General features: G+C 36.3%; 5 protein-coding genes across 9 annotated transcripts in view; 3 read left to right on the forward strand and 2 right to left on the reverse strand.

Annotated features, from left to right (window-relative positions):
• rnf13 (ring finger protein 13) overlaps nt 1-2814 on the forward strand; it is an 11192-nt gene extending 8378 nt beyond the window's left edge. For all 3 annotated transcript variants that reach the window (XM_053512975.1, XM_053512974.1, XM_053512973.1), the window contains exons 9-10: nt 1-26; nt 709-2814. The exon at nt 1-26 is cut by the window's left edge and continues 55 nt beyond it. In XM_053512975.1, coding sequence (XP_053368950.1) covers nt 1-26; nt 709-1058 — 376 coding nt within the window. In that variant the 3' untranslated portion in view covers nt 1059-2814. The remainder of the gene's footprint in view (nt 27-708) is intronic.
• A 5519-nt stretch (nt 2815-8333) lies between these two features.
• Nucleotides 8334-11101, forward strand: LOC128543284 (uncharacterized). Its single transcript, XM_053513661.1, has 3 exons — nt 8334-8438; nt 9170-9218; nt 9691-11101. Exons 1-3 carry the CDS (start codon nt 8362-8364, stop codon nt 10276-10278), a joined length of 714 nt encoding a protein of 237 aa, XP_053369636.1. The 5' UTR covers nt 8334-8361; the 3' UTR covers nt 10279-11101.
• A 3434-nt stretch (nt 11102-14535) lies between these two features.
• On the forward strand, nt 14536-49220 carry sh3gl3a (SH3-domain GRB2-like 3a). Its single transcript, XM_053512775.1, has 11 exons — nt 14536-14715; nt 36796-36864; nt 37171-37243; nt 38002-38145; nt 40194-40327; nt 40554-40712; nt 41291-41394; nt 41965-42089; nt 42621-42653; nt 44204-44269; nt 44580-49220. The coding sequence occupies exons 1-11, from the start codon at nt 14671-14673 to the stop codon at nt 44783-44785; spliced, it is 1158 nt and encodes a 385-aa protein (XP_053368750.1). The 5' UTR covers nt 14536-14670; the 3' UTR covers nt 44786-49220.
• Nucleotides 49221-51421: 2201 nt separating this feature from the next.
• gjd6 (gap junction protein delta 6) lies at nt 51422-52468 on the reverse strand. The gene has a single exon (XM_053513689.1). It carries the CDS (start codon nt 52466-52468, stop codon nt 51422-51424), a length of 1047 nt encoding a protein of 348 aa, XP_053369664.1.
• A 3649-nt stretch (nt 52469-56117) lies between these two features.
• Nucleotides 56118-70706, reverse strand: lmnl3 (lamin L3). 3 transcript variants are annotated; one of them, XM_053513821.1, is made up of 12 exons: nt 69998-70706; nt 68155-68311; nt 67102-67227; nt 66506-66676; nt 65631-65756; nt 65013-65233; nt 64544-64763; nt 63319-63426; nt 62033-62152; nt 61137-61247; nt 60157-60213; nt 56947-57031 (listed from the first exon to the last, which is right to left on the reverse strand). In XM_053513821.1, the coding sequence occupies exons 1-11, from the start codon at nt 70396-70398 to the stop codon at nt 60175-60177; spliced, it is 1800 nt and encodes a 599-aa protein (XP_053369796.1). In that variant the 5' UTR covers nt 70399-70706; the 3' UTR covers nt 56947-57031; nt 60157-60174. The 3 variants fall into 3 exon arrangements, with proteins under 3 accessions (XP_053369797.1, XP_053369795.1, XP_053369796.1); XM_053513822.1 differs by lacking the exons at nt 56947-57031; nt 60157-60213 and adding an exon at nt 56118-56339; XM_053513820.1 differs by lacking the exon at nt 60157-60213 and having other exon boundaries at nt 56118-57031; nt 69998-70705.
• Between the last annotated feature and the right edge of the window lie 1383 nt (nt 70707-72089).

Here is a 72089-nt window from a genome sequence, read left to right on the forward strand (position 1 = left end):
GCTGCGTGTGCTACCCTGTTCACATGGTTAGTGTGTGTGTTAATCTGATTTGTTATATGGTTTTACATACTGAAACAAGCTAACTGTTTGCTTTTAATTAGCCTGGCTAGTGCTTGTGTGTTTGTGTGTGTGTGTTTGTGTGTGTGTGTGTGTGTGTGTGTGTGTGTGTGTGTTTTGGAGACTGGTGAAAAGAGAGGGGTTTTATTTGACTCTTTAGCTAAGTGAACACTAAATGAGGTAGAACAGCTTGTTACTCAGTGTTGAGTTAACACCCAGCAGTGTATATACAGTAGGAGGCCACTTGGGCTCAAACTTTGGCTCAAAATTAGCACTGGGGATTTTCTTGTGTAATTTACAAACGAGACATCTAATGTCTGAGCGAGACTTGTTAAAGTTCAAGCGAGGTATACTTAAACACCAAGCGAGAGGTTTAAAATCAAATTTTGTGTTGCTGATTCTAAACACATTTGTAAACTGAGTACATAAAATTTAGTTATTTAAAAGGCAGCGTCACGTAACAAATTACTCTTATCACTTGGAGAGGCAGATAAGCTTCTGTAGACTTTAGGGAGGTTTTGTGTACATGCCTTGCCAAATGCACCTCAAAGCAATCTGAGATAGAGTGACGGTCACCTCTCTATGTTTTGGCGGCCATTTTACTTGTCTCTTCTAAAATGTCTCTTCCACACCTGTTTGTGTCTATTTCAGCATATCACTGTAAATGTGTGGACCCATGGCTAACAAAGACGAAGAGGACGTGCCCAGTGTGCAAGCAGAAGGTGGTTCCGCCTGGTTCTGAGTCCGACTCCGACTCAGACAGTGGGGGAGACGATAGCGACGAGGTTTCCGAAAGCACGCCGTTACTGCGCCCGCACCCTGCTACTGGACTCCGCACCCCGTCTCTTGCCAGCACACACTCAACCTCCACAGGACTCCCTGACTGCTCCGACTCTGACTCCGACTCTACTGAGGAAGAGGGGGAGAGGGAGGTGGTCACCGTGGAAACAGTTGTGGTGTTACAGCAGGAAAGACCTGATGATGATCTCATCAGTGTGTAACGACAATCTAATTAGACTGCTAATCGATCTAAAGTGACTATATAACTCGCACACACACATGCACACACAGAGTACGGTTTGTGGTTTTATTACAGATGTCAAGATATGGTGGTTGGAGTTTTATCCCTGGGAAAGACATGCATACACACCCAGCTTTACATTTATCCAAGATATGGATTTAACAGACTTTATCTCTGTCTAAAATTATGTCTTTGTGGGGACCCTCCTCCTGAATGACACCTGTTTTGAAGCGCTGCTGCTGATGAATTTTTCTTTTTATAGTGTAACTAAGTTTTGCACACTTGTGTCTCCTGTAGCACCTTTTTATTAACATTGTGTTTCTTTTGTTAATGGTTTTAAAGGTTTTATTTTTATTTTTGCCAAACCTGTAGCCAGTTTTGCTTTTCTGTCTAAAATGAAGCCAAATGTTTTGCAAATTTATTCGATTTGTTTTGGACTGACATTCTAATGAATGCGTTATCAGTGTTCACACCCTCAGCGGTGTTTAGTTCTACATTGTGTCTTTGTTACACACTGGCTGCCTTTCATAGCTTCATTTTTCTTAATCAGCTAAATTTAATTTAACTTCTTTTTAACTAAATAAAGTAACTCTGTTTGAGAAGTTGTACCATCACGCTCACACACAAACGCACAGCACACAGTGTGTTTCTGTTTTATTTCTATAGATTCTAAAAATTCAGGATGCACATTTAGCCCAAAATTGCTTATGTTTGTTTAATGTTTTGGTAATAGTGGCACCAAAATGTTTTAATTTGTACACAGTCTAGCTAGGCCATGAACCAACGATCCTTGTAGAAGTGTATATTGTCACCCATTAACACCCCACCTTTTTAATGTTATGTTTTAAAACATTTCTTTTGAATGAAATCAGTCTTGGGTGTGATTCAGCCTCTGATCCAATCAGATCCAGACTTATTTCAGTTCGGACATGTGCTCACATGTTCTTTCCTGCCCTCTGAATCTACTAGTGAAAATTTTGAGATTCAAATCATTCCCAGGACATCCACACTGCGCTGTCTGATTCCTTATTGCGCCGATTCTCAAAATGCGAACCCTGAAGCGCTGCCCATATTTTTAGTTACAGCAGTAGAAAACTTGCATTTGTCAAAGTTGTTTAAATTTTAGCATTGTAATGATTCAGAAACATTCAAAATGTTTTACTGTGCATGTTTAAATAGTGCTTATGAAAATGGACATTAATAATAATGAACATTACATGAGAATTTTACAATTGCGGTCTCAGGATTCCTAAGAAGTGTGTCGTCACTGTGCACTGAGTAATGCGGACCTGCTCCATCTAGCCAGACTGAAATTTGAGTTCCATGTTTCTTGTGAAACAGTTTTCAAAGTCTTATGTCAGACTGTTGAAAGTTGGGAAATTATAAATCCATAGGAAAATATTGCTGGCGAACATGGTGGTGCTGCTTTCTTACACTTAGTTCACAGTCACAAGATTCTCCTTCTCATCCTTCATTCATCTTACTGTCTACGTGGAGTTTCTTGTGAATACTAATCACTAATTAGTCGTGGCTGGTCAGGAGGGTTGCATGTCTATAGACCAATGCATAGCAGGTTTTTTACAACTGTTATTCACTAATGTTGCATTTCAGAGAACACTGTATGACATTGTTTTATCTAAAAGCATTATCATGTATTCAAGAAAAAAAAGAAAATCTTAATCACTAAACGGTCTAACCTGGATTCTAAGTGGAATAAAAGTAAACAGGAAAAAAAACTTGTCTCTGTTTGTCAGTGAAGTGATTCTTAACAGCAAAAATGGAACATTGAGGAACAATGGAACTTGGTTGACACATTTGTAAATAGGATTTGGAATTGGAACAAGACTAAGAAGTATAAAATTATTGATCACTGATCACTAAACTGGAAGTTCATTCATCACCAACACCAGAAGAAGCACAAAGAAAAATATTTCCTGCTTCTGGTTTTGTAAGTATAATTTTCCAGACCTATGCATGGTATTATTTTCTTCAGGTTTATTTTGTTGTGTAATATCTTAAAGCAGGTGGCACGGTGGCTTAGTGGTGAGCAATGCAGCCCTCCAGGGTTAAGCGATCAATTCCCGCCCCGGGTCTGTGCTCGCAGAGTTTTGCATGTTCTACTTGTGCTTGTTGGGTTTCCTCCCACAGTCCCCCCCAAGATGATGGCAGATGATCAGTCCAGTCATAAGTATACAGTACTGGTAAGACTGAATGCTCAGTGGCTTGAAAAGACACTAGGAGAAATGAGATTGTTGATGAGGTTTTTACATAAACAACCAATTTTAAATTTAATCTGTAGATGCTTTGTTTATTCAAAGATAATCTCAAAGATCATGTTAAGAGCTTCTTACATTTGTATCAGAGGAAGTCTATATAAATAAATAGTTAATAATTTATTACTAATAATCACTGCATAAAGTATTAAAATGTTATCGCATATTATAAAAAATCCAAATAAATTAAAAACCTCTTAGGTTGATATTTATATTGGTTTTGTTTCTGTGGTTTACTTCTGTCTTTCAGTATTTTGAATTCTGAAGATTCAAATAAACAAGTGATATGATAAATATGATGTGATAAAATGTATCATATACAATACTATGCGAAGGCCGTCCCTTATTTCTTCATATTTTGCCTCCAAAGAGCCAGAGTTTCTTGTATTTTTAATGCAATCTTGAGGAGTTACTTTTTTGGCTCACATTCTTAGTCCAGTCCCTGTAGCTGCCCAGTTTCAGAGGATATTATTTATGTTCTTTTCAGTGAATCATTCAAGCATAAAAAAATCTAACTTAAGGCATGAACAAGAGAAACAGGTGCAGACAATGGCAGATGATTAGTCCAGTCATTAGTATACTTTTAGTATACTGCAACAGGAAAGGCCGAGAGAAGAATTTTTTTTTGTGAATATTGATCAATATTGTAATTAATATAACATTATGGAATGGGATCATAGAAGGAAGTAGATCTAACTTTAACGACTATTTGCGGCAGTTACTTTTTTTAACATATTATCTTCCATCCCTAAGATTTTAAACAGTAATTCTTTTTCCAGGTCATTATCTCCAGAATTATACTCTTTTTAGAAAGTGACTACGGAAATGGTCCTTCAGATTGGACTGATAACAAACCATGATGAAATGGAGTATCTGTTCGAAGGCAAACAATTCAAGTGAAATTCCAGGGCACAGGAAGATACAATCAGCAGTGTGACAGGTATGCATGACTCCATCATCATCTGTTGTGGAATTGCACTGAAATCTGTTGCTGTGTTCTGACATGATGACAAACACAAGCTTTCTCTGAAGTAAACTGCCACAGAAGGTTTTGTTGTGTGTACTGTATGTTAGTTAGAATCAATGATTATTTTTTTATATTAGCTGTTGTAACTTGAACAAGGATGTGTTCCGTTTTATGGTTAAGGTTACCTCGTCATGTTATCTTCGTAAGATTTCCTAGAAATGTTGCCAGAGATCTTGATTTTTTTAAGCTGCCTTGTGCCCATACCTGAAAGCTTTATATAAAAAAATCTTGAATTAAACTGAATTGTCCTTTGGCTTTCATTCATATAAATGTCCTGTTCAGGCCTTTCCATCTTTTTGTGGCTTAATGTTGATTATACCAAAGTAATTTGTATTTAAATATTGAATATTGTGAACTTTACATATCTTTTATCATACAAGGACATTTAGATATCAGTCAGAAATCCATCAATGTATGTCTACACTATAGTATTTATAATAGTATACAATACTATAATACTATAAAATACAGAACTATAATATTTTTAGTATGGTGTACTAAATTGATTTTACTACAGTACACTTCATCACGCTATAGTATTTGCTGGAGCATTTGCTTTTCTGTGGGTGCATAGTGATGTTTAGAGCTGCGCAGTTTAATCTTTTTTTTTCAGCAGCCATGACAGTATCATCTTATGGTTGTATAATCAGCCCTACAGAGGAGTGAGTGAATTTGTTTAATTAGTTTATTTTGCATATCTGGGTGTTTTATCTTAGCTCAGCTACAGGGTTTATTTAAAAAGCCCTTTAGGACAGCAATTATTTAAAACATCACTAAGTTACTGACAAGCATTCACAGGTGCCCGTGCACATTTTATTCCTATTTACAATTGGAGAAGTTAGAGCAAGGGCATAATAACTGTTAGAGGCAATGGTGGCAATCAAAACCTCCCTGAGGTGACATGAGGAAGGAACCTTGAAGTGAACTAGACTCAAAAGGGAAACCCATCTTCTTCCACAATCATAAATAAATCTCTGTAATCTATAAAGAAATTACATCATAAATAAAATTGGTGTGCTGTGCAGTCAAAAGTTTATAAGTATACCTAAAAAATGTTTTTAGGTAACATGAAGTCACTTGGGTATAAAACTGTTCGGCGTCATTCAATGAGGCTCGTATCACCCTTATAGCAAAGGGGATAAGGACCCAACAGAGTGCTCTTCATATAGACCAATCTCTCTTCTTAATGTGGATGTTAAAATCCTTGCTAAAGTCTTGGCTTGTAGATTAGAGATTTTTCTACCACTGGGCAGCAAACATTCGATTTGTTATCTTTTGGGCATATTTTCATAATTAATGTAAATGTCATGCCTGGATGGAAATGGAGATAGAATCTATCAAAAAACCTCTCTGTCTCTGCACTCCTTGGATCTGCACTCCCCATCCCCTCAATTAAATTAATCAATAATTCAGTTATTAGGTATACCTTGAGAGTATGGGCTCAGTTCAGAAAGCACGGCGGTCTTCTGGGCTTTTCTCTTTCCAGTCCTATCGTCTCTAACCATCCCTTCCAACCCTCTTTACATGATTCAGTGTTTCAGGAATGGTACAACAAGGGCATCAAGCTTTGCAAAGATATGTTTGTTGACCATAGGTTTGCATTATTTGAGCAGCTTTCTGAAAGGTTTGACCTACCCAATTCTAATTTTTTTAGGTATGCAAGTAAAACACTTCATTAGCTCTTCAATACCAAATTTCCCTGAGGCTCCTGATGCAAATATTCTAGATAATCTCCTCTGTTTGTCCCCGCTGCGTAAAGGCCTAATATCCACTATTTATGATGGATTGATGGATTTAAGTCACACCTCTTTAAATAAAATCAAAACTGCTTGGGAAAATATTTACATTTGACACTGTCAAAGGATACTTGGAATTCAATTCTTAAACGTGTCAACTTAACCACCTTATGTGCCCGCCGCTCTTTATTACAGTTTAAGGTTGTACACAGGGCTCATTTCTCCAAACTTAAGTTTTCCTGTTTCTACCCAGACGTCGATCCTTGTTTTGATAAATGTAAAAGCGGAGAGGCGTCTCTTATTCATATGTACTGGACATGCCGAATTTGAAAAACTTCTGGAGGGATGTTTTTTAAAACCTTGTCGTACATATTGAAATGCAATCTTGAACCAGACCTTCTGATTGCTCTTTTTGGTATCACTGGAGAGGATGATAGGTGTCTGACTTCAGCTAAACAGCGTTAATTATCTTTTGCAACACTCCTGGCCAGGCATTCTCTTTAATTCAAGTGGAAGGATGCCATGTCACCCACTCACGCCCAGTGGCTCAGAGATATTATGTCCTGTTTGTCCCTGGAGAAGATTCACTACTCAATCCGTTATTCAGACTTAAAATTTCAACAGGTATGGGGGCACTTTCTTCGCTTTTTTCATATAAATTTATAGTTTGATTCCCTTTCTATGTAATTGTTTGTTTGTTTTGATTCCCTTCTTATGTAATTGTTTGTTTGTTTGAACCAAACGAAAAAGGATTTGGGACAATGGTCACCATCGTCTCTGGTGGGCCGCATTAATGCCATTAAAATGAGTATTCTTCCTAAATTTTTATATCTTTTTCAATCTGTACCTGTTTTTATTCCCAAATCTTACTTTGCACGCAGAACCAATAAACTTCCAGCTCCATTTTTTTTTTCCCCCCCATTTTTCTCCCTTTTTCTTTTATTTATAATATACCTGGCATCTAGCCTTTCTTATACAGTACATGTAAAGCTGGCTTGGAGTTAGGGAGGGGCAGGGTGGGTGCTATAGGGGTTTATAAGGGGGTTATAAAATCTGTATTAAAACTTTACATGTTTAACCTGTTATATCCCTGTTTAAAATCAATAAAAATATTGTTGAGAAAAAAACAAACAAACAAGCAACTCTTCGGAACAGTTGCATACCTAGGAACTATCAGAGTGACTACAGCCACAAGCTCTCATAATAAAGGTGTTTGTATTAAATGCAGTTCAAAGCCATCTACATGGTTTTTATGTTGATGGGACCATCCTCAGCAGCGATCAGGGTCAGTGAGTAGTTTTAGGGTCATCATCCCTTTAAAGCTGTTCTGTAAAGATTACATAGGTTAAACGTCCTGTATAAATAAGATTATGTTTCCATTCTAAGTAAATTATTAATTTTCATAGCATATTAAAAGTAAGTATGAACCAAGCCCTAATTCTGATTTAGGCTAACAAAGCAAAATTTGAGGAACCGTTGTAGTTTGCCTGTTTTCTGTGGAAAGCCACATGCATACATGCGCACACGCACACGCGCGCACACACACACAGAGAGAACATTCTTTCTTTAGAGAGCTTTCTGATTTTGTTGTCAGACCTGTTAAATGAGTTGTCAACACTGCATGTCTCATCAGGGCATTTCTTGAAAATTATTCAAACATAATGCTCTGCGAAAGGGTGTGTTTGTGCATGTGTACATGTGCGCATGCTGCTCTGTGTGTGTGTGTATTTTCACAAACGAAGTTCAGTTATGTTACAATAAATAGTGTGTGTGTATGCGTGTCTGTTTGTGTGCATGTTGCTGTGTCTATTTTTACATACAAGTTATATTTTACAGTTATGTTACAATGAACTGTGTGTGTGTGTCTTTTTTTCTCATATGCAATTCAGTTGTGTTACAATGAACAGTGTGTGTGTAGACTTAGAGATGCCTTGTTGATGCTGTGTCTATTTATTTGACCTTTTTCTTATACAAAGTTTCTCTTTGTATGTGTGTGTGTGTGTGTGTGTGTGTGCTGCACACAGAAAGATACATTTAAATTTTGTCATTACTGTATCTAAAAATCATCCTTCATTTTATAGTCTCACCAGAAGCAATGCACGTCCTGTTTTGATTGTTATGCAATTTAAAGTGATGTATCCTCTCCAGCATTAAAAGGGGTGGAGCTCGGCATTTATAAACCCCAGTGAGACTCAACTTCCTCTGAGAACCTTTTTGTCTTACACAGAGTTTATTTAAGTCGTGATCATGTGTTTCAGGATGAGTTTAAGCCCAACACATTCACCCACTGACTCTGGATCAGCTCCCAACTACAAAAGAAGCAGGTAAATTAATAACCTTCTATTTTAAAAAGACAGGTATTGGATCAGATCCTTCTCTCTGTGTACTGTAGGTCATTTTACATGTAACATTAATTTAGTCATGAGGTGACTCAGTTTGGTGTCAGACCAGAAGTTGTTGAAGTCAATTTCTGGTAAAATTCAGAAGTTGGTAAATTCAAGGTGTATTTATTATTATTATTATTATTAGTAGTAGTAGTAGTAGTAGTAGTAGTAATATTATTATTATTATTTTATTATTATTATTATTATTATTATTATTATTATTATTATTATTAGTAGTAGTAGTAGTAGTAGTAGTAGTAGTAGTATCTGAACTATTATTAGTATTAGTATTAAATTTATATTCAACCCCAAATTGTTTGGTCATTTGTACATTTCATTTTTTAAGCATATTATTCAGTAGTGCAGTAAATGATTATAAGTCAAAGCAGGCAGTTATAAAAATTATGAATATTAGTCTGCAGCTTGAATAAAAGTTTCAAATAAATAAATGGCTTTGTTAGGTTTACCCACAGTTGCATTGATTGATTTATTGGTTGTTTGTTTAGGATCTGTGAGACCAAAAAAAAAACAAAAAACCTAAAAAAAAACTTACAACAAGAACAGTTATTTTTCACAGTTTCGAGGATCTGTCTAATTAGAGAGTGTTTGTATATGTGTGTATCCATGTAATCATGTAAATGAGAGATTTTCTATGTTTTTCCTGCTCTCAGGTCCTGTGGTACGCCCATTGACATTGACAGCAGAATAGCACGAGCAATGGTGAGAAACACTATAAAGAATAATAATACGTATAATAATATAATTTACAGATTACTGTACAGCAGCAATTCAAAAGGTAGAGGGTATTATCATTATTATGTTAAATATTGTAATGCACAGAACTATACAATATTGTGGTAGGAGTGGATCCTGTAAAAATGAAATTTTTCTGATGATGATGATGATTAATAAGAAGAAGAAGAAGAGAAGAAAAAGATTATATTTCCTATTACATTCATGCCATTTGTTAGATCTCCTTGTCTAGAGCAACTTACATTTATCTCATTATAGATACTGTATGAGGCATTAAGAGTTAGAGGCTTTGTTCCAGGGCTCAACAGTGATGGAATTTGAACATTTGACCCTCTGATTACTCGGCCAGCAACTTGCCAATAATGTTAATAATGTATAAAGCACATAACTTGTACATATAAATATTTTAAATAGTTTCATTTCATATTTTTTATTTTAGGATCTGGTGACGTTTCATATGCTGAGTGCGGTGCGAGAGGAAGTGGAACCTCTGAAAGAGAAAATTAAAAGCTTGACTGAGAGAAACACAGAGCTGAAGAGAGAAAACCACCTGCTGAGATCCTTGACCAAAACTGGTCAAGAGAAGTCATATGAGATCACCAACCTCCCAACACATTCCTTAGATCAGCTCATGGAGCACCAAACATCACTGACCTCATACCAGGTCACCAACCACAAAACAGCACTGACCTCAGGTCAGATCACCAATCACCAAAGAGCATTAACCTGCGGTCAGATTGGCAACCATCAAACAGCAATGACCTCATATCTAAACACCAACCAGCAAACAGCACCTTTCTTTGATCAGATCGCAAAGCACCAGACAGCACTGACCTCAGGATGGATTGCTGCCTACCAAAGAGTACCAAACCAAAACCATCACTGCTATCAGCATTTCGAAAGCATACCTGAGCGATCAGAAAATTTCTCCTACAGAAGTGTTGATTATCCGGACAATGGATGCTTTACTGTGAACACACAACAGTATTTGAGTGTAGCAATAAAGCATAATGTCAGATGTGCTTAGTGTTGCTCTGTCCTAGTAGGATATGTTAATGTGTATGTTAATATTATAAACAAACCAGTATTTATCCAATTACCTTATAACAGCATTTTCTTTAATGATGTTGTTTATTTGTGGCACAGAGTCTGTGTTTAAAAATGTTCACAGTGAAAATGTTATTGGTAATGATATTTTGAAAAACAGCTTTGTATTTTTATAAAATGCAATATGTTGTAATTGTTTTGCACCAATTATATTATTATAATAATGATTAATGTTATTATATACCAGGTTTTTTATATGCTCTGTGCATCACTATGATTTGCTAAATCTGAACTGTAAGACTGTACAGTAACTATGTAAAGACTAAAATATATTTATAACTTCAGTAGAAAAACTATTGATTTTTGTGTTTGTTAAATGCCTTCTTCAAGTTATGAATTTTTATCTTACAGTTCAAACACTACCTTTCCTGTTAATGTTAATGTTGTGCCATTAAGGTGGATCCCACAGTGTACTTATTGCCTACAAACATGGACAACATGGATTACAAAACACAGTTATCACAGACTCTCTCATGCTCACATTCACCGGACTACTGATCACATGCGCCTGAATCACCACCATACCATATATAAAACAGCTCTCTGCACTTTTACCCATGGGAAAGGATATGCTCTTTGTTGTTACCAAGTCTTGTTTATTAATTATTTTTGGTTTTCTCATTTTGCTCTTTCCTGCCCAGGTTCACGTTTTTTTATTTACAGATTGCCTGTGTCCTGATCTTTACCATGATTCATGGCTTTGATTTGTTTGCTAAGATTAATAAAGGCTTTTACACCTGTCATCATTTTTCCTGTTATTTAGATTAGAACAGCAAAATAAATGCTAATAACAAATGTACCTGAGTCACTTATTTCCATAAAAGTGACTCAGGGTTTTAAGAAAGAATGGTTAAGGTTAGGCTTCCTGTGGAGGCCCTGATAGTTGGCTTTTGCTTGTTTGAGCTTTAGGTTTGCTGGTTTAGAGTAACTTAAAATTGATTAATATTTTTTATACTGCTATTTTTTGGTGTGGCTGTTGCTTTAAAATGTTTTAAAGGTTATTTTGTGGCATTGCGGATAAGGCATTGGTGGCACTGTGATAGGCTTCTCACCTGCCATGTGGAGTGTACAGGTTCACATCCCAGCCACTTGAGTTCAGGTGGCAGTAATGCAAATTGTGGATGCCAACTGCCAGTAAACACCAAGAAGACAAGACAAGGCAAGACAAGAGCTTTCATCAAATATTAGTTCATTGATCAATTCATTAGGTATGAACATAATTAGTTATTTAGTTAGTTAGTTACTTAGTCAGTTATCAATTAATAACTATTTATTTATTAACTATCTATTTAACAGATATTCTATTTATTTATCCTACAAGTTTAGTATGCTACGGGAGTCCTGTAAGTCATCTAGAGGAAAAAAAAAACAATCTGTGGCAATGGTTTTGCAATTCCTGCACTCAGGTTGCTAATCTGTTCCCACTTAAACAGTTCCCTCAGCACGCTTTTGCAATCCGTTCTCACAGGTTTGTACACAGACTCCTTTTAGAAAAACAGGAAGCTTCCTGGTACGTGTTAATGAATTTTATTGTATATTGTTTCATTGTGGATTATTAAGTGTAATACATTAAACTGTCTTAACTGCATGCTTACAGTGATTCTCTAGCTATCAATTGTAGCAGGTTTAAGGTAGAATACTACAATATAATATTAATGATTTGCATTAAAATATCGTGATAATTTTTGATAATTAGCACATTATTATTATTATTATTATTATTATATATTTTTTTACAGATTGTTCAACTAAGGAAACAGTTTTAAAAAAATCATGGGAATGGATTATTAAACTGAGGGCATGAATTATAAAACTGTTGCCACAGATTGTTTGTTTCTCCTCTAGGTGACTTATAGCACAAATCTTAGTGAGTCATTCTTTGTCTGACTAGGATTTTCTCTGCTCACCTTCCCATCCCCTTTTCTATGGTTCATATGAACAAATTGGAGTTGGTAGATATGTGATTAATAGATAGTAGATAGACTAGTAGATAAATGATTACCTTAATAATGGAATGGCAATATTTAAAACATGATGTAATGGAATGGCAATATTTAAAACGGGTCTATTTTTAGTGAATTTAGATATAAAAGGTCAACTGTTTTTGAAATAATTAAATGTTTAACTATTAACTATTCGCTGTTTAGGCAGAGATTAGAAATGTACCTCTCGATTCAAGTTATGATTTGAATCATGCCACTTAAAGAATAATGCAGATTACTAGTAGGTTTTCCACGCGACTCCAAACATTCCCAAAGTTTTTTTGTTTTTTTTTAACCTAAATAAAAATCTTTTGGGGCACAAACCTTCACCCTAACCACAAGATGATCCACATTAGATATGCACATACAGTATATGTTGTGATTGTATTCGCTCCAAATACTTGATGATAAATATTGTGTATGGTAATTTCAAGCGTAACTAAAAAAATTAAAAGAATTTTTATTATTATTTCTTTATTCAAAATACCTCCTTGCAGTACCTCTATGACTCACTGGGGGGCATCGGCGCACACTTTTGGAAACATTGACCTACACCATTATGGTGAATTATTAGTGACCCCTACAGGGTACACTAGTACACTCATAACCTTTAGTGTAATATCTTCCGCTGAAAAGAAAACAATTTCTCAAAATTTATATAATCACTTACATCTTAAAAATTTGATGGCCATTCAAGTCAAACCGGGACATTTTATTTCATTTTGCTGCACCGAGTCCTGATTACTGCCAGACGTGTCAAATCGATAAATCACTTAAATAGAACTCTGATCTACAAAGTTTGACAAAGTGAAGCATGCAAAAAAATCTAAAAAAAAAAAAAAAGCAACACAATCTAAAGAAATTAAGAACAGATGAGAAACAAAGTAAGTTACATTTATCAGTCTGAAAAGGGTTACAAAACCATTTCTAGAAATTTGGGACTCCAGCGATCAATGGTGCTATTACCTTGGAATAGTGGTGATCCTCCCCAGGAGTGGCCGGCCTGCCAAAATTACTTCAGGAGCACAATGACGACTCATTCCAGAGCTCATAAAATAACTCAGAACAACATCTAAATAGTTGCCGGCCCCACTTGTCTCAGGTAAGGTCAGTGTTCATGATTTAACAATGAGAAAGGGACTGGGAGAAAATGGCATCCACCAAAGCCACTTCTAACCTAAAAGAACACAAAGGCTTGTCTCACATTTGCCAACAAAATGTATTAATGTATAAATTATTTTTAAGACATTAGGGCAACTATTCTGAGGACTAATGAGACAAAAGTTTAACATTTAGGAAATCCTGTGAGTGTCCCATTACATCTGGTGTAAAACTAAAAGAGCATTTTATAAAAAGAACATTATACCAACAGTCAAACATGGTGGTAGTAGTGTAAAGTTCTGGGGCTTCTTTGCAGCTTCAGGACCTGGACTGGATTCTGCGTTCTATCAGAAAATCCTGAAGGAGAACTTTCAGCCATCAGTTCATGACCTCAAGCTCAAGCACCCTTGTGTTATGCAGCAGGACAATGATCTAAAACACTCCAGCAAGTCCACCTCTGAATGGATCAATAAATAAATAAATAAATAAATAAATACCAAAGTAAGGTTATGGAGTGGCCTAGTCCAAGTCTTGATTTAAATCTGATTAAGATCATGTGGTGTAAAATTAAACAGGTTAAGCCCTCCAACGTGGCTGAATTAAAACAATTCTGAAACGAAGAGTGTGCCAGAATTCCTCCACAGCGACGTGAAAGACTCTGCCAGCTATCACAAAGAGTTGTTGCACAACCAGTTATTAGGTTTTCGGGCAATTACTTTTTCACATAGGGCCAGGCAGGTTTGGACAGGTTTTTTTCCCGTAATAAATGAAATCATCATTTACAAACTGCATTTTGCACTTAATCGGGTTATTTTTTGTTTAATATTAAAATTTGTACAAATTGAGCGTGACAAATATGCAAAAAAGACAGAATGGGGTCGTTTTGGCTTGAACTTTTAAATGCGGCCAGTTTTGCGCATTCGTTGCTTCCGTAAAGAAGACGGTTTTAACTTTTCATAGTTCCCTATATTTAGGAAGTCTTGGTTAAATCTCTCGCTCTCTCTCTCTCTGTCAGTGTGTGTGTGTGCGCGCGCGCGCGTCTCTCTCTCTCTCTCTCTCCACCCCCAAACGTAGCTCCAGCTTCACCGCACACACACACACACACACACTACTCAGTACCCTCGGACAACACTGGGGTTACGACTAGGATTTTCTCACGATCCCTGAAGGATTATTTTATTGTGTTTTTGACTTTATTCTACCTCAGTTTTACCGTATTTTCTTTGAGGATGTCTGTGGCGGGTTTGAAGAAGCAGTTTCATAAAGCCAGTCAGGTAATGTTACCGTTTAAACCAAGAGAAACCTCAGTTTATGTTTGCGCTTCTCACTCATTGCTTTATAACATTTCTTGTGTGAAGTGTTTCTCTTTTCATTTATCTTATTACATTTAATTCTTCCTTGAAATACCTCAACAGGATATCCTTGTTTTTTTGCCGTGTGTATTGTCGCAGAAGCGTGACGGCCTGAATGATGTTACTCTCATCCTTTTAAAAGCTGCTCTGAAGAAGCTTTCCCGTCCTTTATTAGACACACAGCTGGTTTATAGGAATGCTTCAGTCACACTGTTTGCTTAGAAGAAATAAATTCACCGTGAGATCAATTACATCATGCTAACCGGTGCACGCTACTTTCTTATTCTTCCCCATTCATTGTTAGCAACGTTAGCATGTTCGGGGTAGCGATTCCTGTAAGTGCGTTTCTAAGGTAACGGTATGTTGCTCTGATCGTGGTTCACGGCTCGTGCTCTTCTCGTGTCGTTAGCAACGATGCTAGCTAGTTTGTCATACAGCTCTGTCAGGATGTTTTTAATTGGATTCTTTAGCATTATCTTACTTAAACATATATAATGTCTCGTATTTTCTAACCTTAGTGAACGTGATGAACATGAGATGTGACTAACTCACACGGTGATACAAGTTTATAAAGCTGTATTTGGGAAGTTTGGGAGTTTTAAAAGCCCCTCTAGTCAACAGGTTTTCAACACGGTTTTCTTTGTCTCCTCATAAGAAAAATAACTTAAATACAGTACCCAAATAAAATACCTAAAGGCTAAGGTAACAAGTGTAACATTATTCCTGAATAATCTCATCCACAAATATTGACTTAACACCAGTCAATTAACTTTTAGAAAAGACAAATACATCACTTTTCAGTATAATCTCCTTTCTTTGCAATACACTTTGTCCATCTAACAATCTTTTGATGCTAACAATGTTTTAGGCTGAGCTGTGAGTCACGAATGCCCCGCTGTCTTCACTTCTTCATCAGAAGTGAATTTTTGTCCTCTTAGGGCTGCTTTCGGGGGACCACACAGGTGAAGGCCCAACAGAGCATGATCAGGATTGTAGGGAGTAGGGATAAGAATCAGTAGAGAGCGAAAATTTTAAGTGTGCCTATGCAACTGCTGGGTCACTTCTAATGAGTGTGCATACTATCCAGTGCGTGGTGGAGCCTTCCGTTGCATCATAGTCTCAGCCATGATGTCACAGCAGAGGCCGTTCTCAATGTTAAGTCTATGGGCCTTTTTGGGGTTTTTTGGGGGGGGGGATTTTGGGAGCACTGCGCGACGGCCCCCTACCAAAAGTCATAGCACACCATTCCCGAGTGAGTCGCATAAAACGGCGTAACATTCACGTGGGTTGTCTCAAAACTGCGGGGCGAGAAACGGTCCAAAGTTTTAGGCGGAAGAATAATAAATAGATTTCTGGGGGAAGAATAATATGTGCGCCTAGGCACACTTAATAATAACTAGGCACACTTAATAAATGGATTTCTGGGGGAAGAATAATAAGTGCGCCTAGGCACACTTAATTAATAATTACTCCCTGCCCGATACAGTATTATTACAATACCTTAGTGCCGATTCAATAAAAATTGCGATTATATAAGTGTCTTCATTTTATAAATATCCATATTTTATATATATGATATCAACTTACAACCTTTAAAAACATTTATTGATTAATTAAATGTAAGTTCTTTACATTAGTTTTCTCACAAAAACCAAGAACATCATTTAAACAATACAAATGAACTTCAAATACACAAGTTTACCATTTAACTAAGCATATCTCTGTCACCCACCATAATTATTATTTATGAACAAACTTGACAAATAAATTCTGCTGCACGGGATAAAAATGTGTAATTAGTTCAGAGTGTACAATTTGCATGACTTTAAAGAAACAGTGATATAAAGCTTCTAATGCGGGAGCATAGGGCTTCTAATGCACACATTTTTAAACTAATTTGCGCTCACATTGTTTTGAGACTTGTGGGTTTGAGACTAATTAGTTTAGAGAAAAAGGCAGATTGGAGGCTTTTAACGTGCATGGTCTTTGATAATTTAACGCCATAAAAATGTGTTTTTGTTGCGCCAATTTCCCACCATTTTTGTGCTTGGTGCAGACTTGTTTAGATCTGAGGCTGATTAGCCAATCACCGGTCATGGCCAACTGAAAACCAGACAGTTCTGGTCACCAGCCAGTCAACTGGTTTATCTCTACTATAATATTAAAAATAGTTTTAAAAGAAACTAGTTTTTTAATGTTTTTTAATGCCTAGGAACCTTACCGAATTATGACTACTTTTTCCCAAAGTAAGGTTGACTTTTGCATGCCATTGCCTAATATTTCAATGACTTTTCTTTAACGCATTTAAGAGCAACAGCTCACCAATGAATAGAATGAGAGTTTCGTCACAGCAGATTTTAAACAGCAGGAGATATGTCTTTCAGAAGGCCAAGGTTGAACAGGTTGATGATTTATTCTTTTCTTGAAATTAAACTATAAATCTGAAATAGATTACAACACATAGATTACATTTCATGGGAAAAACTTTTAATTGCATATGTACAATTACACCTGTGTATTAGGTGTATCTGATGAATTATCTGCTTTTTATTTCCTTTAACATATTTTCTCACACATTTCATACACATTTTCATAAATTTCTTTTTGGTTTTGTAAAGCTGCTTTGCGACAATGACCAATGTTAAAAATATAGCTATTATACTCTATATGAATAAAATTAAATAGAATTTAAAGGAGAATAAAAATCTGATAGCGAAAGTGAAAATATAATTACATTATCATCTCTAATCTGACAGCTGAGCATTAGCAAGAAAACATGGTTCTGATTTACTTATCATGGTATTTTGTTACAAGCTACTTAAAAATGAGCCTTTTTATTTTTTTATATGAGTTGAAAACTATGATGAGTAAAACCAGATGTAGCTTTGTTTCATTCTTATGTTTTGATGAGCAGCATGGATATATGTGACCTGCTCTAGAAACACAAAACTTTCACTTAATAATTTAATTTTCAAAGAAACATGTTGCTTCTAGGATTCATATTTTGGTAACCCCAGCTTTGTAAACAACATCAAATCATGTACTAACCTTCTTTTGTAAGATAACAATAGCTATGTTTTTTACACTTTAATTATTTGTAGTTGGGTTTGAAATGCTGAGGTTTTTAGTTTAAATTGTCTTGTCTTTTAATTAGTTACATTTGATATTGTCTCCCATTAAGCTGCTTTGTGTGGTATGCGCTTTAGTATTATTGCTTCTACTTCCTTGGCAGTGAGAAAATAGTTTGGATTTATATGTTAAAAAAGAACTTTGGCCAAAATGAGTTGAACATAGTGTTAAATCTTATCCCACATGTTAGATTAGCCAAGAAATGTTGACATCGCATGGAATGTTTTCTTACAGCTGGAGTTATGAGGTTAATGTATGAAGGAAAGCTTCCAGGTTAGAATCGTGCAAACAGCATGCCTAAACCATTACAAACTGCTTGAAAAATCTTGCTTTTACATAACGTTTGTTTCTACATACACAGTGTTATAAAACTGTAGAGTTTATTTGTATTAGAAATGGCTGTATAAATCAATTGGGAACTTTGTTGTAACTTAAATGACAAAAATCACAAGAAATCAGTTAGTGTAAGTCAAATTTAGTGTTATAAAACTTTTAGTAGGATAACTGATAAGAAAATGTTTTCTTTCAGAATTTTAATCTTCATCTGATCAATTAGATTCTTAGATATCAGATAAAAACAGTTCTTGTTGCTTGACTCAACAACCCGCTTACGTCCCTGTGTATTTTCTCATCTGTGCTTCAACCTGTGCATTCCTCTCTTATCTTTTAGCGCATATTAACATGTTTTTCCTCTTTTTCCCTCTCAGTTTCCAACCCCTGCTGTCTCTGGTATCATCTCTGCTTTTAGAGAAAGACTAAAACCCGAAACCTGTAACATGGCTTTTAGCTTTGTGCTAATTTTGTGCTTTTCCTGCTACTTAGGTTGAGTGGCATACGTGTTTTACTATTTGGCATAGTGAATAAAAACAAAGCTGAATAAACACTGAATTGTTAGCTGGGAGGTTGTAACTGTGCTGTACCCGGCTGCCTGGGTAGGTGAAAATATTTGTGCATGGCTATGACATTAGGAAGGAAACATAACTGTTCTTTGATGGTTCTTGTTATGGCCAGTTTTCTGTGTCCTCGTTGGAAAGAGCGAATAAAATAATTCACTTTACTGAAAAGTAAAGAACCAGAAACATTATAATAATTTTAGTGAACGGTGAAACGTAATGGTGTTTTGTTATAGATAAATAATTGACACAGGGTTTGAGAGGAATGTGTCAGAGACCCCAATCCCCAAATACCACCCCACAGTTCATTTGCTTCTAATACTACAGGAATTGTTAGTAAAGCAAAGGTCAACAAAAGTTCACCAGTAAGTTTTCAACATAAACAATATCAAAACAATAATCAAAACTCGCAACACTGCAAAAAAATCTGACAGGACTACTAACTTTTACACACTTGTGAAAGTGACATGGAATCATGTTAACTAAAAGGAAGTCTGCAGAAAAAGGTGTACTACTATATACCATAAACAATAAATGCATAGGACCTTTAACACAATATTGTTATTTATATGATATTTCTACTAATTTTACATCCAACCTACAAACCCTTACCTCCAGCTATCCATATTTAAAGAGTAAGATGTAAAAACAACATTTAGTGCTAGTGGAAAAAGTCAGAATCCTTGAGTTAAGTACCTCAAAAAAGCTAATTGAAGTTGCTTAAACTTTTTAAGTTTACAAGAAGTATACGCTAGTGTGAGCCATTTGTTGATATACATAAAGCTGTAGAGGGTTACGAAGTGATTTCAAAGACTTTAGAAATTCACCAGTCTACAGTTATGGCAAATGGAGACACTTTGGGACTGTGGCTACTCTTTCAAAAAATGAAAATGTCAAATGATCCGAAGAGCACAATGAAGACTTGTCAGTGAGGTAAAAAAACAACCCGGATGACAGCAAAATTTTTGAAGGCATCATAGGAATGGGCTAACATCTGTGTTCATGACAAGACACCACAAAAAAGCCCCTGCTTACTAAAAAGGACAATAATGCATGCCTGAAGTTTGCGAAACAGCTCATTGACACTCGGTATTGGTAAAATGTTTTGTGGACTGAAGAAACTAAGATATAACTATTTGGGCACTATGTTTGTCGAAAAGGCACTGCATATCATCATAAAAACATCATCCCAACCGTGAAGTATGGCGGAGGAAACATCGTGATTTGGGCCTGCTTCGCTGCAACAGGGCCTGGCCAGCTTGCAGTTGTCAAGGGAAATAAGAATTCCCAATGTGTCAAAAAATTATTCAGGATAATACGAAAATGTCTGTACGCCAGCTGAAACTCTGTAGAAGTTGGGTGATGCAACAGGACAATGACCCAAAACACCAGAAGGAGTCCTCAACAGAATGGCTTCAGAAAAACAAAACCCACCTTGTGGAGTGGCCAAGTCAGAGCTCAGACCTCAAGCCAATAGGGTTATTCTAAAAGGACAACATACTTAAAATAGTGTTAAAGGTCAAAAGGTTTTTCACAAAAGGTAATTGAAGAAGTCTAGGTTGCTCACTTACAGCTAACATAGTTCTCTTAAAAATCTATTTTTAAGGCCACCCCTTCTAACGAGCAATAGATTATTAGGTAAGTCTTTAGTGGTGCTATCTGCTAATGGCTAACCTAGTCCTTCTTTAGGGCTAAAAATCACTAGGTTAGCCATTAGCAATATACCGTCACCCAGTAGCCTAGCCTAGTCCTAGGCCTAGTTTTAATGTAGCTCTTAAAATGGTGTCCAGAGATCAGGCAAACCCAGGGAGGATTCTCCTTAAACTTTAAATAAACCTTTAAACTTGATAAAAAATAAATTAATTAAATCCCAAAGCTTGTTGTACTGAGCACCCTCCTGCCATGGAACATTTACTGACACACTGAAAAAACTGACATCCAAGACTAAAAGATTCAAAACATTGTTATTTTGTTAACGTTTCCCCATAGCAATATCTATAACAATTTTATCTTTAATAAATCAGTTTATTACTCTTGGACTGTGTAGGGGGTCTGCCATACAAATCCATGTAAATGAGTTTTTGTTATCCTAACAACAATGTGTTAAAACAAGCACAAACCTGCGATTTGAATTTCTGCCAGCAAAGCTGCCATTATCGAAAATTAATCAACACCTGACTAGTGAGAGTCAAGCATTCAACTGTGCAGCGATATAAGCCAAAATAAAGTGTTAGGCAGTGTTGGGATGTGATAATTTAGAATCAGCATGCCTACACACATCAGCTTTAGTGGCCAGGATTATCATCACAGAACTGATAGTAGGAGTTAACCATACAGTGTGTCTCTTCATATTAAAGTACAGGGTTACACTTTTCGAATGTTTGTTATTTAACATGCTAATAGAGTGTTGAGGAATTTTCAGATTTGGCAGAAGCATTGTTGTCGGTACAGGCAAGTGTGCAGTTCAGCAAAGCTTGACTAGTGGGACTGCACTATGTGTTGTTTTGTATCAGTTTAAAGAGCAGAAGAGGAAGCGAGTACTGTTGCAATTGAGAGTGTGTGGGAATAGGACTGTGCAATATGCCTGAAATATACCGCAATATACTGGAAATTTTTTATCCACATTTATTGCCGAGTGTATGTCACTTCAAAATATCTCTAAGGCAGTCTACTTATTATTGTTATTATTGTTGTTGTTATTATAATAATTATTATTATTATTATTATAGAATATCACTGTGCAATATTCAAAACACATGACATTTAAAATTATTATCTCTACTTTAATTCACAACTCAGCTTCTCAGGCAGGGAGAATTATCATGTGGCAAGCAGATATACGTGGCTACGTTCACACTGCAAGCCACGTCTAATTTTCGGTCAGATCGGAATCGCATGTCATGAAGGTTCACATTCATAATTACAAATGACTCTGATTTGGACCTGTCTGTCCTCTGATACAGGATGGTTGCGCACATCGATACGTCTATATAACTCATCCTGAATTTGGTGATCTTTTATTCATTTCAAACAATTGATGTGATTTTAGCAATTAAATAAGCTCTGGATTTTTCTCTTGTGGGCGGCAAGCGATTTGTCTGTACTTGTTGCAGTACAGTAAAAAGAAGAAAACCAGACGCCTCCCTTTAACTGTTTTAGCAGCTGTTGCTAGGTCTGATATGAAATCCCTGTGCTGCCGATGCTGACTGATGATGTCAGCGCCCTATGCATGCACAGAGGCAAAAAGTTGCATGACCACTTATGAAAGCGACATTAGATTTGTGCATTCAGATCTGTCACATTAGGGTAAAAAAATTAAATTTGGGATTGTGTAATATAGCCTAAAATATCCTAGCATGTTGTTGTCACTGTGTCTAAAAAACAATGTATTTTTGTATAACCTTGTGACAGTGGTTTAAAAGGCACATTGTGTGATCAAAAATATATGGACATCTGATTGTTGCCACAAAGATCACTGTTGCAAAAGTGGGGCTTCATCTAAAATGGGATGTTTAACATGCCCGCATGAGAGTTATGATCAGGTGATGACAATCTTTTGGTCATGCAGAATTTGTGAGATTAAAACATTATAGAAAGCAGAATACTGTATATGGATCCCAGAAGGGCTGTAAGATTTAATAAAAAATAAAAAATAAATCACACTGTGATATTTTAATTTAAACTGTAATATTTACCTCTTAAATGTACCAATTTTATTAAACATGCATTTATCTGGGTAAATAATTAGACAAATAATTTCATTAAGATTAAATTTGCCAATATACATTTATCAGCTCAAAATTATTACTGGATTTTTAAAAAAATTATTATTGACAATCAATAGAGAAATTCCAGACTGTGTAAATAAACTCTTTAATTAAATCGCAGCAGTTCGCTATTAAGTGATTGCACGAGTCTGCATTGCGATTTCTTAGTCAAACCGCAGCTCATGTGAGAGGTATTTGTGTCCAAATTGAGCCCACAATCAAAATGTGTGTAGCGTGTGTCTTTGATTTATGTGAAGTCTGAGCTGCTTTTCTGAGCATAGTAACATTAGTGAAAAAAAAGGCTGTTTTCACAACCTTGTTGAATCATTAAATATTGATCACAGCCTATATGTATTCAGAGCATCCTCTCCTTCAGGATGAGTGTCTCTCTCTTTCAGCAGTGTTTATTACACACATTACTCAGGGATTGCTCACTGTGCACTGCTGTAATGGCTCTTGCACTTTTGAGGGCGGCGACAAGCACAGAACAGAGAGGAATGTAGAGTGCTTACTGAAGCTACCAGTACGGAAATTCATTACTATTTTATATATGTAGAAATTATGGATTACTAGACACATGTCAGAATAAAGTGGGGCGATTAGATCGATTTTGCGCTCTTAGGGTAATTGATCTTTTGTTTTTCGATTCGTTACTCACTGCATCAGTTTTTGATTCAGAATCGATTCCCACTCTTTAATAATTTACGTAGGAAACAAAGGTTAAATGTTCTATTTGTACCTAAATCCCTTTTGCATAAAATATAAATCCCACTTCCATCTCTTGCAAAGTACAATAATTTTGCAAATTTTAAACAATTACAAAAATATTCTTTATTATCTTAAGATTAGTGCTTCTTCTGCTACTTATGAGATTATGGACGCCTGTAGCAGCAAACTTTAGCATTTGAGATAATAATATTGTGTATTGTATTTTATACAACATTGTCTAATTAATTATTATTAGGGCTGCAACTAACGATTATTTTGATAATCGATTAGTTGGGTGATTATGTTTTCGATTAATCGGATAAAACCTAACCGCTTCTTTAATTTAATATTTTGCTTATAACTATTAAAAAAACATAAATCAGGGTATTATTTATTTATAAAGATAAACTTTTAAAAATGCAAAAGCCACATATAGAGTTTAATAATCTTTAATTTTGACATTTTAAACCTTAAATGAAATGTAGTATATAATATATACAGTATATAGTTAAAAAAATACACTAATATATTCAGTTGTTAAGATATAAACAGCTAAAATTTAATTTTGTATAATAAAATGATGTATGCATAAGTAAAACCACAGTAAATTACAAGTTAACTTTGTAGTGGACTATAAAAAAACTGTAGAAATGCAAAAAGCTAATAGTCACAAATATACTGTTATTTGCATTCGCTAAAAACCACAACAATCACTGAATGTAATATTCTACTGTTATTCGCACCGTGTAAATTGAGCTAATCTAAAATAGCGCCATTTAACTAATCACTATTGCTCATGAGGTGATTGCGCAATGTGATGCTAGCGAGTAGCACGTGAACAGATCTAGCGCGACTGTACCGAAGTTAGCAAACAGTTTAAACAAAAGCACTTAAACTATACAACTTTTACACGATGAAGAGATACAGTTTTTACCGACCCTGCTGACGTTTCGCCATCCGTAACACCAACATGTTTTCTTTTTAAGTGTTCGTGCATGACATGCCGTGAAAGCTCGGTCTTGCATAGCGTGCAGGTTACCGTCTTCTTAGAGGCGTTTAATGTAAATTGCTATCAAACCTTGGAGGACTCGGAGCGCGCGCTTTTTCCTGCAGACGCTTCTGTAACCTCCATTGCGCGAGCGGCTGTGTATCTGTGTGTATTTGTGCATCTTGTGGTCGCGCGCCTCAGTGACGTGAGCAGCCCAACTAATTGATAACGGCATTCGTTGACAACGAATTTCATTATCGATAATTATCGATTTTATCGATTAGTTGTTGCAGCCCTAATTATTATTTAAATTTAAATTCAAATTCAAATTTTATTTGTCACATACACAGTCATACACAGTAAGATATGCAGTAAAATGCTTTAGACAACTGCCCGTGACCTTAAAATAAAAGACTATGAAATCGAAAAATAAATATGAAAAGGAAAACAGAAGGTAAATTTAACTAAGAAAGAATAAAATAAAATATAGAATTGAAATAAAATAACATAACATAACTGTACAGTACAAAATATGCAATAAAAGAGACATATATGAAAAATATAGAAAAATAAGAGACAGCTGTACTGTACAGGACCAAATATACAATATAAGAAACATATATGAAAATATGGGAAATAAGAAAATAAGAACAGCTGTGCAATACAAAGATATAGAATTTAGGACTATGTGTGGGAATGAGGTTGAATATAAATTGAGTATAAATAGAAATGTCACGGATTTAAAGTGTTTAAAGTGACTGTGCATCCGGGTAACAGATGTCCAGATGTTACATTAATTGTATAGACATAGCCTAATATTAGGAGAGAGACCTGACGTTAATTATAGCTCAAGCACCCACACTATTGTTGTTATTAAGTTTTTTTTATTATTTTTATTTAATCTTTATTTGCCTCCAGTTCTTTTGGCTGCTCTAACACAGGCATGTTTATTCAGAACCTGCGTAGTGCTGGTGTAAAAAGGTTGAAATGTGCGCTCTTTTTTATTATTAATCATTTTTCAGTCTCTCCTTTTTTCCTCTGAAATAAATGGTTCACTGGTTGTAACGTTACTCATGCCAGCTGCACAACACCCTCTGTTTCTATTTTTTATCATTTTTGATCTGTTTGTACCACAGAGTCATTACGTTCTTATATCGGAGTCCATGGAGTAATTAAAAAAAATGTTTAATAACAAAACACAACAGACAGCTTTCCGTTGTTCTTTTGCCTCCAATTCATTCGTTTGTTTTTAAATATTGAGATTCTTTGTTGTCTGTTGTCTCACACTTGCTGTCTCTGTGCAGGACTTAAGTATTGCATGTCTCTCTGCAATTCTACTGTAAGCTCAGTTTTTTTCTCGGAGACGAGTTCCTTACGTTTCTTAGTGACATCATTTTCTAGGCTTCGTCATGTTCCTGTAACTTCTGGTCCTAATCGTAGCTTGCCTTTGTTTTCTTTTATTAATCGTGTCTGCTTATTTCCTGGCCCTGGCTATAAACTATTGCTACAGTATGATTACTGGTCAGTAATAATCCCCTAACAAACTACTGTAAGCATTCCCATGAAAATGGCCTGTCACTCCTACACTTGGTTTGTATGTCATGGGACTGTGGGAATAAAATCATATCATCGCCTACCAGTAACTAGTAAGAGAAAAAAAAGCTGCTGTTTATTTATTGCTGTCTAATGTCTATGGCTCAGACGGATAGTCGTTTCAGCGACACTACATGTTACTCTTGTGAGTGTCTTGTGTCTGTGTGGTGTTTTAATAAGTATCAAGTAACGGACTCTTCAATAATAAGAATCAGTTTAGTTAAATCTTCTAAAAGTCTTCGATTGCTGAAGAACTAGGAATCGTGACGGTAAGCTCAGATTCTTGGACTCGAGCATATGCATGTGATGACTCTCAAACAAAAAATGCGTAATAGAGGAGGCGGTCGCAGGGGAACACATCTCTCTAAAGTCCCTGAGAAAGCACATTAAGGCAGCACAGGATGTCTCTGAGTGTTTGTGTATTTCAGGAAACTGTGTATAGTAGGAGGGGTAATCTCAGAAACCACAGATCCCTCGATTCCGTCTTAAAACTGAGTTCCATGTCCGTTTCATTTTACTGTAAAAAGCCGGTTTTAAAGTCCAGAGTCTGTATGTAACCCTGAACATCTGATGTACTAGAACACCCCGAGTGCAGCAATACAGCAGGAATTATAAAAAAAATGTACGAGTTACTTTAACACTTCTGCGTACATGCAGGATAGATGAAATTTAAACTTGTTTACAGGTTGATGATTTTCTCCAAGTTCAGTAAAATTTGTTTAAAGGGATAGCTCGGAAAACAGCGTTTTGATTCTAAAAGCCACGGTGTGTTACACTGTAAAGCTATTTATATACACTACACAGCTACATATCAACAAACAATGAAGCTCGGAGGCTTCTGCTTGGCATGGGTGTTCAGGATACTGAATTGTTTACAGCAATATTAATACACATGTTCTTTAGTGGCAAACTGATGCGTTCAGTTCACTGAAAAATGAGGGTTCAGGCAACGGCACTCTTTTAGCACGTTCGTGCACAACGGTTCCTGGGGTCTTCTTTGTGTTTTTTCAAATCAGTTTAAAGCAGGGAGGAGACAAACACAAATTAATTTCCAAATAAGTGCATATTATGGTATTATATTTAAAAACAAACAAACAAACAAAATGGCCCATCATATAGGTATGGCTGGGATCTCATTGGCATGGTGACCTACAGTAACATCTCTGTACTATTACATTATGGGGAAAAACACTGTGTTTACGTGTGAACGCTGATGTATGTATTGTCTAGGAAGAAGATCCATGACCCAATTAATTTAACCATCCTGAGGGGTTACAGTCAAACGTACACCCACTCCAGAAGCTGCAGAATCCTCACTTATTGAGTGTTGTGAGTGTGTGTGTTTGGATCGTTAGCTTTGCGATATTGATAGCTGCTGTCAGCTATTTCTGTATTTATGGCTTTCTTTTTTTCCATTCCAGTGACAGCGTAAAATATTAATTCTGCACTCCAAGGCAGAGAACGTACCAATGTATGTTGTGAACTTCCCACCCCGAGACCTTTAATGGAGTTTATGAAACACGCTGCTCGCCTCTGTTGATTTATGATATTCTTTGATCATTTGATTTAGATCCTTGGCTCCGGAGAGGAAGGACACGGTTGCATTCTAATGCTGTCGTTATGGCGCTCTCATAGATGTCGCCTCACCTTTTCCTCTGAATTTAACCACTGCTGGTGTCTTAAAAGAAGTTCAGCAGAACTGTAAACTACAGGAGCAGTATTTACCCTGAAGGCACAAATTCAAAAAATAGCGAAACTGTTGAAGCCTTTTCTAAGAAATTTTATAAATATTTATAAGTAAGGAGGAGTGATAAGGTATTCACCATTGCAAAATGTCACAATTACTGGTTTAGGGTTAGATTTAGTTACTTGTTTACTGTTTATCAGTTTAAATAACATCTCATTTTGTTTTGCACTCATATGTCACAATTTGCAAAATGTCACAATTACTGGTTTAGGGTTAGATTTAGTTACTTGTTTACTGTTTATCAGTTTAAATAACATCTCATTTTGTTTTGCAGCTCATATCTGCATTACAGTGAGTAGAGTGCTGCCACGTTGCTATTGTTAGGTGAAGACAATTCAAGGATAAGGCATTTTTCTTGCTCCACAGCTGTATTGTCTCAATTCTATGGAGAGTAAAAAGAACTTTGTGTTCATGCTTTGTTTTAAGAAAAAGAAAAAAAATCCGCAGTGTCCACCATCCTCACTGTTTGTATTCCTCGATGCATGAAATGTAATCATTAGAGTAACATACAGAGACTTATTTTACAGCTTCATCTTGAGATTCATCACACTCAAGTTGCTTTCACAGGAGGATTGGCAAAGTAAGACAGCTTTCTGGGCCCCCCAGGTATAGTTTGTCTCATTTGTTCGACGGTTCTGGCAAAATGCACCACTGTGTCTTTTTTTCTTCCTTTTCTTATAATCTGTTTAAATGGAATATTGAGGATATCATAAACTAAGAAGGGCAGTCGTAATGACATCATTATAACGTAATATAACATACACACTCATACACTGTTAACTGTGATGGGCAGAAAAGCATCTCAAAATGCGCATCCAACCTTGAGATGAGCAGGACACCACATCAGGTTCCACTCACATCTACAGTAGGCAGTAGGCAGTAGGCACCGTCTTACTGAAACTGGACAGCTGACACAGAGGAAATATTGCAATCATCATGATTGTGTAAAGTTTATTATTATTTTTCTTTCTTTTCTGGCAGCTTAAACTGGTCTGCTCATTAACAAAGTCAATGATTAAATGAATATTTAATGATTAAAAATTAAATAATTTTAAAATACTTAAACACCTCCAACTATGCCAGGGTCAGAGTTACTGACCTTACAGCTTTCCCCATTCTGGTGTTCGAACATGAACGGGCACTCTTGACCTGTATCTACTAGGTTTTATCCATCACACTGCTGCCACTCGGTTGGCTGATTGGATAATTGCCTTTTGACTTTTAATGCTCGCCATTGAGCGTGACAGCAGTAAAGTACTAAAATAAAGTAATAATAAATTATATTAAAATAATAATAAGCAGATAATAACCCAGTGTAAGTATGTATCCAACGTTGTAAACATTAAAGCACTTATTGTAAATCGCTCTGGATAAGAGCGTCTGCCAAATGCCTAAATGTAAAAAACAATGCAAAGAATGTGTAATGATATACTGTAGATAGGCTGAATTTAACTGAGATATATATATAAGCACTCACAGGACCAACGCGTGTTATTAGCAGCCAATCTAAGTTCCGCTCGGCCTTGTACTGTAGGTGGTTGATAAGCAGTGATTGATAAAAGGAACCAAGTCACCCTGACGGCGGACATGTCTCAGCCTGTCATTTTAGTGTGATAACAGTGAATTACTGTAAACACAGACGGATTTGCCACTGTTGTTTGCATTTCCTGGGGAAGAAAAAAAACATGGCAATCAGTGAAGTATAAATCTATTCCAAGAGACCACACATGCTCAAACATTTTACGTTTTCTTAACATATATATAGGCTTTATTTTTAGCACACTTTACACAATATGCAGGAATATGCCAAGAAAATATACATTTTTAAATCAACCATGATTTCTGATTTTGACTTTCGATCATAAGTTATACGTTATAAGTGTTTGGCTGCCATCAAAGTAGAAAGTTTTTTCAGCACGCTGAATCATCATGATCGGACAGTGCTAAAACGCTGGCCTCCGAAGAACTCAATTAATGTCCCAAACCTGCAGAAGCAAGGTCAGGTTTGTATATAGGATGTGGCAATAACACCCAGCTGAGTTTCTGTAATGTGCAAGTGGTGCAGCGGACAGTATGAGGTCGTGCATGTTGTCTCCAAACAATCCCTGCCGGTCATTTATGGTTACACTTTGAAATGTCTGCACCATTGAAATGTTTACTTTGGCGTATGAGTCTCATAACCAAGGTCTTCTGTAAATGTTGATGAGTATTACGCCTCCATTCATCAAAACTTTCCCGGTTTATATAAACGTGCTTGTAGATAGAGATTTATTAAATTGTTTGTGGAAATCTGATATATTTAACATATTTCATACAATCAGAGCTTTGAAACGGGACATCATGAATCATCTAGAGGAGCACTTCACAGAATAATTTTAGTCTCAGAGTATTTTTATATCAGGATATATAATAATAGACCAGTGGCTAATTTTATCCTGACCTAATTGGTCATCTCTGTCTACAAAGGCTCAGAAAGAGATGAAATTATGACAGTCAGTCTGATTTCTTTAATCTGTCATCAATACCTTTATTTCTGTCCTACAGTGTTGTTATTTGTAGTAGGTGGATAGTAAGTGAGTGTGGCCTTCAAAATGTTTTTTAAATATGTATTTATATGAACCATACATCCAAGGAATGTATAAGTTCCTTAACCTTTTGAGATCCGGTGCCTCAGAATGTATTTTCACTGTTTCTGTTTATAAGCACCTGTTACCAATTGGATTTGGTCTATGTCTTCAAATAGAAACATTTAGTGGAATACTTTAGTACAATATACCAGACATGTGGCTGAAAGGGAAAAAGAGAAATAAAGCACAAGTAGGCTATTCTTCAGTCATATGTCACTGAACGTTCAAGTTGTATCGTATTAAAACCAAATCATATGACAATACAACATCCTGTACCCAATCATATCAACAATAAGGCATAACATCCAGTCCTTAAGGATCATGTATCTCTTCAGTAAAAGCTTAAAATTCTAGCAGGTTCCTAAAGCGATCTAATTACACATGCCTATGTTTTTGAACAGTACAAGCAAAGCACTAGTAAATACAATTTATAATATAATATATAATATATAAAATTGACTTTCCTTTCTTTTCTCCAACCCCTCAACAGTGTAGCGTTTTCACATCCTGTGTTCTCCATTTGATGCTTTTTAGCCTGCAGGTTCACGCTGTGATCTCTTTGAAGCTTGTAAGCAGTGTTTTCATTTCCTCACACAAAGGCCACATTGGTCAGGCTTCCTGGTTATTGCACTGCATTATAGCTGCAACAATTTCGTATGTCCACATAAGCACACAAGCACTGCTATCTCAATTTGTTATATCATAAATTAATATATTGTAGGTCTATTGTAAGTACAGCTCGGGAATTTATTTCAACTGCCGATTTACGGCAGCGATGTGCAAACTTTTTGTAGCCGGCGAACCTTAAGGTGTAAAGTAAATTATAAGATATGTCTTTTATGAACATTATTTAAATATGTGTAAAATTTATATGTTGTCTCTTTTAGCCATTAATCACTTTATTCCTATACCCCATTTAATTAAAATTATTTGTTATAATGAATAAATCACTGTTTTCACTAGTGGAACTACGGAGGAAAAAACATGCTTCACTGGCTGTGCTTTTCCCTTGTGTGTTTAAGAGCTACAGCTTAAAGTATGTGGGTTTATTTATTTCCTGGTACATCTTAATCGATACACTCCCAACATCATTCTTAGTTCTTCTGGCACATGTCTTTCTACAATGGATTTAGCTGTTAAACTGCTGTGGATTTTTTTAATACAAGGATGCTCTGATCCGATGGTTTAAGCCCTTGTTTATTTTGTTTATACAGTGTTTTGACTTGCTTATTGTTATTGCTTAGTGTTTTTTAGCCGTGTGCTTCCATTTTGTAGTTCCCTTTGCTTGGACGTGTGCCTGTTTAACTGACTGGGTTCTGACCTCTGACTATGATTAACGGATCCGCTTCAGGAAAAACTATGCTGAGTTTAGACAGTTACCTCTTGCCTTGTCTTACCGCAATGTCGCAAGATCTGTCACACAAAGAGGGTTTAAAAATTTTAGTATTTAGCTGAATCAAGGCACAAAAGGTTCAGGTTGCTGTGGCCAGTGTGCATACATGATTCTCCAAAACTAATAAAGTAAAGTGTCCGATATTTGTGTATGCATGAGTGCCGGAATCAGTCATAACAGGTGTTTCCTGTTAGCATTTTTACCTATAAAATAGCTGGCTCTTTTGTGGCGCTACGCAATACGTTGCCATGTTCCGCATTACACTTTTTTTCCTGCTCAGATTTTACAGCAGTGGGCTGTCTCTGCTCAAAGCACCTCTGGGAAATCCCAGTTGGACTAAATCAGCATAGCTGTACCAGCAGCATGGCCGTGACTGGCATCATTACAGCAAGTGCAGGTCGAAATTGGTCAGATCCCAGAAAAAACCTGCTGTGGTTCAGGGTTTAAATCAGGCGTGGCTCTTACTGGATTCCATTAGTCCACCAGTGCATCAGATCTCAGAACCCCAGTATTGCCTTACATGACATCATTCTGTTACTCTAAGTCTTCCTTTCACAACGTTGTATTATACATTTATTTTAGATACCTAATCGACTCTTAAGAAGATTCTCAACTGACAGTCACCCAGCTCTCCAACATTCCCTGTCTCAGAGCCGTTCCCCTTCCAGATGATTATGGAGCTTTGAAGATGAAAAAATAAAAATAAATATATATATATATATTATTATACAAATGCCAAAGTTAAGGTTTATTAATACATAATTAAATCTAAGTGGATTTGTCCCGGCCGAATTAATATAACATGTGATATATTTGATATATTATGTATAATTTCAGTTCTACAAGGGTGAGTCAAATCTGAAATCTGGATCACACTTTATTTTTATTTATTCATTTTAGAACAGACAAATACAGAATTTTTTGACATAATCTCCTTGCTTTTCAGTACACTTGTCCATATGTTAAGAAGCTTTTATTCACTCGTAAAAAAAAATATTTTAGGCTGAGTTGAGAGCCACAAATGCACCACTGTCTTCTTTCAATCTTTTTCCTCATAGGGTAGCTAGATATTTTTGAAGAAGTGTAGACAGTGTGGGAAACAGTGTGTGGATGTGCATTATCATGAAAGGTCACAATGACCTTGGACACTAGTCCTCTGCGTTTAGCCTTAATAAGCATCTCACTGTAATGAGCATTGCTGATTGTTAAACCTTTTTCCTGATAATGTTCCTGTACTGGCCCTTGAGAATCTCTGATTCCCAGCTGATGGTTGACTTTTAAACTATTGCTTGGTCGGCAGTTAAGGATGTTTCTTTTCCATACTCAGCCTTTTACTCTCAGACTCGTAGTGATTCCGTATCGTCCATACCTTATCATGAGTATTGATTCTGTTTAAGAAACTTTCACCTTTCTTAGAGTATCATTTAAAATTTTGGTTGCAGATATTTAGCTGCTTCTGTTTATGCTCTTCTGTGAGTTGTTTTAGCAGCAGGTACACCCTCAGACCACCAAAAAAATTAAAAATAAATAAATTACTGCGCGCTTTACTTTTTGTTCAAATCACAACTAGGGCATTCATTTTTGCTTGATCCCCAATGCACACCTGCACAGCAGTGACTGGGGAGACAGTAGCCTTGGACAGAAAGCGATGATAAGATGCATCAACAAAAGTTTTAACATAACTGGAGTGAGGATAATTTTTGACTCATCGTCATAATTTGAGATTTAAAGATTCAGGTTTTAATTAAAATTACAAAAAATCTGAAATCTTCTTAATATTCTACATAATATTAAAGTTATTTAAATGTCTTAGTAATAACATGTAAGGTATAATTTCACTATAGCTACTGTAAAGTTTAGAAAGTTTTTCCTGGGTAAGTGTAGAACAAGCTACTGCTTGTTTATGCTGTCATTCACTCCCACGGATGACAAACCAAAGTCTTAGTCAGTATGAGCAGGTGGCTATATGCCCTACGTTATTGAGAGATTCTCATTCCACAGTGCAATAATTGTATACTTTTGTTCACATACAAATAAGCCTTAAATGATAATACATTTTAAAGCATACATTTTTTGTTGTTTTTTTAAATCTTTTCATTTTTGCTTGCCTTATAAGCTGTGGGTGTTTAATGTGGCTGTATGTGGGTGTTTGCTTGACCTCAGGCTACACTTGTTTTGGAGCATAGAAAATAGCGAGAGTGAAACGAGTAGGCAAACAGGAAAAGATGGTAAAGACATCATTGATGAATTTAATTATTATCTGTATGTTGATGTGTATTAAATTACCATCTTACAAAAAAAATATGTTGCCCAGGAACCTTATTTAGTAGAAAAATGCTGGCTAACATAATGTAATTATAAATGATGAGCTCATTAGTTATTTAAATGTATTAACACGGACTAAGGGGAATGTCACTGTCCAGCGTTCTGTCTGTAGACTGTGGTATTCTGTTCTTCATCCAGTGTAAAAGAAGATATTCAAGCCTGTCTAGGCTCTCCATGGCTATTATCTCTAAGCGGGGACGTTGTCTCCTAATGCTGTCTCCTTGCTATTCACGTAAATAGACATTATTCAAGTCAGGCAAAAATCTTCATTTTACTCTGATGGTTAAATGTGACCTGACAGTGTGCTGTGATGGCAAGAGCGTTACTAGCTTTAGAGTTTAGCAGCTTCATCACTGTTTCTGCATCCAATTCAGGGTTGTTGCAACACAAATTTGACTTCTAACATCAATACTAAATGAAGTGTACCAATTCTTAATACCAGAATGATAACATGGTGGAAAACAAATAAATAAAGTATTGTAATGATTTTGTGTTTTGCCTGTCTGTCTCTTGGTGACCTGCTCTCCATGTGACCCAGCCACCACGCACTCGAACATTTCTTCCCCTTCCTCTTGTCCCAGCGTAATGTCTTCCTTCCTGTTTCATGTTAAGAAATTGGTGCACACATCAGTTTCCTCTTTTTGCTTTATAAGTGCGCTGAGGTTTGATATTACTGTATGATTAGTTCCTCTAAAACCCATGACAGTTCACTTGTGTTATTACATTTATGGCATTGCATGTTTTATGACAGCTAGCCGGTCTGTTGTGTGTGTAAGCATGCACGTAAGGGGAAAACTTTCAGAAAATCTATTGTCACAGCTGATGACAGAACTTTCTGTTTGCAAATATTTATTTTTAATATCTGAATTTCATATGAACGTTATATAATACATGAAATATTTAAATAAAAGCGTTTTTTTTATGTGGCAGTTGATTTTTAAAATGTGGCAGTTGATTTTTAAAATGTGGCAGTTGATTTTTAAAAGTGGTGTCATATATTTCTCTTTCTGTTGTGGTGCTCCTGTCCTACACTACTCCAAAGTGATCAAGCTTGCAGTAGGGACTATAAAAATAAAAAAAGTCTAGGTTGCGAAGCTTCACAATTTAAATAACTACTTGGCAGAAGAGCTGACCTGGTATGCTGTACTGTGTGAGCAGCACTAATCTCTGTAATGTCCTGAATTGCTGCCCTACTGCTCTGGATTTCAGCTTGGCTGAGAGTAGCAAGAAACCTGAACCTTATCAGACTTGTGTAACTGCAACATTATCACCACTTAGCACCGGGACAATATCATTTAATGTTGCCTCATTTTAGCCCACTTTTTTTTTCAGGCCATGTACTGTGGTGTTTATGTTTACGTACTGTATGAGTCTACTGTACTGGAATGTCAATTGCTTCAGAAAGTCTCAGACTCTCAGGTGGATGATTACATATTGTTATTTTATCTCAACCTTAGACTTAGTAAGTCTTTGTATGGTGTTATTGAATACCAGTAATAAATGGGAAGCAGGTGAGTAGATGTGTTAGCACGTTTTCTGTTTACAAATCGAACTACACCTGTGCCAATTCGAATAAAATCGTGGTATATGTATATAGGTATCATGATTTTATAAATATCCCGTTTTTATATTACATTTGTCACCAATTTTGTTACGATTTAAAACCTTTAATGATTTGTTTATTCAACTAAAAAAAGTTTAATAATTAATTGACAGCATTTAAACAATACATGAACTAACTTCAAATACAAGCGTTTAACATTTTACTTAAAATGAGTGTAAACAAAAAAGCTACATTGTAAATAAAATGAAGGTATTGTCTGTACATTGGTCAGAACTCGCGCTTTCAATGATATCTTAATGTGTTACCCATTGGAGAACCCGAAATCGGTCTCAGTCTTAATGTCTATAAGAATTTTATTTTGCCAAAAATAAATCTGCAACATAAATGAAATCAGAATGTTGAGTAGACGGGACGCTATGAGCAGTTATGTGCCAGCTAGTGCTTTTTGGGATGAATATAGATGTTTATGCCCTCAAGGTGGGCGTGGCTATATGCATCACTTATCAGAACCAATCAATGTTGACCGTGTATAGACAGATTATGCGGAACACACAGAAACGACCATAATGCCCCTACAAAGCACCCAAATCCTTACAAAACTTAAAAGAATGTGCGGCACAACATGCATTAACCATGCATGCAAATAAACTGAACCTTCAAAGATGAATAAACAGATTAATGTATGTTTATTCTACCTGTGAGAACTTTAAAAACAGTTTATTTCATAGGTTCTGAATGATGAACCTCCAATGGTGGTAATAAAAAACAGTAATGTGAAGCGCCACTATGAGATAAGACACGGGTCATTAAAGCAAACATATCCGCAGCAGTCTGAGGTGAGGGTGTGTGCGGGTCCTCTAACGGGCATGATTTTGGATTATTTTGTGCTTAAAGAATTGTGTAAGATTGTGAAATGAGTGGGTATAATTTAGGTATAGAATTGCCTCACAGAGTTTGGAGAAAAAAGCAGATTGGAGGCTTTTAATGCGTATGATTTTTAAAAATGCGTTTCTGTTGTGCCACTCGGAAGCTTGTTGGCCAGTCAAACTAAAAACCAGCCAATTCTGGTCACTGGTCACCAGCCAATTGACCGGTTCGTCTTTAATATAAATATAAAAGTCATTAAGACGATACGTGAATCAACACACAAAAGAATTGCGATTCATAACTGAATAGATTTTTTCCCCCCATCTCTTTTATTTATACTTCATATAATTATTTCATTACTGGAGATATAGTTTATATTTATCTCTGTCTCTCTTTCTCAGTTACTGAGTGAGAAGATAAGCGGTGCTGAAGGAACAAAGCTCGATGAGGATTTTATGGAGATGGAGCGGGTAAGGACTTCTTCTGTCTCTTTTGCTAATTTTTATATTTTACATTTGCAAAATAAATAAACCTGTGTGAATAAATACAGAGAATCCTGGGCAAAGCAAGGCTTGGGCTGAAGGAGGAAGGGTCTTACCACATTTTTTTATCAAACAGTGAAATGTGCATAATTTGTGAAAGATAATTTTAAAGAAAACTCAGGGGAGAATACAAGCACAGTACTGTAGGAGTGTGAAGGGCAATGCTGCAATCTCCTCTTGAGTTTCTTACATCATTTCCATTTGCTCTTTCCTTGCTATGACTTTATCCTGCAGAAAATAGATGTCACCAACAAGTCTGTGTTTGAGCTCCTGACCAAAACCACAGAATACCTCCAGCCAAACCCAGGTAAGATGTACAACATAACTGCGTTACTGTGTTACACACCAGGTCTTAGAAGGCCATAAAAGAATTATTAGAAATAAAAGTAATTATTATTATTACTGTTGTTGTTTTTGCTTTATTGTTGTTATTGCTTCATTTTCTTTTTTTCTCTCAACGATTTAAATTCCTGCTCACCAGCTTTCATGCAACAGCTAAAAACCAGGGAAGGTGAAAGCTAATGCATGCACTACATTGTTGACATGTGCTATCATACAAGCACAAAATAAAAACATTATGCCTAAAAGGCTATGTAAAACTTTCTACAGCATGGCATTATCAGCACCATAACCTGCTGTATAAAGAGTGTGTTGAACTTTGTGCTGCTGCTGCTGCAACTGGGCAGGAAATTATTCTGCGTTTATTTTGATTGCAGTCAGTGTTATAAAAGTGCTTGTGATCTTGACTTCCAACTGAATACTTAGCCCACTTCGTAGAAAATAAAGAGATGACAGTCTAACAATACACACACCTAATAATATTAATGGTGAAGTGTGTTTGGAGTTTGCATGTTATCATCATGCTTGGTGGGTTTCCTCTGGGTAGTCTGGTTTCCTCCCACATTCCAAAACAGAGCAGACTAATTGACATTTACAAATTCGCCGTTGTGTGTTTTGTGTGTGTGTGTGTGTGTGTGTGTGTGTGTGTGTGTGTTTGTAGGCGTGTGTGTATGCGTGTGCATAGTTTAGTATCCCTATGCCTTATGTGTTTGGACGGTTTCGTAGCATCACGAGCCAAACTGGGAATGCTGAACACCATGTCAAAGATCAGAGGGCAGGTAAAGACCACCGGTTACCCGCAGACAGAGGGACTTCTCGGGGATTGCATGCTCCGGTATGGCCGTGAACTTGGAGATGACTCAACATTCGGTACACACACACACACACACACACACACACACACACAGACTTTCCAGCAAACTATAACCTCAGACCAACATCAAAGAATTTCCTGCTTGTGTTGATGTTGAAATCTTATACTCTCACTTTCATATTCTCTGTCTTCTTGTCCTTTTATTGTCTCACACACCAGCATTAAATTCAACACCAGTGCTATAATTCAGTTCAAAAATGTGAAGGCACAAACAAGCATAGCTTGTAGTTCTAAGTTTAGGATTTACTGCTTTAGACGTGACTTAGTATCTGTAATAATTTCTCTTCTGAATGGATTGTTTACATGTTTTTAAATAATTCAATGTAAAGTTAAGGCACTTAAAGGCCATATCTGTGTGTCCATACACATTCTACCTGTTGTTAGCACATGTATTAGCCGTTAGTTTATGAGCTATCTACTGAAAGTCCATAATATTATAAGTTCTGCATCTGCATTCAGACAAATATCCTATGATATTAATTAATGGTAGTGTAAGATCACATGTAGGAATATGATGTATTCTTATTTGTAAGTTGATGGATAAAAAAACACAAAGCTCATTTACCCGAACTCAAGTGTTAGACAATAAATCCAACACCGGAGACATCACTCTTACCATCATCACCTGATGCTGAGTTTCTATTCTGGTGATTTTCTTTCATTTCTTTGCTGCAGATGGGTTCACTTTCTGCTGTTTATTTTTTTACTTGGGGTTCCCCTCAGCAAGTGAAATATATACTCTCACTTGAATTCAGGTCATGTGACTGACAAGGCCATTGCAGAGCATTGCACTTCTTTGCCTAATTAAAGAATCTAGGGATGCCTTTGAATACTGTGGTTCATTGTTTATCTTCATTATGAAACGCTCTTCAATGAGCTTTGAAGCATTTGGTTAAATCTGAGCAGTTCATGTAGTCGAATTCAAGAGTTGTCATTAGGGATTATTAATGGTTTACACCTGGTCGTAAACCATCTGTATTTATGTTAGTAATGACTTCTCTTTATGGGTGACTTGAACACATTGTAGCCTACTTTCTGGATTTATTGTTTACCACAATTTTATGGAAGATTTTTTTTTTTTATCCAGGGTGGTAGTTGGCTTTATCACTTCCTGGTCTTTTGGTGTTCTTGGACTCACTACAGCATTTTTATTTTTATTTTTATTTTTTATAAATGTTTATACTAAGAATTAATATCAATAGATTACAGACCCATGGGCAAACTGAGCAGCCAATTGTCCAATTACTTTTGAACCCTAAAACACAGATTTCAATTTCTGTTTCCAGCTACCACTCAACTGGTCTGTTGACCATGATATTTCTCTGCTTGATTGGCCAGCCAGCTCGCTGAGCTGAAGGCTGCTTTTAAAGCAACCTGGTCTTTAATAATGCCCCAGGAGTGCCCACAGTCTGATCGCCTCCATGCCATGCCACATTAAGGCAGTAATCCGTGCTAAAGGAGCACCAATCAAGTGTTGTGTGCATTAATGAACATATATTTCCAATGCCGTATTGTAAATTATTTTTCGATTGATTTTAGGAAATTTTCTAATTAATTATTGAAATAAAAAGAAAAAACATTTTGAAATCTTTTACTTTACATGTAATGAATATAGAATTTAAAAATTAAAATTTTTCTATTAAATGTAATAATATAACCAAACACTCAAACATCACACATATTGTATATACTGATGTTTTTATTGATATTGCTTTATTTGTAATTGTAAGAGTTACTCATTGTCAAATAAAAGGTAGAAAACAGGGTTGAATTAATAAAATCATCAGATGATGATGATAAACTGAGTAAGGTGAAGAATTTGCAACTAATGTGCTTTGAATTAATCTAACAGACGAAAGTGCAGGATTAGAAGACATAAAGATAATTTTGTTTGCATGTTAAGTAGTAGTCACTCTATCTATAAGATGACATAAGAACCTGGAAATAGTGTAGACTACTAAAAAAGAAAGGAAGGTCACACAGCTTGTTTATTGAACTACTTGAAAGCTGTGCAGGGGCTGATGGGAGTGCATGTGTCTCGCAGGTTGTGCTCTGTTGGATGTGGGTGAGGCTCTGAAACAAATGGCAGATGTTAAGGACTCGCTCGATATTAGTGTGAAGCAGAACTTCATTGATCCACTGCAGACCTTGCAGGACAAGGACCTCAAGGAGATAGGGGTAAGAGATCAAGACTCGAAACAGTTCAATAAGCATATAATTACCTCTGTTTTGTATGCTTATTGAAATCACTTTACATTGGAATGTAGTACACTAAAAATAGGATTCTGTCTTTTATACTTGTTAACTAGAACTTTAATGTGTCCTTCAGATATTGAAGATTGCAGTGTAACTTTATATAATCATTGAAAGCAGTCTCTGAACATATTTTTCCTTTCTGTGTTAGCATCATCTGAAGAAACTAGAGGGACGGCGGTTAGATTTGGACTATAAAAAGAAGCGGCAGGGGAAGATTCCTGATGATGAAATCAAGCAGGCTGTGGAGAAGTTTGAGGAGTCTAAGGAACTTGCAGAGAGGAGCATGTTCAACTTCTTAGAAAATGACGTGAGTTCTCCAGAACATTGCAACAGATTTTTACATTAACAGGAAGTTGCCTGCTGATTTTGGATGCTTTGAGTGGATATTATATTTATAAATGCAGTTTTTTAAAAACTTCCCATCATGTAAAAAAATAAATCAACTATGGGTAGTGTGATGCTGACAATGAGCTTATTTATTAATTATTTTTCTTAAGGAAATTAAAAAAAACCCTCAAATTTAGAAAAACACATATTATGCACTTACCTGTTTATAGTAAAAGCTCATATTTAGGATTTCTTCACTGCTTTGGTAGCTGTGCAACATGTTTCTCTGTTTTGTTTACAATAACTACTGTAACAATTAAGCAAGCCCACATAAAAATAATAATAATAATAATAATAATAAAAGACCAGTTGAGTGTTAGTTCTGGCAGGTGCAACATCCTGCTGGAAACAGAAATTGGAATTTGCGTTTTAGGGTTCAAAAGTAATTGGACAATTGGCTGCTCAGTTGTTCCATGGCCTTTACAGACTTCTACCATTTATTAGGTCACACACGGTTTCTTAGCATTTCTAAACATACTGTTTATCTTCTGCATGTAGGTGGAGCAGGTGAGTCAGCTAGCGTCTCTGATCGAGGCAGCACTGGAGTATCACCGTCAGTCCTCTGACATCCTGGAGGAACTCAGTGGCAAATTACACAGCAGGTATCTCAGTGAAGGTTTTAAGCATTTATAAAATACACACCTGTACAGCCCATACATGAACTATATTGTAATATAAATTTTTAATGGTGCAATTGTAAGTCAAATTGTATTCTTAAAAATGATTGTAGTATTTGGTATAATGTTTAAACTTTGCTAAGATGGAAAAATGGCCACAGTCTACTGTCTGTTAGGAAAAAAGTGTGCTATGTATGTTCTACATATAACTTGGTAATTAGATTTGTCTTATTCTAAATATTAATCAGTAACGCTTGTTTTTGTGGCTACAGAAATATTAAAAAATTCCTTTGTGTCCTAAATTTGTAATTATATAGAATATGATTTGGAGAATGAAACAGAATAAAATTCATTAATGTGATGCTTGTCAGGAACAGGGTTAGATAGTTACTGAGCAACAACCCCTCAGGCAAAAGATATTTTTAGTATCGTATTGCTGTCAAGATAAACTGGGTCATTTTGACCTAAACAGAGCAAGATGACGTGACACTGCATTAACATAAAGAGCAATGCTTATCACAAATAATCAGCGATTGATTTGTGTTTTTCCTACAGGATGAACTCAGCAAACAGTAAACCTAAGAAGGAGTTCAAGCCAAAGTCCATTATGTCCAGCCTGGAGACCATCAATAGCAATCAGCATAATGGCGTCTCCTACACTTCCTCTCTAAAATCCACAGGTACCACTGAACTATACTAAGTGTGCATGAATTATTTGTGTCAATCCTCCCTCTTGTTTACGTCCATAGATTTGGGATTATTCCATTTTTAATATTGTCTATATTTTTCACCATCTTCTGTTCCATTTGTTGTAGTATTTTATATCGGATACTTTATTTATATCATAAAAAGTCATTACAAATTACTTATAAAAATGTAATCTTAATTATGAATAGAGGTTACAAAGAGCTAAGTCAACTCTCTCCTTCACTGCTCATGTCTTAGCATCTGAAATGTTAAAGGCAATGCAAACATCTATAAAGAAAACATAATATTCGGGAACTTAATTAATTTATAAACTATTAAAAGATAACAAACATGTAAGTACTGTACCAAAAATGGGACAAACGTCATTCAAGGTTACAATTTTAAGCAGCATACATTGCTGTAATGGAACACCTTGTTATATTGCCAAGTCATATCACTAGACATCTGTTTAGGAATGATTTAAGTAATTTTGCTGTAAACTCATCTCCTGTTGTCCATTGCAGATATACAAGTAAACCACAGTGTAAATGGAAAAAGTAGGTTCCTTGTTTTTTTTTTTACAGTCACTGCTGATAAAGTCCTATACGTAAATATATAGACATATAAGCAGACTTTTAGGTGAACAAATATTGACATTCCTTGCAGATAACTTTACCTAAAGACAGCATTTTAGCATTTACACACATCATCCATAACATTACCACCACTGACTGGTAAATAACATTGATTATCTCGTTACAATGACATCTGATAACGGATGGGCTGCAAGTAAACCTGCAGCAAGTGAAAACTTTGTCCCTGGTGTTGATGTGTTGGAAGCAGCAAAAATGGGGAAGCGTAAGGATTTTGACAACTTTGACAAAAGCCTAACTGTGATGGCTGGACGACCGGATCAGAGCAACTCCAAACTGCAGGGTTTTGTTGGATAGTCTGTGTAGTCCGATCTAATAGAAGTGCTACGGTAGCACAAATTCACTAAAAAATGTTAATACTGGTTCTTTTAGAAGGGTGTTTCTACTACGTAGCTCCCCTATAGTCAGAGTGTTCAGGCTGACCCAAATCCACCAAAAAAACGTGGCCTCAATGGTTAAAAGCCCGGAAGAGTGGAAGACCTGTTCTAAAGAATCATGTCTTATTTGATATCATGTGTATGGCCAAATACTGTATGCGTGTGGAAGCCCCTTCTTACAATTTACAGGACTTAGAGGTCAGGTCTTTGACGGCCTGGTGCCAGGTACTGCAGGACACCTTTAGAAATCTAGTGAAGTTCATGCCTCAGCGGCTGTTTTGGTGAGAAAAGGTAGACCTACTCAAAATAAGTCTGGTGGCCGTAATGTTATGCCTGATCAGTGTAAACATACTGTAGAAATATATAAGTATGGTTCCCTCTAGTGGTTAAAATGGGATTTTAACTTTTTGTTGTATTTACAAAAGAATGCTGTTTATTAGTCTGACATTTTGCCAAGAGCCAAGACATGTCTGGTGTCTGAAACAGAACTCGCCTTAAACTGTGTCAAGTTGTTTTATATCTCAAATAGATAAACTTACAGTACTGTGTTTCTTCATCAAAATAAGAAAGGAGATCAACAGAATTATACAGTATGTTAAATAGATTTGGATAATGATGTAGTTTAATTCTGATTTGTATATATATTTTTAATTCATTAAACTTTTACAACAATTTATTTAAACGTTGCATTTTTCAAAGTGTTTGTGGGATCATTGAGGCGTGTATATTGCAGGACTTTAAAGTAGTGATTGTTGGTTTCAGAGGTCTAATGCAAAACTAAAGAAGCAAGTCTCAGATACCAAACATGTCTTGGATCTACATTATAAGGAATATTGTGTCAATTTAGCCTCTGCCAGACTGTCCCTTTTTAAAAAATAATCCATAGTAATGACTTTTGGCAATAGAAAGACAAATTCCATTAGGATATCAATAAATATGTGCTTACAGAAAAAGAATGAATTCCTAAGCAAACTTACTTTGTTTATTAGTCTTGTGATCACATCCATGTTTATCATTGATCTTAGTGTTTGTGTTTGTGTGTGCATTTCATGCTCACTCTCTATATTTTGGTGTCAGTTGATTACATCAGCCATCCACCTCCCATTAATCCAGTGTGGCCCGAAAGCCAGAGAGTAAACAGTCGTGAGTATAACCAGATTCATACAGAATATGTGCACACCAGGGCTGTAACCACCACTGACACTGGAGAGAAATTTAAACTCTTATCACTGTTTTAGAAGGAACTGAATATGACGAACCATTATGTAACATAATGTTATTATGGTTTTGGTATCCCATTTTGGCAGAATTAAAATAAACTGGATATGTTGAGCTAGACTGCAACAGTATTAAGAACTGTTTGTTCCTGATTGCTATTTGTAATGTGATGAGTATCTTACGCAATGTGTAAATTTTAAGGACAACTAACCATCATTACCTGTAACCGCTACAGAAACGGAGCTGCACATGGACCAGCCGTGCTGTCGCTCACTGTACGACTTCGAACCCGAGAATGACGGGGAACTCGGTTTCAAAGAAGGAGACATCATCATCCTCACCAACCAGATCGATGAGAACTGGTACGAAGGGATGATCAACGGCGAGTCAGGCTTCTTTCCCATCAACTACGTCGAGGTCCTAGTGCCCCTACCGCAATGAGGCTTGTAACACTGACTCAAGAGACACACTCTATAGAAGCTTCATCTTTTACTGCTTTATTTTTCAGCATCAAAACCTAGTGAGTCAAGACAACTGGAATTGAAGTATGATCTTCATGAGTAGAAAAACATTTAAAAAGGTTAAAACAAGTCCAGTTATCTTGATTCATTATTTCTGAAAAAATGGTAGGTTTTATTTTTCAGTATTTATTTCTCTTTTATATGCAGTATTCTTTGTGCGCTTCTGATTTTTAACTACATGGATGGCTAGCTCTCTACTTTTTGTTTGTCTTTTTTTTTTGGTTTGTATGTCTTTTTGTAGTTTGAGTGCCTGCACTGAGCTTACAAGTCACCAGAACACAATTTATACAGTGTGACTATCTGTACTGCTACTCATGGGAATGTTTATTTCCCTAAGTACTTAATCTCTTGCGCACCTGCTCTTTTTTTCTGTTTATACTTGACTTTTTGTGATTATCTGAAATCTTGACAGCAGTAACAAATGTGATATCGAAATCGAAGCAGAGATTGAGTTACAGGGTGGATGATGTGGCAATAATATCCCATTATATTACTTTTCTCACAAATGCACAGTATTTATTGTTACTTAGGTTTTGTTCGAAATCTTTCAGACACAAATAAATAGGACAGTTAAAACAAAGATAATCAGATAACAATGAACTATTTGTTACTTTGACTTTGAGTGAAGAGAGAAGGACAACATAAGGCAGGAATTCTTAATCTGTTTTGGACACGAAGTCTATTTTAAAGGACCAAAATTCTTACCATTTAAAAAAAATGGAAAGCAAGTGCAAATATCTAAATATTATAAACATTAAATAAATAATACAAACTGAACGATTGCCCAGGTGTCGTTTAGATTCAGGGGCAGGCTCTGCTAAATATACAATAAATATTGTATGTATTTGTGGTGTCTGTTAGGAAATATGGTGATGCAATTGTGAAATATGGTGATGCAAATCTTAAATAGATACTCTGCATGCTGCCAGTGTCTGTTATGAAGGCCACAGTCATGTACAGTGCATTAAATCATTGTGCCAAGAGCTAATGAAATAACAATTATGTGATATTAATCGGACATGGAATTCTTATTTTAAAATCATTTCATGAATCAAGTGCATGTGCATTATAAGACTGTATCTGACTTTGCCTCTGACCCCCAGGAGCTGATGGTGTAAAGACTATTATATAGAAACAGAACATTTCTCAGTCCTGATCAAGGGGATCCACGACCCTATAGATTATAGTGTTTCTCTTCCACCATTAACATTTACATTTAATCTCTTTTGGTGCTGCCACCAATTTAGCAGATTCAGCACATCTATGAGCTTATTATTAAGGCTAAAGGCATTAAATTAATTACAGAAGGGAAAACACTAACATTGGGAAAAAACATTAGTTAATGAAAAAAAAAATCTTTACAAAATCACCTTGTCTGATTTATTTACAGGCTGCAACAACAACATGCTTTTTATAATGCAGAGTTTAAAAGTAGCTAAAAAAATAAAATAAAACAAAGACGATGAGAATAACTCAATTCGTTAACTTAAAAACAAAAAAAGAGATACAATTAAAATAGTTTAGTACTGAAGCTTAAGGAGAAATGTAGCTAACAAGAAATGGAAGTCTGATATTTAGGACACATAGGACCTGATGGTTTGATAGTAACCTGATAATCTTTTTATTATTATTCACATAAGACATAATGTTTAAGCTCAGTCACGATACGTTTTATAAACATATGTAATCAGTTAGATGTTAGATGGACAGCCCATAACAAAATTCTAACTGCAGGTCAAAGAAGATAAGTTCAGGAATAAACGAGTGGTTAAGCCTCTGTATCACAACATATTATGATTTGATGTATCACATTGTCACATCAGCCACCTGTGAAAACTTCTCTCACTTACTGAAGTGCTTCTTTATTTTGGGATTATGGTCATATTGCACTAAAGCTTTAGTATCAACAGTCACAAGGCACATAGATCTCCTGTTTGCACTTCCTACTTCATCTCTCTGCACAAATTGACATTAACCACATTCTGAATTCATGAACATGTTTCAGTATATTGAAACATTACTTTTCTTACTGACGGTCCACAACAAATCCCATCTGTTCACCATCAAAGCTAAGATTTTCCAACTACTATAACTAAGTGAGGTTCCGAAAAAAAAAAAAGGATTATGTTTCCAGTGGTCAAGCTTTGAAAACTGAAAGATTTGAAATGCTTTTCATGCCTTGCTTGTTTTTAAACTGACATGTCAAGATGTGTACGAATTTAAAGCCTGATTAGCCAAGTGCCGACCATGCACTTTCATATCAGGGTAATTGATTTAATAGTAATGGGGTTCAAGTTACCCCAGTACTGCAGTGTGGTAAATGACTGTATGTCTGCAAAGCTACAAAACTACGCTGTGTAGTTTAATCGAGCCTTTTTAATTTGTATTTTAACTTTTGATGACTACTTTCCATTATCTCCTGTGTGATGACATTTGCATGGCCATGACTGCCTTATTCTGTGCTCTGTTTTTGTCACTGTTGCCTTTGCTGGTACAATGAATGCTCACTAGTGATGTGATAAGGGAGAAAATGGGATTTTGATACCAAATTAATGGGTTAAAATTAGTGCTGCAACTTTTTGTTATTATTTTACATTTTCTTTTTTACATACTTTACATTTTCTCATTCTATAAAGTAATCCATATTTAATTCTAGCAGTAGAATGCAAGTTCTCATATGGCAAATCACACCAAAAATTCAGAAATTACCTTTACCAAAAAACAAACAAACCACAAACCACTGACAAATTGGATGAACAAAGCCATAAATGTATGATGTACTGAATGACCAGGTTATCCCATCAATAAGTTTTTACTTCTCTGATGGCACCGGCATTTTCCAGGACTCATATGATGAAGAATTAGTCCTGGGAATGTAATAATTTTTCCACAAGAACTGGTCAGTGGTTGGAATATGCTAGGTAGGACTTTACAGAGTAGTTTGACTTTTCCGTCATCAGTACAAGATCTTGGTCAAAGGTTAATGCATCTCTGGATGAAAATAAATGTTATGATGCTGCATAAGGTTGATGAAACAAGGCCATAGCGAATGTGTATAACTATAATTGATGCTCAAGGTGTTCCAATGAAATATTGGGATTATTACCTTTTTTTTTTTTCGGCTTGCCGGGCAGTGCGTGGTATGCCAGACTCATGGTCAAATTGCTCTTTAAGTATTCTGTTTGCAGCCCTAGTTTAAAAAATTGGGGGGAAAAGCCCTATAATTTGCAGTTATTTGTGATCAGGAATCTGTTTGTCACAGTTTGTAATATTATTACATGTTTTCCAACATTTATAGAGAATTTTACTAAATTATGGGAGTTCCATCTCTCAGAAAGACATTTAATTTCTTTTTTATATTAGTCCAAAAAAGGAGGACAGGTTTTATCTAAGGAGCGCAAATGCTACCTAGGCAAGTTTCTCCCAAATATAATGCACATTTTATGTGTTAAATTTTGCAACAAATTGTAGAACATTGATTAGCACATGCCTAATATCCACTGCTTTTTAGTCAGCCAGTGGAACGCTTAAACAGTATTTTACATTTTACTTGTTGTCATATTGTATAATTATTACAGGTTTGACTAAGATGATAAAGTTGGCATTGACTCAGTATTGACCAGCGGCGCGCTTTACAGTATTTTATAGATTTATTTGTTGCCAAGTCATTTAATTGCTTTTGCTTGAATACAAAGTGAATAGGAATGAGACAAGCTTAAGCAGGCCTTAATGTGAAATCCTTAACCTGTGGTGCTCCACCTGGTGAGCCTGAATTTATTTTGTGGAGTTAAACATATTAGACTGTTTATCATCATACAGGAGTCCAGAGACTTGATATGTTGCATTTTTGATGCTCCTATCAAAACATCAGTTATGCTTAAAGCGTATAGTTACAGTAGTTTATCCCACAGTTAGACACAAAAACTGACAAAAATGTTCCAGAGCACAATTTGGGACTTGTTATCCATTTAGATATAAGTAAGTAAGGATGAGAAATGACCCACTTTTCTCTAAATTCCTATATATTATTGACTAGACTAAATATTTTTATGTCAAGATCAGGCCTTATAATGGGACAGAATGATAACAATAGAGCATGGTCTCTCTCTGGACTGTTGTATAAAACACTACTGACTCTTATACATTTACACATTTTGTCATGTAGCTTTCCAATTATTTTTGTCACTACAGTACATGTTTCCAAGAGAGAAGCATGTGGACCATGTGTATTTTTTTTTCTTTTTTTTCTTGTTAGTATAATTTATACAGAAAGTGTTTTATAGATGTAAATGAATATATTACAAACTGTATATTGCATAAATAAACGACAAATGCTGAATAGCTGTCGATCCCAACTTTTGTAGTCTTTTATTTCCTTGCACAAACACACATACAGCCTATGTTACAACAGTTCTGTGTTGACGAATAAATAAAGTAGGAGTCATTAATAAACATCAACGACCAAGTTCCATTGGCAGCCATACAGTACATTACGCTGCCTCCACCATGTTTAAAAGATGCTTAGGGTATCATCAGCCATTCCTCTCCTTCTCCACAGTCTTCTCTTTATATGATTCTGTCATTGAGTGTGACCAGTGGTTTGTATCTAGAGATAAAATGCCTGTATTTGCATTCATGAAGGCATCTCTTAAGTGTAGGCATTGACAAATATGCCCACCTCCTCCAAACTGTTCTTGACTTGGCTAGACGTATTTTTTCTTCACCAGGTAACTAATTCTACAATCATATTTATTAGTTGTTTCCCATAATGCTTTATTTAATGCTATATTTATTTATTTATTTTTATTATTATTATTTCTCCCAGCTTAATGATAGCCTCCTTCACATTGCTGTACACTTTTGACAATAGATAGCAATCTTAATAATTTATTTATTTAACCAAATAATTAATTTTGTCCCAGTTCTCGCCAATTAGTTATAAACACCAATTAGCCTAATCTGCATGTCTTTGGACTGTGGGAGAAAACTGGAGCACCAAGAGAAAACACACCAAGCATGGGGAGAACATGCAAACTCACAGCATGCACACAGACCCGAGGCAGCCTGGTGGGTTGCAACGCGACAGTGTTAAACACTAAGCCACCGCGTTGCCTCTATCAATTCAATAGGCTCTCTTTCATGCCGAAAATGATCACACCTATTGGGATAGAAATGCACAATCACCAAATAAAAGTGATCAGTCACTTCGTATTGATTTGTAGAAGTTTCTCTTCCCTCTGGAAGAAGTGAACATAACTAAGCCAGTGGAAATGTTTGTTCTGAGAATAACTGTTTTCATTATTGATTTTTTGTCATTTCTTTATATATTATGGACTCATTATCACAGAGTATTGTAATATCACTTTGTCGCTCTTGTTTGCACATTTGCACATGCACTTTATGTGCAGTTTCTTTTGTAAACTATCAAAAATGTAGATAGTTCCCTGTTAACTTGTAATGTCAATCTGTCTTGTCTCAGCTAGCCGGCTAATTAGGTTTCTCAGTTAGCTAGTTAGTTTCTGTTAACTTATGTTGTTAATTTATCTTGGATGTACTGTGGCACCTTGTTCCTGGAGGAACGTTGTTTTGTTTCACTGTGTACTGATCTGTATGTGGTTGAAGTGACAATAAAAGCCTACTTGACTTGACTTAATATTTTAAACATGTAGAAAAAAATGCTTTTGTTTCACCACAAGGATGCGTACAATACAGGACATTACATTGCTTTGCTTTACAGTATGTTGATTGTCATTATGAACAGTGGTGGCCAAACATACTGTATTAAGACAACATATGCTATGTTATGTATATGCATATGCTATGTTATGTATATGCATATGCTATGTGATAACACTAATTAGTTCTGGCCTAATAGATTCATAGATCTGGCTGAAGAGTTGCGTTTATCAACTGGAAAAACTAGACAATGGTGAAGAAGGTAGTAGCAGTCTAGAAACCGTCTTCTGTACATTATCTTCAAGGTCTTTCAAAAAGAGCCGAATACCACCGTTATCCCAACATCTTTAAAGTTGACAAATTAATGTTGCTACAATATTTTGAACAAAACAAAACAGTAGGGCTTCTGCTCTGACACTCATGGAGAAAAATTTTCAATTATTTGTACCTTAATACAACAGTTCAACAGTGGCAGCTTTGGCATGGCTGCGGCTTAAACCCCCAACCTTCTGATCAGTAACCTAGAGGCTTAATCGTTTTTATCCACCACCGTCCCTCTTGGAAGAGCCACCAATAGGAGAACGTCTGATTTTAATGAGAAAATTATAATTTTTAGTAAAATACTAAATTAATTAATTAAAAAGTGTTAGACTGGTTGTATAAGTAATAAATGATATGACTTTATTTGTAAGTTTTTATTAATTGTAACGTTTGTACAGTAGAACAGATAATGTCCAGATCTCATCACTTTTTATTGACACTCGGCATACAGTATGTTTTGCCATAGTAAATAAAAAGGTTTATATCTTTTTAAAACTTACCACAAAGCAAGTTCTAAATAATAAAAGGTTTACGGATGTAAAGTGAGAAGAGATTCAGTTTATATCCAGATTTCAGCACTTCGTTTGGACACTTTTCCTTTATGTGATTGTGTTTTTCCCGAAATCACTTGTGCTGCATTGTGTCGCTCTTTCTGCTGTGACTTTTTAGGCTTTTCTTTCTCGTGTTTTAAGGGTGAGCAGCACTCATTTCCTGCGCATGTCCACTCAGGCTGATTCTCCACAAGCAGCTCCAGTGTAGGCAGAGACGTCGTACTGTTCGTCCCAGAGCGCCTGTTGTCATTTATGGCTCCATAATTACTGCTCCTCCATCCTTCCTTTACCTTCATTGATCTTCTGATCTTCTTCCAGCCGAGATGATTGAGCTCCAGGAAGTTTAGCAAGATGCAGAAGACACCCACACAGAACATAAAGATGAGGAAGATACTCTTCTCTGTGGGACGTGAAACGTAGCAGTCCACGCGTTGAGGACAAGGACGGACGGCACATGTGAAACGAACTGGGACGCGGAACCCGAACATCAGCCACTGAAGGGAAAGGAATGCCAGCTCCAATGCAGCACGAAAACACACGTGGAGCACGTAGGCTTTGGAAAGGACACCTGAGGAACCTCTTGTTAGTGAGACATGTTTATGGATAAGAGCGCTGTGATTTAGGGAAACACAGATGCTTTTTTCCAGAACATCGACCACCTTGTCTCTTGGGTGGTGATGAGAGGTGATGGAGCAGCTTTCAGAATTACAGCTCCGTACACACTCATCTGTGTTTTGTCCAGGTGCCATTTTGGAAAGGTTATGCCAGGTGTACAGAATGAAGAAGAGTGACGGCGTTGACACAGCAACAATATGGAAGACCCAGAAGCGTGGCTGAGAGATTGGAGCAAAGGCATCGTAGCACACATTGGAACAGCCCGGCTGCAGCGTGTCACACACAAACATGGTACGTTCATCCGCGTACACATCTTCTGCCGCCACAGCAACCACCAGCAACCGAAAAATTGCCATTACCGTCAGCCAGATCCGGCCAATCAGGGTCGAATGCTGGTGAACGGCATCAAGGAGCCGCTTCAGCAGCGTCCACTCGGTCATTGCCACCACCCTGAGTCCCAGTGCTCAAATGTTGAGTGGGTTGAGTTCAAATCCTTCAAGTACAAGAGCTTTAGTTAAGTTCCTTCAGCAGCAGTCTTTTGACTTCATCAGCTCCAGGGAGCCTCCTGATTATGCGTTTTTCACCCCAAACCCCATCCAAATCAATCACTCATTTTAAATCTACAAAAAGTCAAAAAGTGTCTGCTTCTTCATTGCTTGCTTCTGTAGTGCTGTGACTTCTCCGTGCCATCCTTCCCTTTCTCACTCCTTTTAGATAAGCTCCCTACCAACGTAAGCCACTTGACACTAGGTCACATGGTGCCTTCTCTGTCATCTTTAACCTGGACCATATTTTTAAAAAGGGCCTGAGTAGACGGCACTCTCCTACTTAAGATAGCGTCTGGTTCTTTTTAGCTCCGCCGCTGCTCAGAGATAAAGGGAGCTCCTTTAAAAGGATGGATGTTTAAAAATACAATTCTGATAACAGAAGCCTTTTATGCTCTGCTGAAACATTCTCTGGGTTTGTTGGTAGGGTGTAACAGGTTTAATAAATGCCAATATCTTTACTGTTATTGTCCACATGTTGTTATGTGAGATGTTATAATTCGGTCTAAGGGTTTAATCCTAAGATTAGATTTGTGAGGATTATACACACATAGTGTATCTACACTAGATGTTTTTTTATGTCAATAGAGTAATAAGTGGGTTACTTTTGTGGGTATCAATTGATATACAACATATAAATATTATTTACAATTGGATAATAAATAAACAATGAAAACCATGAATGATCGTGATTGGAAATCCCATAAACACTTGGTAAAGTTGCATTACAGCAGTAGTAACCACAGCTACAGTATTTAATAAGGAATTTTAGAGGCTTTCCACATGTGCAATGGGACTTGAGCACACAGGAATAGAATTTAACAGTTGTAAGACTATAAGAAACTAGCAATAAATGTATATGTATAAATATATATATAGGATAATATTATAAATATACAGTACTATTTTTATTTTCCTAAAGGGTGTATATATTTTTTTGACTGAAATATTATATTACTATAATATACATTATATTATTTTTATTTTCCTGGAGTGTGTATAATCTTTTAGGTCTGACTGGTATTTATTACATTGTAAATATTATATTCTGATATATAATATTTTTCAATATTTTTGAGTTTTCACTATTGCTTATGGGGAAATTCGTTTTGATAAACAAGCACACTTCCGGAATGAATTATTCTCACAATCCAAGGTTTAACTGTACAGTATATAAATGTTTGTGTGTACAATATTGTACAGTATATATGTGGTGGATCATAAATATACTGAACATTTGTAAATATATACCAGACAATGTTGAAAATGTTTAAATTTTACTGTGTAAAAGGGTTTCAAAGACCATTAAACTACTTAAGTATTTATTTAAAAATAACGATCTAAGAAATTATGTATAACGATTTACACATGTATTCGGATTAGATACACTATATATTGCCTTCTAATGATTGTGTTCAGGGACTTCAATAACACCCGTTGCTACCAGGATCCAGCTTATATCCTTGCTATGTCTATAGACACATTAGAATAAATCACAACGAACAACTCACTGACTTTAAATATGGTACTGTCATAGGATTACACTTTTATCACAAGTCAAATTTCCACCCTGCAAGATTTAAGGTCAAATCTAAGTAAGAAACAGAAGCACACAAAAGCAACAATAGATAAGTCATCAAGCAGTAGACCATACACACTAAAGGAGCAAGGCTGCCAAGTGCTCAAGCATGTAATGGATAAAATTGCCTGTCCTCCCCCTATTCCCATTTCTCACTAGAGTTTAAAACCACCTCTGGAAGCAAAAGTGACAGGAAATACCTGTATGAATCTGGACCTGACGATCATGAAAGATGAGTTTTCATGATGGCCTTAAGATTACTATGTGCAATGCCAAATAATGGCCTCCACTGGACTGATGTTTGAGTGAGGTGGATGCCAGGAGAAAGCAAACTACCAAAATGCATAATGCCATACAGTCATTCAGAACATTCAGGTGGTTAACTGACTTTATTTTATTGCCACATAATGTTGCTAAATATAGACCTGACCACCTGAAGCAACTCCAGACCATAACACTGCCTCCAAAGGCTTGTACAGTGGCTAATATGCATGATGGGTGCATTATATTGTATGCTTCCCTTCTTACCCTGACACGCCATTGCTCTTGTATCAGATCAAACTCATTAGACCCATTGCTCCACAGTCCATTCTTTTTGCTCTCTAGGAAATATTTTTTTTTTCCTGATTAGTCTCACTAACCAGTAAGTTTATGACCACACAGCTGTTTAGTCCCAATCCTTTGAGTTTTTATCACATTATGTGGAATTGCTCTTACTATCACTATTAAACTCTAGCTATGGTTCTAACAATACATGTATTTTTTTTTACCATACAGTAAGTGGTTAGGTGCTCTCAATTCATGTTTTTACGACCACTTTACTTTTACAAAGTTGGCGGTTCTGCACTATCCTTCCAGAATTTGATAATGTGTTGAAGGGCTCTTTATCCAGTTCAAGCACTTAAAAATTTTCTAAGTTGTTGTCTTTGCTTGAAGCAGCCCAATAATTTGACTCTTCTGACATGGTGACCTTTATTTGACCAGACAGGGTATTTTTCAACATAGACATTTTATTGCCCACACAACTAATTTTTATTGCATTTGTTCATGGAAAATGCTCCAATGTTCACTATTAACCAAAGTTGCGATTTCTAATGTTACAGTTTTATAATGAAACTTTAACTAGTGTTTAAGTATTCTCTGATCACGGTCATTCACGATTTTTTTCAGACCACATTTCTTCTGTGAAGTTGATTCTGCACTCTCCTTCCATATTTTACATATCTGTAAGATACTTAACTCAGTTCCAGTAATTTCAGCAATCTTCTTAGTTCTTTTCTTTGCTTGATGCAGGCCAATAATTTTGGTTGTTTAATAAATCAGAAGCTACTCACTGCATCAGTTAGGGGTTGCAGGCGTCAGAACTACACTCAACAAAAATATAAATATAAACGCAACAACTTTATTTCTGCTCCGATTTTTCACGAGATGGACTTGAAGATCTAAAATTCATTCCAGATACACAATATTACCATTTCTCTCAAACATTGTTCACAAATCAGTCTAAATGTGTGATAGTGAGCACTTCTGCTTTGCTGAGATAATCCATCCCATCTCACAGGTGTGCCACATCAAGATGCTGATCTGACATCATGAGTAGTGCACAGGTGTACCTTATACTGCTCACAATAAAAGGCCACCCTGGAATGTGCAGTTTTGTCTCACAGCAAGATGCCACAAGCATCTATAAAATCACTGCAGTAACCTAATTAAAAGCTCTTAAACAGCTGCTTATTTAAATATTAACAGTGACCTTTTTTAGCCAGGCAGTGTTTAATATAGTACAACTATTGAATTTATTTTAATTAACATGTCCAGTGTTGTTTGCTACTACTTCAGAGCAGTTGTGAAGAATTTACATAAAAACACAATTTTTTGTACAAAAGAACATACTAAACGCTACAATTTCTCACAAGGTTATTAATATTAAATAAATACATTTATAAAATATGCATATTCCAGAAATGTTAAAATAATTACTTTATTTCAGAAATCAACTACAAAAAGATAATTAACACCAAACCACAGATCCATTATTCTTTATTAAATTTGTAGGTATAAAAGCATAAACTTTAGGGAAATAAACAAATAGACAATAATGACAGTTAACCAGTTGATCTTGAGGTCTCTAGATACTTAGGTCTTCTGGCTTGTTCCAATTCAAATGTCAGGGCATGGGAATACATTCTATATATGCAAAAAAAAAAAAAAGGGAAAAAAAAAGAAAAGCTAATTCTGACACATTTTAATCATATCTTTAGGTGGGTGTCAGGATACTGCTTAATTAAATTGTGCAAAATAAATTAATAATCAATAAACATGTGACAAAAAAGGGTCACAGTAATTTACATACAAACAAAAAGGAAAAAAACACAGGAAAAGTTTATTACTCCAAAGAAAAGTTTAGTAATGCTACAAGTTCAATGGCTGTCTACTATTGTAGCCATCAGAAACTTTTCACCAAATCAGGCAAGTTGTACAAAATCACCCTGTTAGCTTAACATGAGCCTGTGTAATGTGCAAATATAGCAAATGCAATAATAATAATAATAATGATAATAATAACAACAACAACTAATAATAACAACAACAACAATAAATTCCAAGGCACAATAAATAGAGAAAAACAGATCCTGGAAATACAAGGGGAAAAAATTATAGACTAATATTGCTGGTCTTGATTTACTCTTAGCCCTATATACCCCATTAAATGCAAACACATGTAAGAAATGAGGCCTTGTCAGGTCTTGTAATTGCTATATTAGGGCATGATGGTTACATACATGAAAACACTTTGTGTAAAAGATTTGGTGTAGTATACAACAGATCGATGGCAGTTACATTACTGCACAACTGGCCTCCTGACTTGGCACATAACCCTGTGTAAAAAAACATTTATTTTAGGTACATGTTCACAATGAGGGGGAAAAAAATGTGTTTCAATTCTGTTAATAACACACCCTTTTTGACCTCTTAGTTTTCTTTGGTTGACTTGCTTTTACATTATTTTCTAAACTTTAGTATCTGAAAAAGGATTTGTTAGAAACCCAGTGAAAGATAAGAGGAGGAACTTACTAAAAAGTCAATTTGATTCACTGGGAATATTGGTGGATAGAGCCAATTCTAAATGTAAACATTTGAAATGCTACTTTAAACTGAGTTTAATGGAGTCAGAACTTTATTAGTTCGTGGTTTACAATGATGGCTAATTTTAAGCTAGCTACAGTACAGTAGTTAGCACAATAGAAATTGGTGGGTCGTTCATGAACAATTCGTTCTTTTTGAATGCATCTTTAACATGACTCGGAGAGCGATTCGTTAATTTTCTACGGGGGGCGCATGCTCAAATCATCGCAAAACCTGTTTCCTGGTTATGTACAGGAAACAATTGAGCGATTCTTTCTCAACGACTCTTTGACTCCGAGGTATTCCATCTTTAGTCTTGTGCCTCCTATAGACACTATGCAGTGCAGTACAGAATTGAACGGTTCTCCTCAATGAGTTTTCAAGTCCTAAATCATTCGTTCTTTAGTCACGTGACTCCAATAGGCGCTATGCAATGTGGTACACAGAAAACAGAATTGAATGTTTCTCAACGAATCTTCAAATCCTGAGTCGTTTGTTCCTTTGTCACACGACTCTCATACAGTAGACGCTATGCAGTGCAACAGACTCAAAAGAACGACGCATACTGGAAGATATGAGAGGTAAGCTACTCATTCTGTTTATTATAATATGTACTTAGCGGCATTTTAATATTTTCATTACTGGAACTATAGCCAAAATGTGTGTATGTAGACGTATGGGGGTCTTTTTTATTGAAAATGCAACATTTTAGTTTATTTCTGATCAAAAGAATGAAATGAACCAAATGACTTTAAAAAGATTCGTTCATTTTGATGAACGAGATTCAAAGAACCAAATCACTAAAATGATACAAACTTCTTATTACTAATAGAAATATTCAGCATTTCTGTTTAAATGGTTTTTAAATAACAACTTGTCCTATCTGCGTACAAGTCTGTTAACCTCATAACTTGTGTGCAAGCTAGCTAATTGTCTGATTAGATAATTGGATAAAGGAAGAGAAAGTCTTGAAACTTCATCTGCTAAGGGTACGTTTTACCTGAAAAATCTGCTTCCACTACACAGAGCGACACTTTCGAGTAACAATGTTGATGGTGTGTTAAAAACTATCAAAACACAAGTATTATGACAGTCATTTTCAAAGTGAAATTAATATTTGAAAGATTGCAGCCTACGTGGGGCATTCAAGCAGGTTGTGCTCATGCAATGAATCAGTACAGATAGCTATATCAGGGATGAAATGGAGACCACTTGTACAATATGTTAATCATCCTCTAGCCCTCCTCAGCTTAATTTTCTGACTACAGCACTTTTGTTGGCTAGAAACTTTTTGCTGGCATTTAAGCTGTTACAATATTTTTGCTACTGTACGACTTCAGTATAACTGCAGTCCTGCAGTGATTTAAAAAGAAGTTGGAATGCCATTTAAGCCAGATTTTAATATATTTTAAAGGCCTTACTTGGGTTTTTTTGCCCATGATTTTCCAAAACCATGCTGTCGTTAAAGCCTCATTAAAGGACTGACAGAAAGCAGAGCATGGAAGGATGCATGCACAAAGGTGTTACTAGCAAATGAGAAAACTTGTAGCCAGCTGTGTAAAACACACCAGGACTGGAAAAGGAATGGAACAAGTATAAATGTTGCTCACTTCCTAAAACAATTAATTGTCACCACTGCAAATACAGTAATGTCATGAGTGGTCACCAGACACACACTGTACAGTGCCTTGCAAAAGTATTCATAAACCTGTGAACTTTTCCACAATTTGTCACGTTACAACCACATACATAAATGTATTTTATTGAGATTTTATATGATAGACTACATACAAAGTGACACACAATTGTAAAGTAGAAGAAAAATAAATGATTTAATTATTTACACGTGTGGCATGCATTTGTATTCAGCCCACTTTACTTCAATACCCCTAACTGAAATCCAGTGGAACGAATTACCTTTACAAGTCACCTTAATAGTTACCAGATTCCACCTGTTTCTTATTTAATCACAGTATAAATACAGCTGTTCTGTGAATACCCTCAGATGTTTTATTTATTTTTTTTTGACTTTTTCCCGATTTTCTCCCTAATTTAGTCATGTCCAATTCCTCCCTGTCACTAGGGGGCTGCCACATTAAGGCTACTACTACCACTCAGTCGGGAGGGCTGAAGACTATCATGTGTGGGCGGCGTACCACACTCGGAGGACAGCGCTATCCGCTCCTTTCGCGTGCGTGAGCTCACAGACGCCCCTGATTGGCTGTATGGAAGAAGGTGCTCTCCATGTGATCTGACACACCTTGAGCTATTTTACAAATAAGAAAAGGCAAAAATTTCACTCTCTATATGTGCAAAGCTGGTAGAGACATATGCCAAAAGACTTACAGCTGTAATTGCAGCAAAAAGTGGTGCTACAACAGTATTGACTCAGAGTGTCTGAATACAAATGCATTTGCCACACTTTTCACGTTATTTGTAAAATTAGATTTTTATCATTTTTCTTCCACTTTGTGTAACTTTGTGTTGGTCTCTCACATAACATCCCAATAAAATACATTTACATTGTGGTTGTAACATTATAAAATGTGAAAATGTTCGATGGGTAAGAATACTTTTGCATGGCATTGTACTGTATCTGCTTAACACTGGACACGGTAGACGAGGGCTGGCAAACCATACGAATCAATAACAGCAGACCTTTAAAATAAAACTTTATAGTGAATGTTGGCTATAGCTAAATAATTACTTGGTGTATAAAAACAGCAACAGACAATAATAAGACATCAAAGACAGTCAGTAAGAACTATGACACTGGCATAAAAAGCATCAAGCTCTTAAGAGGAAGCTGCAGAATGCAAAAGCACACACAAACTACAGTAGCAGCACAGTGATTATGCTGGCATTACCAAAGTCTCACCTACTGTACTGGGACAGCTCAGGAAAGAGCACAACATTTCTTTTTCTTTCTTTTGGCCTTTTAACACACACACACAAAAAATGTGGGCTAAAGATGGCAATAATTACTGGGAGTAGAATTTAAGTGATTTGGTTATTAATAAACTAAACAAAATGTCTGCTTATGTCCCTTAAATGTTTTAAAGCAAAACTGCATTCATGAAGGTCACGCTATTTTGACAAACCACTAATTATTGTACTATAGGCTAACTGGCAATGCTATTCACACCAAAGAAGGGATTGAAAAAAACATAACAGTTTGACATAGTTTATCCCTTTAAAATTCTATTGAATTTCAACCTTAAAAACTTTTGCAAGAAATTTGCCTTGGCATAAAAGCATTGAAAACAAGCCAAACCGAATGCCGGCTAAGTTCTGCGTACTTCTGGTAGTCGTTCAATACTTGTTTGCATCAGTGGAAAGCCACGCGAAGCAAGTTTACACATTTTTGTGTTTTTTTTTTTTGTGGTTGTCTTTGCATTTTTTGCAAAATTTAGTGAAGACATAGCAATATGGATGGCAAAGAAAGTTAGCAAGGACAGCAGGGAGAAGAAAAGAGAGCCACTTTTAGTGGAAATTAAAAAAGAAATATAACTAAAAACAGCTGGAGCCAAGAAAAATCATAAATTAAGATTAAGTGATTTTTAATCACTTCATATCATCATTACATCAGATGTTTCCTACATTTTTGTGAAATAGTTGTCTTGTTTAAATGTTAATTTGGAGATTTGGGTCAAGTATGAATACAAGGAAGTGTTAGAATCTTAGGCTGGTCAATTGCAATGAAATCTAGGATGAATATTTCAAAACGACTACAGAAAAGAAGAAAACGGAAAATTGAAGAGGTAGGTTAAGCAGAAATGGAGCACATGTTGCCCATGAAATCTTTTTATAATCAGTTTAAGATGTGATCATCTATAAAGAAAACCAACTGAATGTTACCTGGCGGCGGAGGTGAATCTCAGAGCCAATGCTGCCCTCTTCGTCCAGATCCTCTTCAGAATCTCCATCTGTTCGACCCGACAGACGCACGACGCAGCGCTCTGCTGTCTCCTGAAAGCCACAAATGGTTCACTGCTACTACATAAACCGCAGAGAGCAGACCCTTATACAGAGATATTGTTTCCAATATACACTACTGCTCAAAAGTTTTGGATCACTCCATGGTCGTTCATGATTTGTCTTTCTTTCTACATTGTAAGGCATCCAAAATATGCAATAATCTCTCTCCTTTGAACAGTTAATGTTGAGTTGTGTCTGCTGCTCATGATCTGTAAAGCCTTCATAACGGCTCTAATCTGAGTTGCTGTTAATTGCAACTCAGATTAGAGTTAAGAGTGGTAAATAAACTTTTCTGCAGCAGAGATAAGTTTTGGTCTTGCTTTCCTGGGATGGTCTTTCTGAAAGCCAAGTTCATCATTGTGCTTGATAGGTTTTGCAAATGCACTTGACAATACTGTTCTGGCAAAAACTATTCCAAAAAGGCTGACCGCTGTGTCTTAAAATAACAACTGACTGTTCTGGTTGTTGTTACATAATTATTAAACTAATTTCATGTGTTATTTCATAGTTTTAAAATCCCCAGTATTGTTGTAGAATGTAGATAATAAATCACTACACACAAAACAAAAACAAAGAAATTAGCAAGTGATCCCAAACTGTTGAGCATTATTGTCTAAAAAAACTAAAAAACATGAAAAAAAATAAATAAATAGAAAACATCACAAGATTACTGTACATGTGCCTAAACTCCATATACCACTATCACAGCAGTGTGAGAACTGAGTTATTTGGTAAGGACAACAGCTAATTATTGAGCATTATGCAATAAGCCTTACTTCATTGTACAGATTGAAAAGAGACACCCGGACATCGTTCACGGCTCCCCATGTCTTAGGGCTACTTAGGACCAGATCACTTGTCGGTTTTTGCTCCCCTCTGGCTCCTGCAGACCAGATCTGGGTATAAAACAATGAGCATATTAGGAAAAAGAAAAAAGAAAAAAGTTATACATTTGGGGCCAATCTGCTGCCCCCCTTATTGTATTTCATGAGTGACAAGTATGTGTGTATTTTTCAGCATTGAAGGCACCATTAATCCTGACCAAATCTCCAACTCCATTTGCAGAAATACACCGCCAAATTTGCAAGTAACCATGCTTAATTGTTGCCTGCAGACCCTCATTATTGTACTACTCTCCATCCTTCCACCCTGTCTCCTGCTACAACCAAATATTAACATTTTTTATCGCTCGCTGAAATTTTTCTCTACCCTAGTTCATATGTTTTCATGCATAATTGAATCACTTAGTTCACACAATGCGTCCTTGGTTCCACATTGGAGGCATTGCTTTTGGGCTGCAATTTTTCCATAAAGATTAATTCTGGCTAGATTTCTCTGCAGTGTACCTGGGCTAGCGGTTTCATCATCTGACGTCGAAGGGAAGTAAGCATAATGTGTCTTTTATCTGCTGCATTAAGTTTCTCTGGCCCGGACACTGTGTCTGTGGTCCTCAACATTGACCAGTTTTTGTGTGCTCCATCAAAATAACTTAAACAGGACATGTTGAAACCCCAGGCAGCTGAAATCATTGTCTGGGATACTTGCTGATGCAGTATAACTACCTTGTATCTTGTTGCTGTGCTCAGTCTTATCATAGTGCCTGACCTGTGACATCAAACTATCTTCCACAACCTCCCCTTAGTAGCAGCGTTTCAATACTATTCGCAGTTTAACTCAGGTTTAAGCGTCCTACACAGATTTCTGTTATCTTCATATAAAATTGATGATCATTAGAACCTGCTTGGTGTAACTGGTTAATTATATACTTTGATGACATCCCTTACTTTGTGCTATTTTAAGAACGGATGCTGGTTTGAAGCCAAAGTGTAGTCACACCGAATATAGGTTTGAATTAGATTTTTCTTCTGTTCACTCACTTTGTATTTTGTAAATTGATAAAAATAAACAATGAAAATATATATTTTTGAAAGCATTCTTGCTTTACAGCATTTCTTCACACCTGCCCATAATTTTGCACAATATAATTACACACACAAACATTATACATCACTATGACTATCTAATTTCATATTCAGATGTGTATATTTTCATATTCATGAACCGTCAATGTTTGTCCGGCAGCCAGGGTGTAGGATGAGGGAATCTTATAGGTGATGTCTGGTCCTCCTGGTTGACTCCTCCTCACTATCCAGCCTCCTAGTGGCTGATCCTGAAAGAGTAACCATTAACAGATTATAACCCTCATATCAAATAACAGTTACCACCAGTTAATAAAATAACTCTGGAAAAAGGATTACAATAATGTGTGTTTTGGACTTGATCTTAAACATTTTTATTAAGCAAAAAAAAACTTAAAACAACTACAGTGGAACCTCGGATTACGAGCATAATTTGTTCCGGAAGCGGGCACGTATTCCAAAACACGCTTAAATCAAAGCACATTTTCCTATAAGAAATAATGGAAATTAAAATAATTCGTTCCACAGCCCAAAAAAAATAAATACATAAAAATAATTAACAGAAAATATAAAGGAAAAATAAAACAAATTAACCTGCATGTTACGTTAAAAAAAGTAAAAATAAATCCCGACCAATAAGTGTTTCCATTTATGCGCACAGGCGCTGTGTGTGTGTGTGTTTTTCTTTCTCCTCCGCTGCTGAGTGTGTGTTATGTGTGTGTGCGAGCGTAATTTGACACTGTGCCGGTTGTGTGTGAGTGAAGCACCCCCTTTCTGTTTCACACACATACGCACACGCACACACGCACACACGCACATTAAAGGCTAGAGAGAGAAAGTGTGTGTGAACCGGCAACGGTGTCAAATTATGCGCGTGCACACACAACACACACTCTGCAGCACAAGAAAGAAAAACACACACAACACACACACAGTAAAGGCGAGAGAGAAAGAGTGCGTGTGTGTGTGTGTGTGTGAGAACCGGCAGTGTCAAATTATGCGCACACACACAACACACACACTCTGCAGCGCAAGAGAAAGAAAAAAACACACACACACATACACAAACACGGATGTTGATTATACCAGTAAGAGATGAGCACTAAGACCCAGCAGGGGAGATAAATACCCGCAGCGCCAGGGAGAGAAAAACCATTGGCTCAGTTGTGATGACGAAGTGTCAAAACAAGAAGCGCATGCGTTATACATGATACTCGGAGCTCGTAAACCACGACAACGCTCGTTTAAGTCAAAGTTTATTAAAAATCTTTGCTCGTCTTCCGGAACACTCGTAAACCGTGTTACTTGTAATCCGAGGTTCCACTGTATACTTTTTTGAAGTCAAGTAACCCTGTAATAAGGGCCTACCATGTCAGAGTTGTTCTTGAGCTTAATGAAGTTTCCATCGAGGTCTATTTCATCAATGGAAACACAGCCACGAGCGGATGAGCGCTGGGACACTTTGCAACTCGGAGAAAGACCCGTGCCACCTTCATGTTTCCGTTTCTTTCCCCAGCCTTTGCGTGTGGCATGAACGTGTGTGCGGGCAATAGGTGCATGCGGAGAGGGACTTGGGGAGAGATTTAGCCTGAACAGAGAAATGTATAAAGAAACTAAACAACAAATTAAAAATTAATAAAAAATTTTTTAGAGCAAAATTAAATAAATAAAAGTACAACATCAGATAAAGTCAGAAAACATGTTTTACAGTATTTCTTAGCAGTCTGTCCACTATGCAAAGGGACATATAGATCTTGTGTTCTGTGTGCAGTATGATGTTACAGAAATATATGTTGGAAGACGTAAAACGTTCTTGGGTAAATGCTTCACGTCTTACCGCTGCTCCTCTCCCTCCAGCATCTTGCGGTAGGCATTGATCTCCATGTCCAGCATAAGTTTAATGTCCAGGAGACTCTGGTACTCCTCGAGCTGTGCCTGCATCTGTTGCCTTATATCGGCCATCTCCTGCTCCTTCTGGGAGAGCCGCTGATGACTGAGCTGCCTCTCGCGGTCAAGAGCTCGCTCCAAGTCCTGCACTCGTGCCTCCAGCTCGCGGTTCTGTCACAGGTGCTCTTTTAATCACTTTACTCATTAATGATGCAACTGATGCAAATTATAGATAGATAAATACTGTTTGTAAAAATGTTAAAATGGTTGCACAACCTGTGTCCTCTTTAATCATACAGATATGGCAAATTCCTCATTTTAAGATCAAATTAATAAATATCAGCAGCTATACTGTTAAAAAAAAAAATTTTCATTTTATTTTAGTTTTTCTAAATACACAGCCATTGAGTTATTACATTTACTTAAAATGTGCATATATCTTTTAACAAAGAGTTTTGTATAATTGGATAATACGTAAAGGAACCTAGTCAGCAACTTGCAATAAAACTGTGCTAGAAAACACAATCAACTGGAGACACAATGATAAAATGTGTAATCTATTCCTTACGTGCTTTTGCAGGCTGCTTATCTGGCTGGACTGGGACTCCAATTTTATTCTGGTTCCTTCCAGCTCTTCCCTGGTAGATGTGGCATAATTACTGTTCTTTAAGGCTACCTGCTTGGCATTTTCCAACTGCAATACATAAATTAATTAAAACATACTACATACAGCATGTATTTATTTTCTGTGCATACACTGCAACAAAAAAAATTGCATGCAGTATGCAAAAATTATGCAAAACAATATTACAACATGTAACTTATCCTGATGTTCTTACTGTTTTGTATATTTAGTGTGCACTCTATATTAAACGATATATGCTGCACTTCTTTTCATATTGTCAACTCTTCATATTATGTGTGCTATGTGTATGTGTCACATCTTGCACTTTAATCTTATAGTACTTTTTTTCTATTTCATGTGCTTCATTTGTGCAGGTGAGAACACAGCAATCACTTAGATGAGGATCAAAACGTCTCATCTATAAGCCTCCTAGTTTAAATCCAAGCAAACCTTTGGCCAATTTGATTGCATTAAAAAAAAGATTTGAGTTCTGAAACAACCCAATGTCTATGTCTATCGCACAATGAGTTACACACACAAAGAGAGAAAAATAACACACAATACTGACTATTTATGGTTGTCTGTTCTAGTTCTGTGCTCTCTGTGATTTGGCAAAGGTTTGTTTCTCTTTTCCACCACCTTTTTTTTCTGACCAGTTATTGGAAACGAAGAGCAAGGAATAGGTTTTCAGCTACACACACCCTGCATTTTTTGGCCATTTGGCAAAATTGAATGTGTCCTTTTTCTTATAGTATTTCCAAATGCTCATGCATTAGTTAGAAGTTACATCCGAGAGGGGAATGGCCTGGACACTGTACCTTAGCATTAAAGGTGCGCTCCAGGTCCTCTTTATACTGCAGGATTTGGGATTCATGCTCTCGTCGTAGCTGTTGCATTGCATCTGCTAACTTACTCTCAAACTCCTTCTGCCTTCCTGAATCCACCTCCACCAGACGACTCTCGTACCGACTCCTCATCTCCTGCACTTCCTGTAGGTGATATTTATAACTGCAATTATAACTGTAAACATTACAATGTTGGTGGTTTGAGATTTTAGTTGTTTTGAGTGTTAAGACCATAAAGGCTTTTAACAACAATGTGTTCTAGATGAGTGATGTACACAAAGGGAGCAATTTTAGAAAAAGAATACAAACATTATGTATGTATTATGTATTATGTACAGGTATACTGTATGATACATATTGATTATAATACACTCTTTACACAGGAATTAACTTCTACAGATGTTTTACAATAGTAAACAATTATACATGGATAAAAAGAATGTTGTATCAGTGTATTCCTTTGTTCAGCACCACTATCACAGCTCACGACAGTTTACATGGGTAATACTGATTTCGAAGTAGGAGGTCAGAGAAACAAATATACCCAAGTAGGATAAAGCGCTTCCCACCTGTTCACTGAGCTGCTTCTGAAACTCCATCTGCTCGTGGAGGGTCTGCATCTGGTTCTCTGCGTCGACTCGACGAAGCATCTCTGAATTAACCTGAGTTTTGGCATTCTGCAAGGCTGCATCCAGCTACACAAGAATTTGTATTTACATTGAGTTAAGCTGAGCAAACAATAGAATACTTCTTAATACCCATAATCCCAATTTGTTCTTTTCCATCCTTTTACCACTGATGGGATACAGACAACACTTTCTGAGGATCACATACCGCTGAATTTCACGTTCAATGAGGCCAGGAGCAACTGGGCAAGCACTGAAATACCCGTGATATGAATAGAACTAAGATACACTATGAATAGAACAAAGACTAAGACCCAGGAGGAAAGATCTAGGACATGGATTAAAAATCTTTACTCCTATTAATTAATGCAACTTTCCAACCAGTTGATTACATGGCAGCAATAGAATACTTCTTAAATAATAAATTGAACAATAATTCTACCACAGCATTAGACCACATGAGGTTCCACACCTGGCAGCCAAGAAGAAGAAAGTAAGCCCTGAGATACTGTAGTCTTCCTGGCAGCCCTGTCTGGTAGAAATGCAACCATTGCAATTTTCTTGATACATATTTCCAATGTTGACCTTTTTTTTTAACAATTATTGCAAAATTAATTAAATGTATATAATAAAACATGGATGACTGACTTTTATGTCTTCTCCAAAGGACTTTTATAGGACTTTCTCCAGGTTACTGGTCATAGCTTTCTGTATAAATTAAATCACGCATCATGGACGATTTAAGCTGAAAACCGTTTGATCATGCGCTGATCAATTGGTGCCTCTCTAATGGCAAATCTCTCTTATCAATGTGACATTTTCAGCTGCAGAAATGTTCCTCACCGAATGAATTTTTTTGTTACTTGGACCCTTCCCTGTATATTGAAATGTACATAATTTTATACATCATCATAAATTCAGCCCACAGTCTCCTGCTGTACCTGGCATATATTTTTTTCCTGTAATATTTAAATGACAATAAATGGCACAACTCACATTATCCACTTGTGTTGTGAGGTCTGCAACTTCATTTTCCAGTCTCCGGTTAGTTGCTAGTAAATTAGCGTAGTCTGCCTCTTTGGAGTTCAGAGCAGCTTCGAGATTCCTCCAGCGCTCCACTGCATTGCTCAGGTCCGCCTCCTTCTTATTATTTCTACAATTATAATTATAATAATTATAAATTCAATGTCCTTTAAGCATCAAAGCAGGCATTTTATTACTAACATTTTGTTAAAAACTTCGGCATGCCTCAGTGACTCTACCTCATGATCTTGAGTGGTTTGGTGCAATTTGGGGTTAAGCCCAGAAGTGCTTTGGGTTTTGTAAAGAGTATTTTGTATAGAGGGTTTCCCATAAAGTAGTTATCACATTAATACAAATATTTGTTAATATTCTGACTTTTTTAAAGAAAAAAAAATTGCACTCTTCTTCTGCACTGCTCTTAAAGAACATTGCCAGCAAAATTCCAAGGTGTTTAGGAGAAAAAACTCTCAAACAACTTTTAACAGTTAAACTGGAGTTTTTCTCCATATATGCAAAAAAAAATATATAGCTGAATTAATTGTTTAACGTAAACCAATGGGACCAGTACCAGGCAGACCATGCCATAAATGCACCATACATTCATGAATGTGGCTCTTCTTCTGCCCCGCAGCAACAACAAAAAAAAATTTGTTCCACCAAATTCCAGTCCTGATGCCAGCCTTTAACCACAACCAGGTGGCTTGTAGGAAAGAAATTGTGAGCCTCCTATTTGTATATTGCATGAAAACCTAAGCTTTCATTGAATAATGTAATTACATTTGGCGACATTCTTTCAAGAAAGGGTGCAATCTGAAAATTTGAAGCAGTGTGATGGTTACATATTTGGGGATCATGTTTTAAAAAATACCATAGTATTTAGTATGAAGCTTCTGCACAAAAAAAAAAAAAAACAATGCACCAGTGATTGGAAAACAATGATTGTTGGTATGTGTACAATGACAAATATAATCTCTTGCAATAGCCAAGCAATAGACAAAAGCAATAGCTAATTCTCACTGGAAACACACAGAGGCAAGTGGCCTAGTCCAATGGCATTGTTGCTTACGTAGGACACTGTTGACTAAAGTAAAAATCGACAAGTTGATGAACATGTTGCTGACTTAGGACTTAAAAATGCTAAAGTGTATCATGCAAGTTGTTTTGAGAGGATTTTCCCCCTCTTTAAATTTCTTAATATTAAATTTAATATTCACACTTGCAAATCAATAACAGTAAGCAAGAGCATATACTGTAAAAAAAAAAATGCTGGTGAGACAATATTAACATACATTCAGAATTTATTTTTAATGGCCACACATTGGTTGACACCTAACCATAGAATTTAAATGTTTGGGTTTTTTGGGAAGTCTTCAGGGAAGACTTTTTAATAGATTTTGATTAGAATTTGTGCTCATTTAGCCACAAGACACTGATGGCAAGTGAGAATGTCCAGATGGTGTCCCCATTTGTGACCCGTATTTTGTGGGTAAAAAACAATAATTTTGAAAAAAAAAAAAAAAGAAAAAAAAAAAGATTTCAGCTCGGTTTTTATAGACGGAGTCACATTTCTCCTGAAGGTCTTCAGTGGGATTGAGGTCAGGGCTGTGCACACTATCATGGTTAGGCAGAACAGGTTTGGACTGATGAGTTCCAGTGAGGGGAAACTGTATTGCATAAATAGCATTGTGTATACAAATACACAAATTTTAAGTGCATTTTTGTGAAATATATTTTTTCCACTTTTGATTTAAGATTTTGACACAATACCCATGCTTGCATATCTACTCTAGGCAGGTGTTGGATGCGGTTCTCCTACCTGGCCACTAGCTTGCGGTGGTCTTCACACAGCTGGCTGTACTCTATCTGAAGCCTGGCTCTCTCATTCGCTGTGTTGTCCAGAGTTTTCCTAGCGTCGGCCAGCTCCGTTTCATACAGCTGGCGGACATTCTTCAGCTCCCGGCTTGTAGTCTCCTCTTTCTCCTCCAGAAGGAGGCGCATGGACGACTTCTCATTCTCGAGCTGGCGCACGCGCTCGATGTAGTTGGCGAGGCGGTCGTTGAGCTGCCTCAGGTCCTCTTTCTCCTGCAGGCGGCTCAGGCGGGTCGGGCTTACCGAGGACGGAGAGCCTCCGGCGGCTGCGGCGGCTGCACTAGTGGCGCTGCGTCTCCCGGAGCGCGAGGGGCGGCCGGCTGAAGTCTCGGGAGTTGACGTTATCATGGCTGCTTGCTATTATTATTATTATTATTACTATTATTATTTCAGGCTTTCGTCCGGACACAAACAAACACACACACGCGCGCGCGCCGGCCGGTCTACCTGCTCTTTCCTCTAAACGCAGTTTTAAGCCGCTAAGACCAGCTGCGACACCGCAACAAAACTATTGAATCATGCTCAACAAACGTGACGCAGGCTCGCAGGACAGGCCATGTCCCTATTAAACAACACACTAAACCTTTACCAACTATAAATTCTTTATGTATTTCAGTGAAACCCTGCTCATGGTAGTGTTTTTTTCTGTGTGTGTATATAAATCAGGTTTATCGCGTGCAGCTGCTCTGGAACCGATAGCACCCAATAAGCGGCGTGACGTCAAACCACAAGCACGAAGGCACGTGGGACTGCTGGTACAATTTTTAAAGCAATGGCAGCATCCTGGAAGGAAAATGATGTCAGGCATTTGTACAAGAAATACCACTAAATGTAGTTTGAAATCATCAATTAAAATATAATTTTAAATGGAAAAGATGTGTGTACTGACAGTGTATCTTGATCGGAGTTATTCGTTGCTATCTATCTATTTATCTATCAAAAAAAAATGACACCACTGCAAAATAATCAGTTTCTAATATTTATTTTTTTCTCTTACAGTTGCATGCATTGGTAAGATGAACAGTTTGTGTTACATTTTTTGTGAACTGCTGACAATTTTTCTCTTAAATTTAAAATATAACTATAGTTCATAGTGTATATTTAAAGGAAATAACATCACAGCACATCAAATAACCCAAGATCATGCAGTATTTGCATTTACTTAATAACTTAAATAAAACAAAATGCAAATCGTTTGCAAACAAATTGTGTGAATGCTTTGGCTAAATAACATTATAAAATCAGTATTTGGTGGAATAACCCCTGATTTGCAATTACAGCTTTCATGCATTCTAGCATGATCTCTACCAGTTTTTCACATTGCTGTTGGGTAACTTTATACCACTCTTTTTGCAAAAAAGCAAAGCAAACAGCTCAGCTTTGCTTGATTGTTTGTGACCATCCATCTTCCTCTTGATGACATTTTAGAAGTTTTCTGGAGTAAATTGCAGTGGTCTCTTATTTTTTTTCATATATATTTCCATGGTGGCTTAGTGGTTACTCACCTTGCACCACCAGGGTCCGGGTTCAATTACCACCTGTGTGCATGGAGTTTGCAGGTTCTCCCCTTGCTTGATGGGTTTCTTCCCACAATCCAAAGACATGCAACTCAGGTTAACTGGCATTCCCAAATTGAATGTTGGACAATTTTGATGTCCCACCACAGTCATAAAATGGAAATAAATACAATGGTCACTGTTGGACTCCACAGTTGGACTACAGAGGTTCCTAGATGGATTGATGGATCAAAAACTAATTCTGATATTTTGAAAAAGAGTGTGTCTATACAGAATACTTTTTTATATCCAATACATTTTGCCATATTGTGCTGTTGTATCTCATTGTTTACATACAAATGTTACCTCACCTAAATCATACATGCAAACACCTATATTTAAAAAATAGTATTTAAAAGAGCTTCTGATAGTTTTTGGCCACTTACACATACAGTAAGTACACATTAGTTCCTATTTAAAACTTAGTCGACACCTTACTTGCAATATTGGTACCCCTGGTCATTCATGCAATTATACAATTAG

The sequence above is a fragment of the Clarias gariepinus genome, chromosome 15 (genome assembly GCF_024256425.1).
Source record: "Clarias gariepinus isolate MV-2021 ecotype Netherlands chromosome 15, CGAR_prim_01v2, whole genome shotgun sequence".
Taxonomy (NCBI): Eukaryota; Metazoa; Chordata; class Actinopteri; order Siluriformes; family Clariidae; genus Clarias; species Clarias gariepinus.

Excerpts from the sequence above, each read along its gene's own strand:
- gjd6 (XM_053513689.1), bottom strand. The coding sequence starts at position 52,468 with ATGACCGAGTGGACGCTGCTGAAGCGGCTCCTTGATGCCGTTCACCAG.
- sh3gl3a (XM_053512775.1), top strand. The coding sequence starts at position 14,671 with ATGTCTGTGGCGGGTTTGAAGAAGCAGTTTCATAAAGCCAGTCAG. Across the intron at positions 40,328-40,553 it reads AGGACCTCAAGGAGATAGGG|CATCATCTGAAGAAACTAGA; the intron begins GTAAGAGATCAA and ends TTTCTGTGTTAG. Across the intron at positions 41,395-41,964 it reads AGTGGCAAATTACACAGCAG|GATGAACTCAGCAAACAGTA; the intron begins GTATCTCAGTGA and ends TTTTTCCTACAG.
- lmnl3 (XM_053513820.1), bottom strand. The coding sequence starts at position 70,398 with ATGATAACGTCAACTCCCGAGACTTCAGCCGGCCGCCCCTCGCGCTCC. Across the intron at positions 63,427-64,543 it reads TCAAGAACAACTCTGACATG|GATCAGCCACTAGGAGGCTG; the intron begins GTAGGCCCTTAT and ends TTACTCTTTCAG. Across the intron at positions 57,032-61,136 it reads AGATTCACCTCCGCCGCCAG|GGTTATGTGCCAAGTCAGGA; the intron begins GTAACATTCAGT and ends TTTTTTACACAG.
- LOC128543284 (XM_053513661.1), top strand. The coding sequence starts at position 8,362 with ATGTGTTTCAGGATGAGTTTAAGCCCAACACATTCACCCACTGACTCT. Across the intron at positions 8,439-9,169 it reads CCCAACTACAAAAGAAGCAG|GTCCTGTGGTACGCCCATTG; the intron begins GTAAATTAATAA and ends TCCTGCTCTCAG. Across the intron at positions 9,219-9,690 it reads GCAGAATAGCACGAGCAATG|GATCTGGTGACGTTTCATAT; the intron begins GTGAGAAACACT and ends TTTTTATTTTAG.